We start from the raw sequence: 72,089 nt of genomic DNA on the forward strand, positions 1-72,089 counted from the left end.
CTATCGTTACATATGCCGCTAAGCATTTGCACATGGCAGCCGCTGCCGCTGTTGGATTGGTCGTGCTATACATTGAATAAGCCCTTATTTTTTGCGTAACCATAAATAGGCCAAAATGGGACCGACCCTTATGGTGATTATTGAGCCCTTGGTATCCTCGTGTTAATTTTGTGGGGGCTGTTTAGGTATGGGAGACAATGTTGTGGGGCCAGTAGGTATGGATGGTATAGCTTGTATGGTATGACCGGGTATATGGGGTGTGGTATGCTTTGGAGGTAAAGGATGCGTGTCATGCTTTGGGGTATATATAGGTGTTTTAGCAGTATGCTTGAGGGTCGTGGCAGACGCATGACGTACAAAAAGCTTGTTATTCAAGTCAAGCCTTATACCAATCATCTCACTTGCAGGGGCAATCAAAATATTTGTACCCCACAATCCTCCCCATACGTAGATTCATGTCGGATGGCAACATATACACGTGATGCATTACAGCGAAGTTCACCGGAGGCCTGGCATATTGCAATACCTTTTGGAACTCCATAATGTCATGGCTTACATTCTCTTGACGTTCTACCATAACCTCAAAGTTCTGTACTAGAATTTGTCTTGCCGTGTAGTTGTCGGCATTCGATCCTATGAGAGATGCCTTGGCACCGCCCTGGGATACCAGCAATAGGACCACGTAAACCCGGATACTCTCACTCAACATGGTCAACCCTTCGGAGGTTAAACCCTGACTGTTGGGCATGATGAACTTGGCCCAGTCCCCATCAACCTGGGGCCACCACCTACCGTCTGTTAACGATGACATGACCGCCTTAAATTTGTACAGAGCGTTAGGGTCTGCACCATATTCGGTGCAGACCCTAACGCTCGGTTGTTAACGGTTGTTAGAACTTTGATGGCGTACTTCGTGAATTCGGGAAAGACCACAGAAATATGGGAGTCTGTACTCACGTACAGGTCCTGATGCTCCAAATTTGTAACACCAAGCGGCCATTCACCCCTGTTACTTTTATACTTTGCAGAGTGGTTGTATTGGTAGATGTTCATTTATTTTTATGTAAGAAGAAAGGAGATGAAACAACTGTACATTACTGATATCGATAAACCCACTATATTCAAAGACTACCTGGGACAGGACACTCGCATTGCCCTGAAATCAATATCAATTTGACCTGGATGGCTGAACTTATATAGCAACAACGATATCACTATACGGAAGGTGGGACACGACCAGAGGGTTACAAGGATTGAGATCATGAATGGCCTGTACAAAATCAAGGAAATCGCGGCTATTGTCAACAGCCAGGCAAAAGATAAGATCAAACTGTTTGTATTGAAAAATGCATATTGTAGACTCCGTGTCAGTGACGGGTATACGGTGGTGATCGGTAGGCAATTGCAAGAGCTCCTGGGATTAACCTATGATCCTGAAAAAAAATATTACACAAAGGATGACTATGATACCATATATAGAACCGATATATACCAAATATTAAGACTTATTTGTCCACAATTGGACTGTCTTTCGCATGGCAAAAAAATCCAAGGTTTTGGCCCTGCTTCCCATCAAAGAATTAAACGCTTGGGGAAATATGTTAACCTGGACCTTTGACCGTCCCATATACCTTCCCCTAAAGGGGTCCACTGACGTCTTGAGTTTATGCTGACAGATGTGCACCACCACCGTCACGAGCTATGGCCTCGGGCATGGGGGTCCTATTGGCTTGTGCCATGGGGGGACTCGCGATTGTCGCTGGAATAGGGCAGGCCGGTCTCCGGAACGCCTCTAAACGGCAGCGTGTAAAATCCAAAAAACATGAGGTGATAAGACTGCTTGCTGAGGCCAAATTAAACTCCATCGTTGACCTGATCAGCAAGGCAATGGAGAATGGCGTTATAAGCGTCCATGAGTATAGCCTGATTAGACGTGAAAAGGAGAGGTATATGCTGCTCAAGGAGCAAATGCGGCAGTGCTTTAACAGAATCGTGAATGCTATCAACGAACAGGAGAGAGTCCAGTTAATAGCAACGGCCAAGGAGGTGGGGAAAGATGAAATTTAAAAAAAACTTCAATCTGTGCAATATGCAAGCACTATGTAGAGTCTCCACCTGAATATAGGCCTTAATTTTAGGAGAAATAGAGGGTATGCTGGGTGTAGTCGGCGACTACACCCGGTCAGGTACATTGGGAGGAAGAAAGAACAGGCATGATGTATTTTTCATACCCGGTAAAGCCTAATATTTTATAGGTCCATTAGACCTATAAAAAATATGTTTTTTTTCTAGTCCTTGCTTAGCAACCACTCCTTCATGAAATCCTTGTACCGAAATTCCGTAATATGTGCTTGTGGGTAGTGGTTTTTACCGTGTACATACACCGATAGAATAACCAGAATAGCGCTGGCTTGGCAGGGATCGTCATACGGCACGGGCATACCATAGAATTTGGTGGTAATTGTGTCCCTGTAATATTGGAGTTTGGCATTAATGTAACGCTCCTTTTTTACAGGCTCTGTCGTTAATTTTTTAAAGATTAACTCTTCGACTTTTGACCATATTTGACGATATTTTGCGATCCAATCCGGATACTCCTCTAAATCCAGACTCATTGCCGGTGACGCATTTGCATTATACTTACTCACCCCATGTGCGGACCAGATTTTAGGCGTCTTTACCCTCAAGGCCACCACGAGGTCCTGTGTATGGTACCCTACTATATATCATTTGTCCTTACCTCCATTAGAAGGCCTGGCATCTGATACCGTCAGGTATTCCATATTGATATCGTCAATGTCCGTAAACGTACTAGCAAAATTGTAGAATATTTTGGATTGACAAGCTCATTTTCAAATTGCAGCATCTTCTTTATTGAATATTTCGAATGACTGCAGAGAATTGCAAGTCATGGTACATACGCAGCCGCCCCCATTGTACGTGATATGCTTATTATAGCAGTACCAGCATAACATTTTACCGTAACCATGAACCTACGTCCGCAGGTACATCTGTCATATGCATCAAGTACCCTTTCACAGTCGTTACATTGTTCCATTTATTTATCACAGTTACAAGGACGATCTAGGGCATTAAATTGATCCAAAGGTCTTGAATTCTCTGCTTATTATACTTTTTCTTCTCTGATTCTTGTATGCATGCCAGGGTTACAAGTGGTAGGGAGATACCAATGGCGGTGAGGAAGGTCACGAATAACATACTTTTCAAGCTATATTGACAGTTAATGCACATTATATTATAGGTCATTTTACAACAATTACTGTAAGATAACGTTTTTCAGGTCAACCCCCAATACTTTTTGAGGCCTACCTTTTCATCCTCCGAAAAGCACTAATCGATGACCCTATCCTCCTTAATTCCGGCCATTCCAATTTTCCTGTAATAGTAGGCCTCGAGTAGTTCAGGTCTAGTGTTCACGATACTAGACATGTCCCAGGTGACAAACCAGTCCGGCACATACTCGATCATGTCGGGATGCATTTCAACAATCTCATTACACATGCCCTGCGTTTTGAACCGATCCGGGACATACCTCATCAGCCGGAAATTCCCTTCAACGGCTTTGCTCCACATGCATTGCGTTTTGAATTTTGACGGCACATCCGTGAGCCGGGAGGGATTCTCGTTAACGACCTTATTGTACATGTCCTGCGTTTTGAACCTATTCGGCATATATTCAAACATATGGGGGTACATTTCAAAATACTTATTACACATGCCCTGTGTCTTGAACCTATTCGGCACATCCTCGAACATATGTGGGGACTCTTCAACGACCTTATTGCACATGTCTTGCGTCTTGAACCTAATCGGCACATCATCGAACATATGTGGGGACTCTTCAACAACCTTATTGCACATGTCTTGCGTCTTGAACCTAATCGGCACATCATCGAATATATGTGGGGACTCTTCAACGACATTTTTGCACATGTCTTGCGTCTTGAACCTAATCGGCACATCATCGAACATATGTGGGGACTCTTCAACAACCTTATTGCACATGTCTTGCGTCTTGAACCTATTCGGCACATCATCGAACATATGTGGGGACTCTTCAACAACCTCATTACACATGTCCTGCGTTTTGAACCTATCCGGTATATACTCGAATAGGTGGGGGTACATTTCAAAATACTTATTGCACATGTACTGCGTTGTGAACCTGTCGGGTACATCCTCGAATAGGTGGATATTATTTTCAACGACCTCGATCCAGTGTTCCTGTCTATTCATTCTCTCTTTATTATATAGAATTTTTTGTTTGTCGGAGGATTTCATTCTGCTCGACCTAGCGTGTCTTTACTGCGCATGCGGTAATTTTTACGGAACTGCGCAAGAAAATATTGGACCCCTTATTCTACTTTTGATGATGTCATCAGTGAATATTATGCCTTATGTAGATTAATATGGAATGGTCTTGGATGGGTGCGGTGACTATTAGGGGATTGTTGTTGATTTGCTGTGACGTCACGGCATTGCACGCATGCGACTGCGCCAGAAGGAACATTTTCCTATCTCTATTGCTGGTACTGCAGTGGCGTTGTACCGGGTGACCCCATGCGCGGACCAGGTTTTAGGTGTTTTCACCCCGAGGGCAACCGCGAGATCTTGTGTATGGTACCCTACTATGTACCGATTATCCTTACCTCCATTAGAAGGGATGGCATCTGAAACTGTTATGCAATCTACATTGATATCATCGATATCTGTGAAGGTAGCAGCAAATTAGTAGAATAGTGTTCGGCTGACAGGTTCATTCTTAAATTTTCGCATCCTGTTTATTGTATATTTCGAACGACTGCAGAGAATTGCATGTCATCGTACATACACAACTACCCCATTGTACGTGATATGCTCATTATAGCAGTACCAGAACAACATTTTACCCTTTATCAGGAACCTTCGACCACAGGTGCATCTATCATACGCATCCAATATACGCTCACAGTCATTACAATGCTCATTCATTTATTAAGATATAAAGACGATCCTCCAGGTCTTTAATCCTTCGTTCATTTGACCCCTCCTTCTCTTATTCTTGTACTAATGCCAGAGCCATAAGAGGTAAGGAGATACCTACGCCGGCCATAAATGCAATCAATGTTGCGGTTCCGAAGATATGGAATTTTGATTGACAGTTAATGCACATGTTTTATTATACCGCTTATCTTACAACATAGTTGTAAGATAACGTTTCAAACATATTTGAGCACCCCGGGATCTTTTTCAAAAGCCTTATTGTACATGTCCTGCGTCTTGAAACGATCCGATATATATTCCAGTATGCGTGGATTCTTTTCAACAACTCCATTACACATTTCCTGCGTCTTGAACCTATGCGGTACATGTATGATTTGCCAGTGATCTTTTTCAACAATTTTGTTACACATTTCTCGCGTCTTGAGTCGGTCCGGTACATACCTCAGCAGTCATAGCTCCTTTTCAACAGCCTTATTGCACATGTCCTGCGTCTTGAAACTCATCTTTATTATAGTATTATTTTACAACAAGTATTGTAAGGTTGCCGAGATGTTACAGCGCATGCGTTGATGATCAGTGGATTTTTGCTGATGATCAACGGTATTTTGTGCAATGGAGCGTGACAAAAAGTTGTGATGTCACAAACAAAATTGTGTATGATATTTTTTTTGAGAGTTTGACCGCGAATTCACAAAATAACGGTATATCATGACCCCCAAACTAGCTTAACTCTATCGTTGATCTCATATCAAAAGCCATTGAGAACGGAATCATCAGCGACTACGAGTTTACCCTCATTACGCATGAGCATAAAAAGTATATGTTATTGAAGGAACAGATGCGACAGCGTTTTAACCGTATTGTGAATGCCATCAACGAACAAGAGCGTGCCCAGTTAATTGCAAAAGGTCGTGATGAGGGCAGGAAGGAGATGCAGAATGAGATTTTAAAAAACATTCGATCTGCGCAGTATGCATGCGGTATCTAGAGTCCCCACCTGAGTATAGGCCCTAATTTAGTATATTTTATAGGCCCTATGAACCTATAAAATGTATAGTTTTTTAATCCTCGCTCGACAACCATTCCTTTTTAAAGTCCTTGTACCGACATTCCGTAATATGTACCTGGGGGTAGTAGTTTTTACCTTGCACATACACAGATGAAATAGCTAGGATGGCAATGGCTTGGCATGGCTCAACATAGGGTACTGGCATACAGTGGAATTTAGTCGTGATTGCATCCTTATAGTATTTGAGTTTAGCGTTCACGTAGCGGTTCTTTTTCACAGGCTCTGTCGTCAATTACTCAGAAATCAACTCTTCAATTTTGGACCAGATTTGACGATACCTGGCAACCCAATCAGGGTACTCTTCACAATCGAGACTCATCGCCGGTACTGCGTTGGCGTTGTAATGGGTGACCCCATGCGGGGACCAAATTTTAGGTGTTTTTACCCTCAAGGCTACTATAAGGTCTCGTGTATGGTATCCTATAATGTACCTTAGATCCTTACCTCCATTAGAAGGGATAGCATCTGACACTGTTAGATAGTCCACGTTGATATCGTTGATGTCTGTAAAGGTAGCAGCAAATAAGTAGAATAATTTTGGGTTGACAATTTCTTCTTCAAATCGTAGCATCTTGTTTATTGTAATTCAAACGACTTCAGAGGATTGCTTGTCATTGTACATACGCAGGTACCCCCGTTATACGTGATAAATTCCTGGTAGCAGTACCAACATAACATTTTACCCTTTACCACAATCCTACGTCCGCAGGCGCATCTGTCGTACGCATCCAACATACGTTCACAGTCCTTACATTGTTCCATTTATTCTAGGCATCAAAAGCCTTGAATGTGTCATCCATTCATTCTTCTTCTCTGATTCTTGTACTAATGCAATGGCCATTAGTGGTAGGGAGAGACCGATGCCGGCTATAAATGTCATGACTACCGTGCTTCCGAAGATATCAAATTTTGTTTGACAGTTAATGCACATTTATTACTAGTACCTTACATCGCAGCAGTTCACGTCTTGACTGCGCATGCGTTGATTATTAGCATTATATAAGGGAATTCCCCCTGCATAATGCGCTAGCAATTTACTCATTTTTGTATGATTTGATGACGTCATCACTCTATAGGGACTTTACCCTACTAAGCACTGTATGGTAGGGACTTACCCCTTGAATTTCATAGCTAAGCACTGTATGGTACTGCATGGTAGTGGATCATGGGGATTTGTTGTGACGTGTGTGCGTGCGCATGCGCGACTGCGCTAGAAGGAACATTTCTATCTCTACTGCTGACGTCAGCAAAAAATCTTAAACAACCTATTTTTTCATTGTCCTTCTGCCTAAGTGGTTTTCTCCACGGGCCTTATCGACCAGTCTCTATAATAATACGCTAAGTGTGTCCGCCTGTCTGTGACAGGCAAAGTGGATGTGTTCATTTTCCTTTGAGTAGCCGACATTTCCTTTAAAGTCTCCGAAAAAGTTACATCCATTTTGCTAGTGGGTTTACTTTGTTTACATCACGTGATCAAAATGGAGAAACTTGATTTGCTGAAATAAATTTAACGGCTTTCTTTACAAAAATGGTGTCCCTCGACACCGAAAAAACAACAACAAAAGAACAGCCCCTTCGTGTTGAAAAAAGTGCAAAAAGGTAATTCAGAGAAAGCCGTAGATAGTTTGTGGCGCTGTAGATTAGTGGTTATAGCTCTCGTACTCTGTGCGGGAGACCGGGGTTCGATTCCTCTTGACGGCGTTTCAACATGGCGAGTGAATGTTACCATAGCTCCGGGTTAACCCAAGCCATGTGAGGGAAATTGGGAAGATGGCACACTGTGTGGGCCGTTGGATGTTGCCGGGAGTTGTCTAGTAGAGCGCGGGCCCTAGTAATTGGGTCTGCGTAGCTCAAAATGAGCATTAAATACTCTAGGACTCTCCATCTAAGCCATGCCCCCTCCTGGAAATAATAGACAGGGTATATCCCCCGATATTTGTGAGGCTAGCCATGTAAAATATGCACCCAACCACCCATTTTTCAGATATAAATTTGATGTTTTTGACACTTCTGATTGAAATATTAAAGGTTTTCAATGTAATCAAACGTAATAACTTATACAATGTAAATATTTGAGACGTATTATTTGTGACTTATTATTACTGTTGGAGTTGTACATGATTCTATATATTATTTTGATTAGCGTTTCAAGCTCTACATATTGGAAGCAATGTGTCAAGAAATTTTAGGAAAAAAGTATTGTGTATTGACGGGTCCTGGCACACGTCATCAAAATACAAGTTACGATTCTCTATTTCAATGTACTCCTCCCCAAGTGGATTTTACATTACAAATTTGTAACAAAAATTTTTTTTTGTACTTTAGAGGATTTTCTGACGTCAACAAAATTTTAAAATATTAAAACACTTTTATCTCCTTATGCGTTTGTAAACACATATGATCCTATATATTTTTTTTATCAGCGTTTCAATCTGTACGCATAACAGGCAGCAGATTTTTGTATATGCACTGTTGACGTTAGCAAAACCTGCAAAACAACCTATAATCTTCTGCCTGAGTGGATTCTTCCACGGGCCTTATCGACTAGTCTCTATAATAATACGCCAGTTTCGTCTTTCTGTCTGTGACTTTTGCAAAGTGGATTACATTCTTCAAAATTTTCTGTAACAAATTCTATAAAACAACGCCTACAAAATTGTTCTGTAGTTTACCAAACTTTACCGATAAAATAGTTTTGACGTGAAAGAAAAGGTAATTAAGATTAGTGAAGCCATTACAATACACTTAAAACTTTGAGGTCAAATAACTTGGAAACGAGGTGGTGACGTTTTTTCACCGCGTGGGTAACTAGGGACAACCTGGGCCACTTTGGGTAAGTTTCCCAAACCTGGGTCCCTGAGATAAAATAGTATTCACGTGAAAGAAAAGGTAATTAAGATTAGTGAAGCCATTTCAATACACTTAAAACTTTGAGGTCAAATAACTTGGAAACGAGGTGGTGACGTTTTTTCACCGCGTGGGTAACTAGGGACGACCTGGGACCACTTTGGGTAAGTTTCCCAAACTTGGGTCCCTGAATCCGTTTCGGAATGGACGGGTTGATGACGTCATCAAAAACCCTTTAAACCTTGATATCTCTGCAACCTTTTGTCAAAAGTATATAATCCTATACATTTTCTTCATCAGCGTTTCAAGATCTTTACGATGAAGGCAACAGGTATACAAATTCATAAAAAAAAATTTCGGTCTTGATGGGGCCATTGCCGAGGTCAGCCAAATTTTTAAACCCTTATATCTCATTAACCACTCATATCAAAAGCACATGATCATATACTATGCATTTTCTTGATCAGCGCTTTAAACTCTACACAATAGAGGCAACGTGAAAACAAAATTCTAAATTTTTAATGGATAGGTTGCTGACGTCATCAAAATTTTTATCCTGCCTGAGTGGATTTTTTTACAGGCTTCATCGACTAGTATGTATATATTGATGTTGTTTTACACTCGATTACTAGTATATAGTTGAAACTACTTGCCGCCCTTGTTTACCCTGATACGAAAGTTGTTCTTTCAAAAATGATACATATACACCCCTTATTTTCCAAAGCGATGATTAGCCCCAACACCAACCTTGGCCCCAGGGCTGTTTCTCTTTTTATAAACCCTGGGGTCGAGGTTGCACCAACACGCGAAGTGCACAATGAAAGGATACGCAGTGCGTTTTATCTGACCAAATGTGCACATCCCACCTCCGCAAGCTTTTATGCTAGGTTATAATCTGCAAGTTACATGCACATTCGATTTTGTTTCTAGTGGATTTTTTCAAGTGCAGCAAACAGTCTATAACTATTAGGATCCGGAAAGAATATTTCCAGTTAAGTTTTTTAAAGAATTATTTTGCACAGTACAGTATATATTATATGACAGTGAAATACGGCTGAATTTCTTGCTACATTCACCTCACTATAAATTAGATTATATTTATACTATTTTGCATACACAATTGAAACTTTCAAAATGTTTAAAATGCAATCTGTGAAGCATTTAAAATAAAATTTTATAAATATTTATTTAAAAAAGAAATTAAAAAATCCCAATCAAAAAATAAGATTTTAGGACAAAATAACACTTTGTTCAGGCACACGCATAAAAAATGTAAAAGTATATATCATACAACAAAAACATAAAAAAATCAGGCTAACGGTTACCATAATAGTAAACCTGCAGCTTTAATATTTTTAAATCAAATTTATGGGTTAAAAAATTTAAAGGCATAATCTATAAAATCTGCTAAACAAACTACTAAATCTGCAAAAACAAAATCTATTGATGTATGCATCAGTTCATGTTAATGGTGGCAAGTTTTTCTGCAACTTCAATCAAAAAAACCTTGTGGTTTACTGGTTGTAACGTATGAGAAGGACTTTTCCTTTAATTATTTACAAGTACGTCCATTATTTTTCCAGCTAGGAACTCTATCAAATTTGTCCTTTTTTTGACTCTAAAAAATATATAATTGATCAAATGAGCAATCCAAAAATGAAGTTATAGTTCAAGGATTAATCAGTCACATTGGGTGAAGGGTCTCTTTAAGAGACAAGAGAGGAGTTGAACGTCCTCCACCATACCTTAGTTTAAAGGCGCGATTGTGGAAGTCCCATGAAATGCGACATAGTGATGGTGTCACTTTAAAAAACACCCACTCCGGTCTGTGAACGGTTGGCGCTAGGAAGGGCATCCAGCTGTAAAACAATGCCAAAACTCTTTATTAATGGCCGTAAGAACAGTTGATCAGACAAACTGCGTAAACGGGGCTGGAACTCTAAGGAGTGAAGGTGTCGCGCACGGTAGGACAGATAGGATTGTCACTTTTCTGTCAGTTTATGCTCCTCAGTGTGGACTCAGTGAGGAAGATAAAGATAAGTTTTATAATGAGTTAATAGCAGTCACATCAAAGTTTGGAGACACTGAACTTGTCATGGTGGGCGGCGACTTTAATGGTCATGTTGGGAAGTCATCTGAATGTTATGGAGGTGTGCATGGAGGCTATGGATTTGGGAGCAGAAATAAGGAAGGGGAGAGATTGCTTGAGTTTGGAATGGCAACGGACATGGTGGTTTGCAACACATCATTCAGTAACAGACAGAGTAGGCTGATAACATATGAGTCAGGTGGCTGTAAGACACAGATAGATTACTTCCTGGTTAGAGAGTCAGACAAGAAAGTGGTGAAGGACGTGAAAGTTATATCGGGAGAAGAGTGTGTTTCCCAGCATAGGTTGCTGGTTTGTGATATTATCTTGAAGAGTGTTAAAGAAGCCAAGGGAAAGTACAGGCCCCGTCGTAAAGTCTGGAAGCTGAAGGAAGAGATTGTAGCAAGACAATTTAGTGCAAAATTTCAGCAGTTAGCCCGCAATGGTCAGTGTGATAGTGACAATGTTGAAAGTACTTGTACTACTTTGAAGAATTGTCTTCTAGAAGCTTCTGATGATACCTGTGGGTGGAAGAAAGGACCAGCTAGACATAGACAGACCTGGTGGTGGAATAATGAGGTTAACCAGTGTATAAAGGAAAAGAGGACACTTTGGAAAAAGTGGAAGTCAGGTGGTAGTAAAAATATTTACTTAGAAGCTAAGCGTCGTGCTCGTACAGCAGTGTATAAGGCAAAATCAGAAGCAGAGCGAAACAGATTTGCAGATGTGTGAAGAAGGGAAGACCAGCGCAATGAGGTATTCAAGATAGAAAAGCAAATGAAGAAGACTAATCAAGATGTTGTAGGTGAGAAGTGTATACGTAATGATGAAGGTGTTTTGGCTAGCACAGAGGAGGAGAAAAGGGTAGCTTGGAAGAATTATTATCAGAGATTGCTTAACACTGAGTTTGATTGGGATGAGGATAATTTGTCTGATGATGATCAGACAGCTATGCAGATCAAGACAGAATGGGTAGTGGAGGCTATTAGGAATTTGAAGATTGGCAAGGCTGCAGGAGTATCAGGTATTGTTGCAGAGATGGTAAAAGCATCTGGATATATTGGAGTTGAGCTTATAACAAGTTTTTCTAATCAGATTATAAAGGATGTTGCTATTCCGAGTGAGTGGCAGTCGAGTGTAATAGTGAATTGTTTCAAGGGCAAGGGTGATGCATTAGAAAGAGGTAACTATAGAGGTTTTAAAGTTGGTTGATCAAGTAATGAAAGTTATTGAAAGAATGATTGATAAGTTACTTAGAGAAAGAATTGATATAGATAAGATGCAATTTGGTTTTGTTCCAGGGCGTGGCACTACCGATGCAATATTTTTATTCAGACAGCTTCAGGAAAAGTATTTAGGAAAGAGAAAGAATCTCTATTTTTTATAGCCTTTATAGATTTAGAGAAAGGTTTTGATAGAGTGTCACGTAAAGTTATTTGGTGGGCTTGAGAAAATTAGGCGTGGATGAGTGGCTAGTTACGATGGTACAGTCTATGTACAGCAATGCTAGAAGTCGTGTCAGGATTAACGATTTACTTAGTGATGAATTTAGTGTAAATGTTGGTGTGCATCAGGGTTCTGTACTTAGCCCCTTGTTGTTTGTTCTAGTCTTAGAAGCGCTGTCGATGGAGTTCAGAACAGGTTGTCCATGGGAGTTATTGTATGCAGATGATTTGGTTCTCATAGCAGAGTCGATGGAAGAATTAGTTGAAAGGTTTGAGAAGTGGAAGAAAGGACTAGAAGAGAAAGGGCCTAAGGGTGAACAGTCATGATTAGTAGTATTGCAGCCAAGTGTGACCTTGTAGTTGGAAAGTGACCTTGTGGAGTTTGCAGGAAAGGGGTTGGTAGTAACTCAATTTTTTGTCAGACTTGCAAGCATTGAGTACATAAGAAGTGCAGTAGTATTGTTTGAAGGTTACGAGTAGACATTCAGTTTGTATGCAAGCGTTGCAAAGGTGTGATTATAGAGAATGAAGTATTTCCAGCTTCAATGATGTACAAAAGTGGCTCGTTAGAGATGTTGAGAACTTCTGTTACTTAGGTGATATGTTGGGCAGTGAAGGGGGTGTTGGAAGAAGTTTTACTTGCAGGATAGGTTCTGCTTGGAAAAAGTTCAGAGAGTTACTTCCTTTGTTGACTAGCAGAGTCTTGTCAATTGAGTTAAAAGGTAGGTTGTATGAGGCCTGTGTAAGAAGTGTTATGTTGTACAGTAGTGAGACATGGGCAGTGAAGCAGGAAGATCTTGACTGTTTAGAAAGGAATGATATGAGAATGGTTAGGTGGATGTGTAACGCCAGTCTGAGAACAGAAAGAGTTCAGATGAGCTAAGAAGCAGGCTAAGTATCCGTAGAATTAAAGATGTTATCCAGATAAGAAGATTGAATTGGCTGGGGCACTTGGAAAGAATGGAGGGGGATAATTGGGTAAGAAAGTGTAGAGACTTGATAGTTCTTGGGGCAAAGCCCAGAAGCAGACCGAGAAAGACTTGGCAGGAGGTTATAAGGACAGACTTGATACAAAGGAAGTTGAGTTTAGATCTAACACAGTCTAGGTCAGATTGGAAGAGGGTCATTAATATACCCGTCCAAGCCATGCTAGCATGGAAAACGGACGTTAAGCCGAGAATGATGACGAGGACGAGGACGAGGATGACGAGGATGAGGATGACGAGGATGACGATGACGATGACGATGACGATGAGGAGGAGGAGAAGGAGAAGGATGAGGAGGATGAGGAGGATGAGGAGGATGAGGATGAGGATGATGAGGATGATGAGGATGAGGATGAGGATGAGGATGAGGATGAGGATGAGGATGAGGATGAGGATGAGGATGAGGATGAGGATGAGGATGAGGATGAGGATGAGGATGAGGATGAGGATGAGGATGAGGATGAGGATGAGGATGAGGATGATAAGGATGAGGATGAGGATGATGAGGATGAGGATGAGGATGAGGATTTGTCAATAACTACTATAATGGGTCTATTCAAAAATGCATACGTACTATAAATCGTCAATCTTATACTCCATTGTATGCTTTGCTTTTGACTTACCCCTTTCCCGAACGTACAGATCACCCCTCCCCGAAATATCAACTTAATGATTATTAATTATAACACGTTACTTGAAAAAAGGACAATATGGGTAGCTAACTACGGCAGGTCTAAGGTGTTAAAGTTGAAATAACCACATATTTTTTGCAGAAAAGATACATAAAAAACTGCAATAATATTTTAAAGCGTAGATATGTAAGTCCGTCAACGCGGATAGTCACTTTTAAAAAAACAAAAATCTCCAAACATCATATAAAAGCTGCAAACGCAAATACGCACTTCTACTACACACAACGAATGAGAATGTCCAAGTGGACTCGGTGAGTAAGTGCGTTACCTTGTTGCAGTTTATATTTTATTAAATTTTTTTGTGTACATTTTCTGAAGTTTAGCCGAACGTTAATACACCTTCACGATAATTCAATTGTACATGCGTTCCTACGGCTCTCCATCGTTTTACAATATCGGAAAAAGGAGGTAAAATCGTGTTTTTATGAGAGTTTGTTAGAGACGAAAGCGTGTTTTCTCCAGTTTTTTAACTTCCGTCGTATCAATTTCTTTCAAATTTTCGGGAAACGTTAATAATAATAACAGTACTTTTCATTAAAAACAAAACGCGGCAAGAAAAGTTATCACGAAAAAACGTGTTTTCTCATTAATAAACTCTTATAAAAGTGTGATGTTTACCTCCTTGGATAGCTAAATAAGCTGCGATGGAGTGTTAGTTTTCCCGAATTATCGTAAAGGTGTATTGTGCGTTTCGAAAAATGCGAGTGCTCCCTCCTCTTTCCCAAATCCAAACTTACACATTCTTTTTGCAGAGCTGAAATTCAGGTGACTACTTTACAGGACTTCATAGAACTTCACTTAAAGAAAAACAAGAAGCCCTGTGGCTTGAAGATTTCCACCTTAAGCAAACATGTTGGAAAGCAATTATATGCGTTGCGATCGAGGACAGTATTAATTTAAAAGTTTAAAATGCCAAAAAAAAATAAAGGAGGTTAAAAACACGAAGAAGAAAGTTGTTTGAAGTCGTCTGTAAAGATTTTATGTTCCATAGGTTGTTTTTTTCAAATCAGAGAGAGAGAGAGAGAGAGTTTAAGCCTGATTGCATCGTGATCACTGAAATACACAGTTTTAACGAAGGTCTCGACATTAAGAGTATTTAAAACATTCTCACGGATATAGACATGGTCAATAACTGAACCTGATATATGAGTTGGCGAGTTTACGACTTGTTTATATCCAGTAAGAAAATCAAGGAAATAGTTTTCATCGCTAAATGCATTCACATTAAAATCTCCGAGTATAATATCAACAGTTTCATTTCTCAAAAAATATTGAATAAGGTATAATGACTCATCTCTATTGAGGGAATTTTTACGATATGGAAGCAAAACATTAATAGCGTTTTCGTGAAACGTTCTTTTTGTCATTCTAAAAAATAGCACCAGGAATTTCTACAATATCAAACAATTGTATATTTTCGTTATAACCAACTAATAGACTAGAAAATTTGTCCACATTGTTGTTTGGAATTAAGGTAAAGTAATCTAGTTTTGAGTCGCAATGTGGGTTCTATGGTATCTGAGTTTCCGTTAGGCATAATAAATCACTTTCCATCAGAACGCGGTCGGATTTAATATCGTTTTTATGCTTGTTGTAGGATCTTGTATTAAGCAAAGTGACCATAATAGAATTTTCGCTAATTACACCAGTTTCTTTTTGTGTCAATTTTGAATGTTCTCGCATGTAATTGTATTGCTCTGTTGCTCGTGTGTCTGACTTAATGGTTGATTTAGCAAATGTACCCGTTACGTATAAACCGTCGTATAAACTTGTGACTCGACTTAATGCAACATAGATAGATTATTTGAATAAAGAGGGTTAACCAATTTCAGATAACAAAGAACTTCCCGAATAACATCTGGCCTTACGGATTCTAAATAAACGTTAGATTTGAAATTCAGTTTTTTCTTTAACGCAACTCGCACTACACCATTATTATCCATTCCTCTTGGTAAGACATTGCTTATTTCATCGGCTTTTATTGGAACATTACATATTGCACCTTTTATTTTAGGACGCTACCTTTAGACATTATTGCAATTCGTTTAATTAAAATTCTTTTAGATATAATAATTTTTTCTAGTCGTCGTAATGTGCTCATTGATTCTGAGAGATCAAACATTTGGAGATTATTAGATACAGCCTGGGAAGGAATTTTTCCTTTTGTGAGTTTTGAATGGCATGTTGCACATATGTATTCTTTTCCGTCAAAACTTTGTACTCTGAAGCGAAAATGCTCTTCTGGAATGGCAGGTTAATCGATGTGGCGAAAAAATTTAATTGACCGCTTATATAAAGAACGATTACATGACACATATAAAAAATGGCCCATTCCCAACACATTTTTTAAATTGGTTTATTTTTTCATCAGAATCAGGCAGATTGTTAACACGCTTCCGTTTTGTTGCTTTACCTTCCCCTACATGGCGTTTCTTTGCAGTTTTTTGTGCTTGTTGGCCCTGCTCAGTTTCCCGATATTTACCTACGGACTCCCTTTGCTTCACTTGGCCCTGTTCCGTTTTTTTGTATTTACTTTTCGACTCTCTTAGCTTGGATCGACCATTTACTGTATTTTGATATTTGTCTATCGACTCTTTTATCTTAGCGTGTCCCTTTTCTGTTTTCTGATATTTGCCTATTGACTTTTTCACCTTAGCTTGCCCCTGTTCCGTTTTCCGATATTTGCTTATCGACTCGCTCAACTTAGCTTGGCCGTGTTCCGTTTTCTGATATTTGCCTATTGAATTTCTTTGTTTCACTCGGCCTCTCTCGGATTGACGGTACTTCCTGTTTTGTTCTAGTTTTCTTTTTCTGCGAATGTTTACACATACATTGTGTACCAGTAAATTTTCCAAGCCTAACGTCCCCTTGATGAAAAGATCCCTGTACCGACTTTAGAATAGTGCAAGGCCCGGGATTAGTTTCAACATCACCAGAAAGTAAAAGTACCATACGGCGACAGCTTTTATATGCGGTGTTCATATTAGCGGTGGTAACGTGTGATCGAGAAAAAAAAAACTTAAAAGCTAGAGAAACCTCTGTCATTTTGTAATTTCACCGATAAATTCACTACTAAATTCACCGATAAGTTCACTATTAAGTCCACCAATAATTTCACTATTAATTCACTATTAGTTACTATTAAGTTAACCGATAAGTAAATTCAAGTTTAAGGTTCAGTAATTTCAATTAATTCTGAATATCTGAATGTTCTGAATAGCTTTTATACTCTGTCGAGTTTCTTCTCTTTTATACTCTGCCGGGTCACGGTTGTCGAACCTAAAAAAAGAAAAGAAATTCATTGTAATTTTTTGTTTCAATAGCAAAAATTAACAAACTTATGTCTGCTAAGATACCAATACCTCACAAAATACAGTTAAAAAGTATGTGACGCTATATAATTTTAATTGAAACATGCACTGAAAATCGTTTATAAAATACTAGCTGTTAACCTGTTGTAATCCGAAGTTTGCTAGATTAGCTGGTTGTATACACGTTTTTTTCCTATTTTTGACCTGCTTCAATTTTACTAGCAAAATGCTTCTAGGCTGAAACTGTCTTACTTTTTATTCTTCTCTTTTCTTTGTTTTAAAACACTATTTTCGTTGAGAAAAAAAGACTTATTTTTAGAATAAATTTTTCAGGATGTAACTTCAGTAAAAAAATTGTGATGCTTCTTGACCTGTAATTGAAAATACGCATGGTTTTTTTCAATATAAGAAATTTTTAAAAATCTTAAAAATGTTAAGAAATGCCCAGCCTCAGTATGACAGGATTTAATTCCTGGAGACCTTCATATTTACATTTTTATATAGTTATCTAATCACATAATTTCAAAACAGCATATATCATGCTATATCGTTTATGTGTGGAAAAATCCATGGGGTCACCCGTCCTTTATATATTACATTAAAAAGCTATATGACATGGGAGAGAGCAGACGTGTTCTGGTTTTATAAAGTTGTTATAAATTTGTTTTGTTTATTCGATTTACTTCAACTTAAATATTTATGACGAAATCGATCGAAATAACGCTACTGGTTATACTAGTCATGCTTAATGGTTTTGACTTGTTTTTTGTGGTGAATATTGAATTTTTTTTCAAGTTAAGTACTTTTTGCTTACATGTTGGAGAAATCTTTTTTACACTCAAAACACATTTTTTCTCTCATAACATCGAACGGAGAAACCAGGCATTTATAACTTTATAAACATGAGAAATATCGTCGTTTTAATTGCTTTAATTGGCATCTTTCACACTTTGTCATTTAATGATGTTGCATCTCAAGATAATACAAACGTTTATAAAGCAAATGTTATTCGTACAAAGATAAAGAGAGGTAAATCACCTATCGTTTATTATGCGAACTCTGTATCAACATTTAACATAATTTTGTCAGGAGATATTCAAGAGAATCCAGGACCTGGTTCATCCAAGTGCACTGAGTGTAATAAAGGAGTTGGAACAAATAGAAAACGTTTACAATGTATTAAGTGTTTATGTTTTACACATGCATCATGTTCTAACCTTCCCATCTTTGAACAGAATCGTATGACATCCAGAATTGTTGTTAAATGGACATGTAGTGGATGTATATTATCAGAGCTTCCCTACTTTGGCGTACGTAATATCGCATTTAACACAGACACTACTGATGACCCAATAACTACCGAGAACAGTCATCTAAAGCTTTTAAACAAGCATCGCAATCAAACGTCTATCGCTCATATAAACACCCAATCTCTCTTATCGACATTCACAGAATTCTCTTTAATGTTAAACATTTATGACTTTGACATCATAACCCTAAGCGAGACTTGGCTTCAAGACAACAAGGAACAGTTAGATTACGTCAACATACCAGGATATAAGACACTTTTCAAAAACAGAAAATCTCGAGGGGGTGGAGTTGGGATTTATGCCAAAGATTCTCTACACTTTAAATCGAGAGATGATTTGACAAAACATTCTTCAATGGAAGTTTTATGCGTCGAATTTCGTGGTCGCAACAAAAATACACCCTACCTTCTAACTACAGTATATCAACCAAGCTCAAAGGAAGAGCAAAAGATCGAATGGCTCAATAATTTTGAAACATTGATAGCCGAAATATCTATTAAATGGAGCGGTGTCATTATTGTAACCGGTGATATGAACATTGACCTTCAAGGCCAAGAAAAAGAATCCACCAAACGTTATAAAGACATACTAAATTCGTACAATTTGTATCAACATGTTAATAAACCAACCAGAAAGGGAGCTACTCTCATTGATCATATTATTACTAACATTCCTGGTAAAGTGACAAACAGTGACGTGCTTATTACTGACGAAATAAGTGATCATGACACGCCATATATTCTACTTAGCATTAAAAAAGAACGTTTCGAACCGCGATATAAATTCGTTCATGACGAAAAAAATCTGGATATGAATTCCTATATCGACGATTTTTCAAAATTACCATTTAGTTTGATATTTACATTCGATGATCCAGATGAACAAATAGATACACTGAATCATCTCATATTATCCTGTATTGAACGTCATGCCCCACTGAAGCGAGTAAAGCTAACACGCCCGATCGCTCCGTGGATGAAAGACCCTGCCATCCAAGACAGTCGAAACCAACTGGAATTTTATCGTAAAAAAGCCCAAGAAGATCCAAATTACAAAAATGACTATAAAGAAAAACGCACTAATTATCGAAAGACATTGAAGGAAATAAAAAACTCGTCCTTCAAGAAATCGTTATCGTCAAAGGATCAAAAATCTGTCTGGAATACTATTCATCGTATTCTGAGCAATCAAAAAACACGAATCAAACTCGATCCTTTAGAAATGAATGAATATTTTAGCAATCTAGCAGCAATCCTAACTGGGAAATCAAACGTCGAGTCTACATTACCAGATGATATCAAAACTACTGAAAACGAACAATCGTTCAAAATTCAACATACTACTTACAATGAAATAAATAAAATACTAAAAAACCTCAAGAATGACTGCTCCATTGGTCATGACAATATTCCAATACGATTTATCAAGCCAGTATCAGAATTCATAACATCCCCTCTGGTCCATATTATTAACAATTGCATCAACAAAGAAATATTTCCCCAGCAATGGAAGATTGCTCGTGTTTGCCCAATACCAAAGATCGACACACCAATTAGCACAAAGGACTATCGTCCAATCTCAGTACTGCCAGTATTGTCAAAAATCTACGAGAGAGTAATCTTATCTCAGTTATGTGAATTCATCGAAAGTAATCAACTTTACAATGAAACACAATCCGGTTTTCGCAAAGGTCATACGACTACCACATTGATGCTTAAGCTTCGTGACGACATAAAAAAAGCAATGGCGAAAAGTGAAGTGACACTCTCTATCCTCATCGATTACTCCAAAGCTTTCGACACGATTGATCACAAAAATCTGCTGCTGAAACTACGTGATATGAATTTTTCATTTCGTGCTTTAAAGATATTATCAAGTTATCTGAAAGATAGGAAACAATACGTTCAAATTGAAGACAAAATTTCATCTTTAAAATCAATGTTTTACGGTGTACCACAGGGTAGCATACTTGGCCCTGTCCTGTTTAACCTCTACGTCATCGAGTTATCAAATCAAATCAACTCCGCCAGTATCCAATATGCTGATGATACAACATTATATAAACACTGCAAAGTCAGAGATCTATTTCAATCAATCAAAGATATGAAAAAGGATGTAGATAACCTTCTAGCTTGGTCAAAAGAAAACAATCTTTTGTTCAACAGTGACAAGCTTAAGTTAATCATATTCCATTCTAAGCGACTGAGAGCATTTGATTCTGACCGAAGCTATCTTTGTCGTTGTGCTGGTATGTCAATCGAGCAGGAAGAAAATGTTAAGTTACTTGGCATTCAATTCGATCAAAATCTATCATGGACCTGCCATATAAACAATGTTATAAAATCCTCGCACTCAACACTACGTGCTCTACGAAAGTTTAGTCGTTTCACACCTTTCCATGTACGCAAAACCTTGGCGGAAACGTTGATCTTATCAAGGATAAGTTACGGTAATGTTGTCTTCTCGCAAATACCTGATTATCTGATATGTCGGCTACAAAAGATCCAAAACATGGCTGCTGGTTACGTTCTCCGCCGTTATGCTAATCTGCAAGAAGTCACGAATCTAAAATGGCTTCCCGTAAAAGAACATATTGAATTCAGTATAAGTAAACTTGTACACAAATCGAGAATTGATAACAACCATCCAAGCTATCTAAACGTAGAGTTTGTTGTACCAACACGAAATTTGAGATCTTCTACGAAGGAGCCTCTTGTTAAAAATGTTGGAAATGGCACTTTTCAAAACCAAGCACGGTGTTACGATGAAATCCCGGATAGTATAAAAATTATTGAAACTCTAGAAACATTTACTAAAGAAGCAAAACAATTTTATCTAAATAAGGCAGTCGCTAGAGTCTTGTCTGTTTGAATTCTGTTCGCCGAAGTTTGGATGCCAATATTCTATCGACCTGTTCAATCTACCCTTACTCATTTTCAGCTTTTGTTTACTTTGCCTTTTCTCCTTTTGCGACTAGCCAAGTATATATATGAAATATTTTTTTTTTTTTTTTTTTTTTTTTTTTTTTTTTTTTTCATAATTCAATTAGTTTATTTTATATTTTCTTACTTCCAAGGCCATTTATCGTTTTCTCTGGGTTTTTTTTTCTAGTTACTCCTATCTAGGTTGATTCCAATATCGTCTCTATTTATCTTGTCGATTCGAGTGTTTCAATTTCTTTCGAGCCTTTCAAGTTTATTTTTAATTTTGCTTTTCATCGCGGTTTTTTATAATGTATATATATAAAAAGATAATATTTTTTTTGAACAATTATTTATTCTTTATTTATAGTTTATTTATATTTTCCTTACTTTCAAGGCCATTTATCGTTTTCTCTGCTTTTTGTCTAGTTACAATTTAGGTTGATTCCATATATCGTTTCTTAATTTCTCGTCGATTCGAGCGTTTCAATTTCTTTCAAGCCTTTTCAGTTTTTCTCATCGCGGTTTTCTTTTTTATTTAATGTATATAAAAAAATTTATTTTTTGAACACTTATTTATTCTTAATCTAAAATTTTTTTCATTTTTATATTTCATTTTAGGGAGAAGAACAATTTTGTACAAAATTGAACCCAAATAAATGTTAATAATAATAATAATAATAATAATAATAATAATAACATTTCATTTCGCTTGTGGTTTTACACAAGTCCCTTTTAGTTGACAAACAAACAAAATACGTCTAGTATCAATATAAAGACTAATCGTTTAACCCTGAAAAAATTCATAGGGTCGTCCGTCCTTTATATAACATTTCATTTTGTGCGTGATTTTACACAAGATGCTTTTGGCAGACAAACAGACAAAATATGGCTATTATTATTATGTAGTATAGACTCCTATACATACAAAAGGGTGTCCAGCGAACAGACAAAATGTGGCTATTATTAATATACACTAATTGTTTACCAATGGAAAAATTCACAGGGTTGCCCATAATGTATCGCATTACATTTTGTGTGGTTTTACACAAGACGCTTTTGGCAGACAAACAGACAAAATACGAACTGACAAACAAACAAAATATGGCTAACTAATAGTTTACCCATGGCGAAATTCATAGGGTCACCCTACCTTTATATATCGCATTTCATTGTATAAAAACCATACATTTACGTTATGTACATACGTTAAGGGGCTTTCTTGTCCCTGTTAGCAGTATATTGCAGTTAGGATTCAGACGACCTCCCTTCCCCTCTTTAGCGTATTTCCGTCCGTGAAATACACGACGATATCCCACAAACAGGGCCCCAAAATTTTTTTTGCAGCCCCTTAACCAACGAGGGTGTTAATAAGCTGCATATGCCGTAAAAAGTGCAGATGTTTTCGAGCAAGTTTGGTGTTTTGAAAAAAACTCAAGTATTTGCGCGACAAAAACCTGTATAGACCCGAATAATGCTCCAAAAAGCAAAGAAAAACGGACACTAATAATGATTCAAAAAATTAAAAAATAAACTTATATAATATAATGGTGGTGAAATTCTTAAAAGAACTGTTTTCGATAGTTTTCAATAAAATTTACTTGATAAAAAACTTATATATCAACTTTAACTTCGTTATTTTCAAGCGCCTTCTTTCAACTATTAGCCTGTAAACTATGCAATGAACTGAAAAAGTACACGGTATCTATACTAGGACTAACTACCCGCGGCTTCCAGGCTCTGTGCTGTCTCTATATATCTATATATATATCTTCCATCCGGCGATTTTAAAGATTCCGCCCCGCGTGGCGATGGCGGAAATCAACAATTAAAATACTGCAGTTACTTACATTACATAGACATATAGCAGTCAGGGTAAATACCTAATTAGGCGGCATGACCTAATTAGGCGTGGAGCACGTTTGCTACGCGAAGTATACCAAGAGGATTATTGAGATTCTCAAAATTTCGATAGAAAAAAACCCCTATAAAAACAGTTTAAGGAGATATGACTGATATTTTTTCACGAAAAGGTAGGTTATTATTTTGTCTAATAGAACAAATAAGTTTGGACCAAGCAGCTCTTATAAATGTTAGCTAAAAATGCCAGTAAATAGGCTTTGTACCCCCCTACCCCCGTTATTTCTCGATTTTCCGTTTGCCGGAAGCGAAAGACTGGGAAGTACACTCAAGCAATCAGAAAACGGCTATCGTCTAAATTGAATTATCGTGTATTTTACAGACCTCACACAAATACATACTTTATACCAAGTCCTGATAATAATTGGCTTAGCTGGCATGCTATTTCTCTTAATATTTCCACTTGGAAAGCTTATATATACCTTTTGAAGGCACATTATATTAATTTGAACACTTAGCTGTCTCACAAACAACATCTAACAATCTACAAAACAGAATTAAAAGTCTCGAAACTGATCTTCTCAAGTCACAGCAATACAGCCGAGAATGTATCGACATCGACGGAATTGACGAAATGATTGAAGATAGTCAGTTAGAGGACAAGGTCAGTAACATTCTTAACGATATCGGCGTAAACATCGAACCGAAAACAGACATACAAGCCTGTCACAGAATTGGAAAGAGAAATTCAGTTATCGTTAAATTTTCCAATCGGTAGACTGTAAATAAGATAATTAGCAAGAAAAATTTACTAAAAGAAATTCCCGAAAATAAGGTGTACATCAACGAAAGTCTTTGTCCGCTAAATAGAAAAATTCGTGGAAGATGTAATAGACTTTTTAAAAGCAACAAGATCAGCAAATTGAGAACTAAGAACGGGATGGTTCAAATAAAAGTAAACCAAGACAATCTTTTTATCGACATAGACCATGAAGATGTTCTAAAAGATTTGTTTCCTGATTTCGTATTCGAATTCTAGAAAACATAATCAAATAAGCGCAGCCGTTGTTGTTTTTAGTCTTATTTACAAGCGAGACTATGTTATTTCTAGTGTGCATTCCAAAATGGCGGTGTAAACACGATTGTACGATCGTAATGTTTCTGTTCTCTTTTGTTTTTGCTTATATCATTTAAGTTGTTTCCAATATTGTTGTTAACTTTTATATTTTTTATATCATCCTTACAATGCTTATTTTTCATGCCCCTTAGTATTGTTTTGTATTGCTATTCCCTTGTGTCTAGCTAGCTAACATTATTTTGTTTTTGTTTATTTTTGTGTCTAGTTTGTGTGTGAAAAATGTGCCTTGCAATCCCTTTCCCTTGTAGTGTGTGTGGAAAATCAGTGAATGACAACCATACTGCAGTGTTTTGTGATCTCTGCAAATTATGGTCTCATACCAAATGTAACAACATTACAGCTAGTGAATATATTCTGCTCCAAGACTCACCATTTAACTGGGCCTGTCAAAAATGCCTTAGAAATGCTCTTCCCCCAGGAAATGTTTTCTCTGACGACTCTACTAACATGAGTACTACCTCTCCTCCTGACTTTTCAAATTCCAGTTCTGCAAAAAATACTAAACTAAAATCTTTTTTGTCCCGCTTGAATGATCTCAATAACTTTTACGAGACTGTAAAAGAAAATATGGGTGTTGAGGGTGTCAACTGTAGGTACTATGATACAGACGAATTTACATCATTAAACTTGGACAACATGAAAGCTCTTTCTTTTTTTCACATGAATATAGCATCTCTGAGTCTGCATTTTGATGAGCTTAAAGCTCTCCTCCAAAACCTTGAATTTGCTTTCGATATCATTGGTATAACTGAAACAAAATTCCAAGATAAAATCATCCCAAGTAATGTTTCACTTTCAAATTATACAATTGAGCACACTCCATGTGATGGAGAAAAGGGGGGAGCATTACTTTATGTATCCAACAGTCTTAATTATACTCGTGTTGATCTAGATAAACTTGCCTATAGGTCACTTAAAGTGGAATCTAAATTTATTGAAGTCATTCGCAAAAACCGAAAAAATGTTGTTGTAGGTTGTATCTACAGACATCCTAAAATGCCTGTTGAGATCTTCAACAATGATATTTTAATGCCTCTCCTGGAAAAAATCTCGCTTGAAAAAAAATCTCTGACACTGATGGGTGACTTCAACATCGATATTATGCAAGTAAATACTAATACTCATGCAACAAATTTCTTAGATATTATTAATTCTTTTGGACTTTTTCCTCATATTGTCCTGCCTACTAGAGTGACTGAGTCAAGTCAAACTATCATAGATAATATTTTCACTACCCTTGATGAATTGAACACTATTTCTGGTAATGTTATAACATGCATCTCTGATCACTTGCCTCAGTTCCTTATTATCAATGGAACTAATGAAAAGTCTAAGCCACAAAAACTGAAAGTGAGAGACTGGTCTAAATTTAACGAAACCAATTTCTCAAATGAAGTCTCTGCATTAAATTGGGAAAATGTACTTTGTACAGGTGATAAAGATGTAAACACATCTTTTAACAATTTTTTCAAAGCCATTGAGGACATTTTGGATATCCATGTTCCATATAAAACTATATTATCAACAAAATCAAAAACTGAACCACAAAATCCTTGGATGACCAAAGGTATTCTAAAATCCATGAAAATCCGTGACAAACTTTATAAATCTTTTATGTGTGCAAAAAACCCTATCATTAAGTCTAACATCCAAGAAAGATATAAAAGATATCGTAATAGGATTGTATCCTTGTGTCGAACCAGTAAGAAGAATTACTATTCTGATTATTTCAAAAAAAACATCCAGAATATTGGTAACATTTGGAAAGGTATAAGGTCCTTAATCTCTTCTAGTAGTCGCAATGAATCTAATTTAATCTCACTTAACATTAATAAATCTATAACCACAGATCCCTTAACTGTAGCCAATACTTTCAACAACTTTTTTTCTTCTGTCGCAACAAACCTTCGCAAGAAAATTCCTCACACACCTAAAAACTTTAATCAGTTTCTAAAAAACAGTGTACCCAATTCAATGTTCCTGTCACCCACCACTCCAGAGGAGATTTTGAAATATTTATCTACTATAAACTCTAAAAAGTCCAGTGGTCCATCAAGTATTCCTTATAATGTTTTGAGTCTTATTAAAAATGAAATTGCTTGTCCCTTATCTAAAATTATTAATCTCTCATTTACCTTAGGTGTTTTTCCAACTCAACTTAAATTAACTAAAGTCATCCCTATTCACAAGAAAGAATCCAAACTCGACTGCACAAACTATAGACCAATCTCATTGTTATCAAATATTGACAAAATTTTTGAGAAACTGATTCATGATAGACTTTATAAGTTCCTTAACAAAAACAAGGTCCTATATTCACAACAGTTTGGCTTTAGAAAAAACTATTCCACTTCACAAACCTTGCTTAACATGATTCAAAAAATTGCTGACAACCTAGACAAAGGTAATTATGTTTGTGGAATTTTTGTAGATCTCCAAAAAGCTTTCGATACTGTTGACCATGAAATCTTATTGAAAAAATTGTTTCATTATGGCGTTAGAGGTAATGTCTTAAATTTATTAAAATCCTATCTTTCTGACCGTGATCAGTTTGTCTCCATTAAAGGTATTTTCTCAAATAAGGTATTTATGAAGCATGGTGTTCCTCAAGGATCTGTACTTGGCCCACTTCTTTTCTTGCTCTATATTAATGACTTACACGAAGCAATAAAATTTTCCCTAGTTCATCACTTTGCTGACGATACAAACTTGCTGCATTTTAATCCCTCATTGAAATCCCTCGTTAAAAAAGTCAATCTTGATCTTAGATTCCTCTGGCACTGGCTCAGTGCTAACAAAATATCTCTTAATGCTAGTAAAACGGAATATATACTCTTTAGACATCCCTCTAAACCCTTTAACTGTGAAGTTAAGCTTTCTATTGGTGGTCAAAAGGTTTTTCCTAGTGAAACTATAAAATATCTTGGTGTACTGCTTGATTCTAACCTAGGATGGAAGTCCCAGATTAATTCAGTTGCAACCAAATTGAAAAAGGTTAATGGAATCATTGCAAAAATAAGACATTATGTGCCAATGGATGTTCTTCTGTCAGTTTATAATGCTCTTTTCCACTCAAATCTAAATTATTGCACCCAAGTCTGGGGTCAGTCCATAAGTTTACAAGTGAACCGAATCACTGTCCTTCAAAATTGTGCTTTACGTCTTATGAATTTTGCCAACCATAGAACAAATGCAAACCAATATTATAAAGATTTAGGCATCCTTAAATTCACAGATACTGTGAAACTGCAAAATGTATTATTTATTTATAATTTATTTCACAACAATCTACCTGTTCCTCTGATTGGTACCTTTTCAATTGACTTCTCTCACTCTCATAATACTCGTGCTAACAGCCTAGGCCTTATAAATTTGCGTGCTGTTCGTACTTCTGCATTTGGTTTGAAATCCATTAGGCATCAAAGTGTCCTATCATGGTCTAGTTGTCAGAATACCTTACCTGAAATAAGACTTTTAGATCTCCCTTTGCATAGACTTAAATCTCTAATAAAGCATACATTGTTGTCTAATTATGTTTAATTTTTATATACCTAAAATTACTATTGTTCACAATCACTTTCACACCACTTTTTTCTTGGGATTTGCAATTGCAATATTTTTCACATTTTTTCGCTTGTCTGTCTTGTTTTGTAGTGTTGTCTGTGTAAGTTGTGTGTTTTGTATTGTCCACGGTGGCTGTCATACTTCGAGCTCTGCTAACTTTGGCAGTTTCCGGGGTTTACTAGGGCAAAATTTTTAATTAATAATGTATATTTATCTCCTAGTAAACTGAAATATATGTTTATTTCATTCATTCATTCATTCATTCATAGCTAGCTAGCTACTAGATAGCTACCTCCAGTCAGAAGAAGAAAATTCAATTCATAATGATTAACAAAACTCTTTTTTTTAAATTTTATTACACGATTTTAAATATTTCCTAAAACTCAAGTTGCTTCTTTTTTTTGTTGCATCGTGGAAATAAATTTAAGTCACCAATCCAAGACTAACGGGAAAATGCCTCTTTATTCTTTAAGGTATTTGCTCATTTGTGGTTAAAAACTTTTGTACTTTTGCTACTAGGGTCTTTTTACTGATATATGTTCTAAATCTGAACTATTTTATCAAATGGTGCCTTTACCTGGAAATTCTACTTTGTTTACCTACTTTCGCATGTTGTTAAATTCTTCAACACTCGAACCTTGCAATAAATTTTTCAAGAAGTGAGCTTATGTACGACGTGTGAAGTCACGAATGACCAATTGGACTTTTGTTCAATAATGGTGGCGACCGTTTATGTAATTATTGTTTTTGGGAGATCAAGTTTGGACATTATATATTTAAAAAAGATAAAAAAATTTAGGGCTTCATCATTTTCTTTACAATCCTATGTTTTTGCATTGTGTTTCATGAGCTTACAATAATGTGGTATAGCTAAGCTATGATACGTAAAAACTACTCCTGAATGACCCTTTAAGAATGTGAAACCACATAATACACCTCAATCAAATTTCGTGTTTTTCGTAACTTTTGTGTTCATTATGGTAGATTAGTATGCGTGTCAACTCACCAAAAAGCCATAAGTATAAGGGCAACCTTGAGCATATTGTTAAATACAATTTGTACTTTCCAAATGGAAAACAGTGCTCTCAATTCTGTTGTCTTGGCCACAAAAAGTAGTGATCTATATTTTATGTGGTTAGCCTCATTAATTCCAATAAATTTACCCTGTCAATTTTTTTCCAGGAGGGACAACATAGACGGTTCTAGAGTGTTAAAAAGCTTCCATTTGAGCTACAGAAACCCTTTAAATTTCTGTTCAATAAGGAACAACTGTTATGTGGGATTGAACCCATATGAATATAGTCTAGTAAACTAAACTCATCATTTTTTCCCTTTTTGATATTTTTGATAGAGAAGAAAAAAAAGAGAGTTTAGAATAACCTACCTTGACAGTTAACATTCAAACTGACAACTGATTTCAAAATCAAAAACATTAGCCACTTAAATTTCACAGTATTGTTTTTAAATATTCGCATAATTATTTTGGAAGTCACTTTAAAACATGGCAGAAGGAAAGTAGACATCTCTTGTGGCCTATGGAGTTGCAGAGGCTGCACAAAATTGGCTTCCAACTCCTTAATCGTGATATTGATAGTGTTAATAATGACGACAGGAAAAAAAAGTGTGTAAATGGATCGGTGTGTGACAAGTGCTATAGAGGAATAGGAGTACTGGAGAAAGCAAAAGAACTCAGATTGAGGTGGAAAAACTGTAGATTTAAACGAAAATGTAAAATTGCTGACGATCAGGTAATTCATGAGCGATTTTTTTGTGTTATTCTTTTCTTTGTATCGTTGATACTATATACACTAGTTTTTTTCATAGAATGCTTCAGAACTAGATTCCTTAAATATCGTAGTTGAAAACGAGTGCAAACAGGAAATGGCAAGAGTTGAGCGTGACAATTTAATGACAGACGTCTCTGTCGATGCTTTAGTCAATTTTAATGACGCGAAATTCTTAGAAAGGATGGAAGAACTTTGCCCAATCCTGTCGGCTGCGAGGTGCAGTAGCTGGAGAGAAAGGGTAAGATCGATGACTGTCCAAGAGATACGGAGAGCAACAAAATGTTACGAATATGTTCTATACGCTTAATATTTTACAGGGTATATATTGGACAACAAGTGGCGTGTTTCGGAATCCTGTTCAAAGCAAGATATCATAAAAGCAGAGCCTGTATAGTCTCGCATCGCAATGACCAGCTGTTCATTGCCGCTGGTGCTAAGAAGCAGGCGTTTAAATGGTTCAATGCCCTTGGTGTAACCAATAGTTATCAAACTGCATTGAACAAAAACAAGAAATTAGCCTGTAATCATGACCGAGACGTTAAAGGTTGGAAAAATATGATAGAATCCAATGATCCGGAGAGTGTTGGGTACCAGGTAATACTTTTTTCTCTAGTAATTCAGAAACGTTGCATTTCAAATATAAGCTGCATATATATTGTATGTTGGCAGATTATTGGCGATAATCTAGACTACGAAGTTAACGTCAGACACCAAGGAATCAACAATCCCAATAGGAGTCATCACTGGTTTCATTACATAGCTGTTAAAGATCGCGTGCACCCCTCTCAAGGTCATTTTCAAATTATTTATTTTTATGTCAAATGCAATAAATGGAATTGGCTTAAATTTTATAAATATGTTTGGGTATATCATGATTGATTGATTTAGATCCTAAAAGTTTTGAAGATTACAGGCGTGCAAGTGTTCTACCAGATAACCACACGCTCGTGATGTTGGCAGATAATTTCAAGCACTTGGTAACAAGAACTATCGTATCCTTCATACCAGCGTTTGAATCTTTCAAGAAACATACGCAGAAACATATAGCACATCCATTTGTCGATGAAATGTCGAAAAAATCAGAGGTGGTTAGTCTTGGACTGTTGTTGGAGTCGGAAAACACGGCATCTGGAATTACTAAGATCTTACGTCATATACAGAAAGAATATGTGCCACAATCGATAAACGAAAACGGAAAATTGGAGGTCAGTAAATTCATAACAAAATTATATGTTTGCCTCGCCGTTTTGACATAAAAAATGTTCTCTCTTTTTTCAGATACTTCAACCGATTCCTTTTGGTGGGGACCAATTGACTGAGGAACGTTCTATCAACATCATTCGCGCTTTTCTGGATGGCGATACCAGCTACGATCGTATTGAAGGTCTACAACCCAAATTTGAAGACTGGCACTTGAAAATGACTCTTTACAAGGTATCAATTTTTTTTTAAACTGAAAAATCCCGAAATTTTGATGGAAGTGATATCACTTTCACCTACTTTCCCGATGTATCAGACAGTTTAAATAATAAAGTGTTTCGTTAAGATTGGCTTTTTCGTAAAGAGACATCAGGCGCAGAGTTTGGAACGACACAGAGGGCGATGAACGTGTTACGTACAAGCAATGCTAAAAAAGGTCCACATGCTGCAATGAATGCCTACGGTGAATTTTCGGATAAAGAACTAGATGCACAAATAGTCGCTATTACAATGGAGCACTTCAACATGGCAACATTTGAAGGTCTTTATGTTACAAATTATTCATGCAAATTTATATAAATTGTTTACTAAATTTGAAACTTATTTCTTCATTAAGATGACCCAGTACCAACAAATATCAAAACAGGATGTGAGGAAGAGAAACGAAAATGGATTTCTATGCATGTTGAAGATATAATAAAAAGGTAGATTTATGTGATAATATATGTTCAGTAATGTCGTCACTAATAAAATTACATTTCATCGTATACTAAATAACAAATGTCTAGATACACAGTAGCATATGCTGACAACATAGGCAATGTAAGAGAAAAACTTAAACAAGAAGGCATAAGAAAGCTGAAAATATTCATCTGCTCCAAAAATGCTACTGGAGTATGTAATCATTGCCCCTTCAAATCCGCACGTACGAGGGATCTTCATGAGAAACTGAAGCATAACATGGACAGGTCAGATAATGTATATTTAAATGTAATTATTATGTGAAACCCATGTTCAGTATATATATCGTACCTTTACAGTTAAAATAAAAATAAAAATGTTAAAACTTTTATATTTTCATAGACGCGAACCTGATGTAATACAGCAGCCTATTATAAAGGACCACGTCCTATGTTATCAGAAAGCCTTGTTCACTATCAATCTGCTACTCAAGAACTTGAATGATGCAATAAGACAGGGAGATGGTGAACGATTAATCGAAAGTTATAAGTTGGTTCTGCTTTACTTCAAGGCAACTCAGCGTCACAAATACGCATACACCATCCTGAAGTTGTTATACCGAATCAGATTGGAACCGGAAAATGCATTCAAGTTGACCTGGGGAAGGTTCATTTATACACAGGGATACAAAGGAAGAAATATATCAAATGATCTTCACCTGGGACATTTAAATCATTTTTTAAAGGAATTACTGCGTTCATTGCGTAGCAACATCAATGAAAAAAATGCTGAAAGGGTGTCGTATACATTACAAAATATGAAAGGTAAAAAATATTACAGCTATATGTGAAATACTACTATAATACAATGTAAGATACTATCTGTTAAGAAAAAACATATATTTTATTCAAAAGGAATTGTTGACGACTTGGAAAGGTCACTGGAATTGTCTAAGGTCAAGGGTCATAGAAAGATGCCATCTACTATTGAAGACGTAAAGAAGTTGGCACTTGCATATCATCAGGCTAAAGTATTTAGAGAAACACCAGGAAGAGAATATGAATCGTTTCCAAATTTTAAAGAAACAATATTATGCTCAATAGATGCAGATCATCTACATAAGTGGTTATCACAGAAAGAACACGAATTCAATGAACTTTATACCTGAACCTATTTATTTACTTTTTCATATTTCGTTTTTTGCATTATATTTTATAACTTTGTATATTGTACATACTAACTTAATAAAGTAGGACATTTTGGAGATTGAAATAGGGCCTATCTTTTGTGATTTGTTATTAAAGCAATTTTTAGTAGAGTTTAAGTTTGAGAATAGGTTCTAAATTCAGTTTGTCATTAAAAAAAATCAATAGTCAGGTTCACTGTCATTTGACTCATGTTCAGAGAAATCTGAAAATTCAGGACACTCTAGATTCGTTTTATCAACGATTTCCATGCTATCGTCACATTCTTTGTGAACATCTGGAACTTCAATATCGTGAAACACATCATTGAGTATTAGCATAAGTTCCTTGGAAGTATCTGTACCCAGATTGAGATTATTTTGTATATATTCCATTGAATTTATGTATGGTAAATGCAAAACAATTTCATTTATACAACTCTTTGATAACCCAGTCATCACTTCTCCAGGCACTAGTAACATTGGTTTGGAACATATAGTTTCATGGTACTCAACTAGCATATCTTTGACAAGTTGTTTATCATCTTCTGAAACTTCACGTATAATCTTTTTACCAAATAATTTGGATTCTTTTTCTTCTGTTACAATTTCAAAGGGAAACAACGGACATTCATCACACTCACATTTCCTTGCACAAAATGAACAACAGTTATGGCCAGGTGACAAAGGCATTACACTGTTTCCGTCTTCATTGAATGGAGTGTACAGTGATGTCCTGAAGCAACTCTTTTCATGCGCTAAAAAAAGCAGGGTTAAAAAAGCAGGACAGCGCGAGAGCAGAAAAGAGAGACAGGTATCCTGTCTACTCTTTTCATGGCTCTGAATGTAGGATACCATAGAATTATTTACATTTCCTCTGCCCTGTGGAAAGACATATAGTACTGCATGGCAAAGTCCTTCAATGTTCCGTCCTGCTCGGCCAACCTGTTGGCAATAATCAGCGGTGTCATATGCTGGACCATAATGAACAACAAATTTAACGTTCTTCATGTTAACACCACAACCAAGTGAACTTGTTGCAACTACCAACCGAATAGTACCTGTGTCTGATGTCAGTGCTGATAAAACATTCGATTTTTGGGCTTCCAATGTTCCAGAGTGAAATAAGGCAATTAAGTCGGTAGATTTCATACCATTTCCCAAAGTTTCTCGTTCAATCATCTTACGAACGTGGTAGTAAACAAAACCACACAAAGTCGCTGATCGACAGTAAATTATTACTTTATGTGTATCAGAAACCTCTGATAAAAAAGTGTCAACAATCCACTTCAGACATTGGACATTTTCCCTACTGGAAATATTCAAAACACACAATCGTATATTTTGTCTGTCACTACATACTGATATTACTCTCAGTTTTTTTGATAATCCGCAACTTCTGATAACAAGCTGGGTCAAATCAACATCCACAGTGGCACTGAGGGCAAGAATAGGTAAATCTTGACGACAGATAGACCGCATTTCACTGATTCTACCAAATGCTTCTCTGAATGGCTTGTCCTCATTGCTCATTGGTGAGGCACCCCTAAGATAAGGATATATAAACATTATAAAGCTATAAAATAAAACTTGGTTTAAAAAATGGAAAACGTTTTCATCTTTTACAGAGAGTGGCAGAAAATGAGCCTGCATCTGCATGTACAGTAAAGTTCATGCTGTTTTGCATTAAACTACACTCTCTTTTCTCTCGCTAAAACTAAAGATGCATAGAGGAATATCATGGGGTCAGATTTAGTTATATCTAGCATCATATTATGATGGAGGATGTTATTATACAAAACATACATTCTGAAAATGCTTTCTTTGCAGCTTTGGGGCACCAATAATAAAAATACCATACCATGACACTTTGTGTACTTCATCCACAACAAGGCAAACAGCATTTTCCAGTACAAATTTAGATGAGAGAAACTGTCTTCACCTGGCATTATTAAGCCAAGATTCAGGTGTGCCAATCAAAATATTGAAATTGCCAGATATAATATCCCCATAATCATCGCAATCTAGTTTGGAAGCCTTTAATCCTAACGCACTTAACGAATTTGCAGATGAAACTTGATCTTGGATTAAAGAAATAAGAGGAGAAACGACTAAAACAAGTGGTGAAGGTGCTATATTTAACTCCAAACACAGGGGCGGATTTTGACTTCGGCCACTTCGGCACTCGCCTAAGGAGAAATTTTGCCAATGAGAAAATCATGTGTATCTAAATATAGAAATTGATTTAAAGCAACGCATAATTTTTATTATAAGCGTTTAATAAGATTCTTTTGCGCCCAGGATCCGAGGTAATATTCTTATCTCCACTCAGGAGTGTTTGCCGAGGCTCGACTCTCCTTCGATGTGCTTTGCCGAAGTACTATGGTTCTTACGGTAGTCGAACTACATTTTGCCGCATTTCGCTGACTTTGTTTCTCTCGATTCCTTTGTTTTCTGCCGTAAAAACAGTCGACTTCGGCGGCTGCCGAGGTGTGGACTTTTGGACTCTCTTAAACACCAGTATAGAAAGTGTTGCGGAGAGGTTGCCAAGGCAAAGGCATTAAGTACGGCACGGCAAAGGCAGGCAAGGAAATAGGAAGAGGAATCAGCAGGGGTAGGCAAGGCATGGGAGGCACAGGCAAGGGCATAGTTAGGCAGGCACCAGAAGAGGCAAAGGCATTAAGCACGGCAAGGAAAGGGCACGGCAAAGGCAGGCAAGGAAACAGAAATCAGCAAGGCAAGGCATGGAAGGCACAGGCACAGGCAATAGTAGGCAGGCAACAGAAAAGGCATAGGAAGGGTAGGCAAAGGCACGGTAAGTGCTGGCAAGGCAAGGCAGGCACCTTAATATAGAAAATCTCTCCCGCTACAACTCAAAGATTTTTAGTAAACCGATTTTTAGTAAACCTTGTCCCTAGGGACATGTGGCGCGTAAGCAGCTATCAACTTGGTGAAATATGAAAAATGCCCCGTAAAAGGGGTTGAAACTGAGTTCCATCACCGGTCTTATTTTGTTTGATTTGAAGAAATATGTCCCTGGACTTTTGTATGACGTATCAGAAATGGCTGAAAAAAATAAAAACGAAAAATGTTTCTTGATAAGGAAATTACTTTTTATAGGGAAGTTATTTACCAATGTAGAAATTATATTTGAAAATTATCTGTACAGAATGTCCGTTTACGGCTGAACACCCCTGCTTCCCCTGTCCGCTTTTGTCCATCCCTAACGTGCCGAGGTGCTTTATGGATGACCCTCATTTGAAAATAAAAACATGAAAACGGAAAACTTTTAATTGTTTATCAACATAATAAATAAAATAAATATAGAGACATAAATACAAGTTTATTTAAATAAATACATTACTTGATAACATTTTATTGTCATTTTATATTACTAAGAATTGTGTTGTTTCAAATTAAAAAGGTCATTGTTTCTTTCCCTTGTATACAAATTTAATGTTGTTTCCCGGATATACAAATTTAATGTATATACAGATGTATATACAGGTGCGGATCCAGGGTTAGTCAGATAAGTCGCGTGACTAAGTGTAAATTTGACGAAAAATGTTAGCCAAGCGAAGATGTCGACGATCCAGGCGTTGCAAACGGAGGGCGTTAAAAATTGTAATTTTTTTACGGCGAAAAGCCATGGTTCACAGCCCTCTCCAATTCGCCTATAGCGATGTTGACGTCAAAGTTGTGACGTCGCTACCATATAGACTGAGAGGGTTGCAAATTATAGCTTACAGATTTTGACTGATTCATTTTGACTAATCAGTCACCCAGTCAGTCAAAAATCAAATAGCTATGGCCCGCAACCCTCCCCATCTCACCTAAGGGGCCTGTGACGTCAAAATCGTGACGTAATTTTCACACTCTATGCGTAGTCCAACAATATGTGGCCCGCAGCCGGCGAAGGAAATTTAGGTTCCGTACTGCGTGGTTACTGATAACCTGTTAGGCTATAGTTTTAACTCCCATCCGCCAGGATTAGTCAAAGACTCACGCCTTTTGGCTTGGATTCTTTCCGTACTATTATTGATTATGGCTGCAGCAGATATGTTGGCGCGGGTGCTTACTGATTTAAAGTGTGATAATTTTGAATCTGTTCGTAAAATGCAAAAAGAACTTTTAGAAAGTGTTTATTCTCGAGCATTTTTGTTGTCTGGGGATATTTATTCCTTGGTTGATAAAAGTCTTCATCGGAATTCAGGTCCAGATATATACCTTCCATCTGAGGCTAGGTGTGAAGATAAAGGAATTATTGCTTTAAGGTGAGAAATATGTTTTTACTCTCCAACACACCTTGCATTTATTTAAAGGTTTTCAGTATATCTGCTACAGAAAGATAGTTGGGGAGAGCTTTATACAACAGACACTAAAACCAAATACAAAAAGATTTAATTAGCTAATAGCTAAGGCTAATACACCTTTACGATAATTCGGAAAAAATAACACTCCATCGCAGCTTATTTTGCAATCAGAGGAGGTAAACATTACACTTTTATAAGAGTTTATTAAGGAGAAAACACGTTTTTTCGTGATAACTTTTCTTGCCACGTTTTGTTTTTAATGAAAAGTACACATAAGTTGTATCTTATTATTATTAACGTTTCCTGAAAATTTGAAAGAAATTAATACAACGGAAGTTAAAAAACTGGAGAAAACTTTTTTCCGATATTGTAAAACGATGGAGAGCCATAGGAACGCATGTACAATTGAATTATCATAAAGGTGTATTGTTTTTGTAATATGAGCTTTGAACAGAATTTTCAGCATTGCGGAGGAATACTTTCTCAATTAATATTTGTGTTGTTATTAGAAGCAAGAACTTGACATCTGGATAAGTAAGGTTGGTGATGAAAATAAACAACTCTTTGAATGACTATTAAGAAACAAAGTTTGTTGAGTAAAAGGTCATGGTAAAATATATTATTTTTAGATCCAATCCATCAGGAGACTGTCTATACAGCTCAGCATCGTTGGTATAGGCATAGGTGATAATTCTCTTGTTGATGTTTTGAGAATCTTGACATCCATAGAACTTTTCTTGCATCCTTCCTTTTATTCCAATCATCCTTGTTTTCAATTTGCTTTTAAAAACCAAAAGGCAAATATTTTTATATCTGAGAAAAGTTTATTCAGATTTTCCCTTTCCCATATTGTTTGTGATATGACTCTTTCTCCTGAGGAGGCAGTTAAAGCAGAAGCAATCTACAACTGTACCCCCAAGACATGGTTTCCTTTTCTATCAATACTTGCCTTGTCAACAGTAATAAAGAGAAAAATTAACACATTTTACCCACAATTCGGTTTGTTACAGTTTGTTACAACTTTCTTTACACAGTGTATATTGCCACACCCATCTATTTTACCTGATGAAGATCAGTTAAAAATTTTATTTTGTTATGAAGATATTGTTAAGTCTGGTGTAGACTTCAAGCCAAATCATTACGTTCCCCTTTTTCCAGGTTGCAACTTTCGTAACTGAAAGTTGCATTTTCCTATTTCAGCATGCAAAAAGCAGTAAAAAGCCCCTCTTAATTCTTCTTTTAAAGTTCAAACGAAACTTGAGTTTAGCCCTATGAATAAACAAATATATCTGAACAAATACATGGGTTGAGGTGTGTTTGTATCATATCACATGTACGTATATTTCATCTTCATTATCCTGATCTTTCCATATTCTTATTGTTTTTGTTATTATTGTGTTTTATTTTGCTGTCCATGGCTGGTGTGATCATTTGATGCACCTAGTCATGCTGATGAAGCCTGATATTGGCAGAAACAGCAGGAGTTTATAAATAATGAAATATATTCACAATTGTCTCACTTTATTATAGTTAATCCCTGTTAATTTTAGTGGTTTTATCTATCTAAAATAAGACGTGTAAGACGGAGATTTGATTCTTATAAAAGATGTTCTTAGCAGATTTTGTTATAGCTTAGCGTTTCTTTTGGTCAATTTTATTAATAACTAGATAAATCGGAAGACAATTTTTCGCGATTTTTGTACCCGCAAAGCTTAAAATTTAGCCCCCAGCTGCTAAATTCAAGACTCAGTCTTGACTAAGTCTTGAAAAAGTCTGGATCCGCCCCTGATATAATATACATAATGTATCTTTAACAGATGATAATAAAATATATGTTTTTTTTATATAAAAAAATACAAGGCTGAACAAGTCTGCCAACATCAGCGAATATAAAAAATCAAAATGCAATAAGCTTCACGCTGGTCTTAGGGTTTCTTCAAATTTAATATTCAAAATTGTTTTGTTTAAAACTCACGTTTTCTTATTAATTTAAATTTATAAAATTACTATTCTAGAAAATATTTTCGTGAGTTTCTTAAAAATAAGAGAAGTCTAATATAACACAATATTACAGCAATATGACCACATAGGAGATAAATTTCTATCCAAAATTTTTTGAAGAGTATACAAGTAGGACAATAGTACAGAAATTTTAATTTTCGGTAGACTAGCACACCAAAAAAGAAGCAAATTTTTTATTTATTTATCTCCTTTGGTGGCCGGACTGTGGGTGCCTACGCTTCCGGGAATTTGCGGCATCCTCCCGGGTAAAAAATCCTTTACCCCCAGCCGCACGCCACAATTGAAAATTTTCGCGGCAAGCGTAGCCACCCATCTCTTTGTTTTCCTCCACGCTCTTCTTAAATAGATCCCACGTTAATTGTGGCTCATTCTCCTTCTAAATAAAAAACAATTATTAATGTAAGTGAAATTTACAAGGAAAACATGATACAAAAAATGTTGCAAACTTACATTTGCACATTGTTTTTTTAGCGAGGTTATCTCCTCCTCATGTTTTTCGTTGTTGTTAATCTGGAAAAAATACATATGCTATATGTTCTACTTTTTTGACAAGGAATGTTCAATAATATACTTGTAAAATTAAATGTCCGAAAAAAGCGCGGTTTGCATCAATTCGCAATATTAAATTTCCGGGAAAATATGTTTTCCATCTCTAAGGCTTGGTTCTCACCTGACACTAAGAGCGATAGAAATTGAGCACTAAGAGCATTGGAAAATGAGCGTCTGTTTTAAAGTGATTTTACACTATAAGAGAAAAATACTTAATATAAGAACTCTTTGAGCATGGAACGTAGAATAAATTCACAATTCACACTCTATTTCGTCATCATTTGGAAATCATGTTCTGTACAAAATACTTCTGCACGAATGTCGGCACCTTTGATCTCAGAAGAAAACAATAAAACGAGCACTAGAATCTTACTGCTATTATCAAAAATTTTTGATAAATGTTTGATAACAGCACTAAGCCTTAGTGCTCGAAAAACAGCACTAATGAGCGACAATGAGCACAACGAGCGTTGAAACTGATTCTCACTTATGAAAAAAACACGAGATATTGCTCGTTAGTGCTCTTTAGTGCCAGGTGAGAACCAAGTTTAGGTAATTAAACTTTTAAGCTTAAGTAATTAAATCTTTTTCAACAAAACAACAATTTAAAAGCATACCCACCTTATCATTTTTTGCTGAATTAAATAAAATTCCAGTAGAAATTATGTAAATGATTTCGGAAAAAATTGGTGACCGAATAGCTTGGCGCTGCAAAACATATTTTTAGCAGAAAAAAAAAACAATTTAACAAAATTTAATTTGTGGCACTTACTATAGTTTCCTTTAATGAAATTAACTCGTCTTTTTGCTCCTCCTACAATATTAAAAATGAAAATAACAAAAAAAGTAAATGCTGATTTTTATAACTAAAATGTGGTGACGAAAACAAGAAGTTGTAAACTTACCATTTGTTTTTTTAAAGAGATTGACTCCTCTTTTATCGTTAGGATTGTACTTCTTAGAAAATCCTATAGCAAATTTGGAAAAAAAAAAAGAAATAAAACAGCATGAATTGTTTTTAAATAAACATATATATATATATTTATTGCTAAGTTACTCTCACTTACCATTTCATTTTTTAGGGAGGTTGTGTCCTCCGACAATTTTTTGGCAATACGCCGAATGAACTTTTTCTTAATAAAAAAGATACATAAAATTAAAGATAAAGAAAACAAGTTAAATAGGTGTAAAAATGATAATAATTAAAGAAATTTCATTTAGGTATAAGGTATAAATTTTGATGTTAACAGTCAATTGTAGGATAGCATTTAAAAATAAAAATACAGTGTATTGGTGACAGAAACAAAGATACATACATTGCCTGTTGCCATGACTATTAGATACTAAAAAGAAAAGAAAAACAGTAAATACAGCTTATACAGTACTACAACAATAAAGAAAAAAGACAGTAAATAATGTAATACTATAATGTAACATGTGTTAACAAGGCTAACACATTACAGGCAGTGATGCCACATCATGTGCAGTCAAATACATGGCGTACACATTACAAGCATCTGCGCCATAACATGTGTTAACAACGATAAAACATTACAGGCAGTGATGCCATATCATGTGCAGTGAAATAACTGGCGTACACATTACAAGCATTTGTGCCATAACATGTGTTAACAACGTTAACACATTACAGGCAGTGATGCCATATCATGTGCAGTCAAATAAGTGGCGTACACATTACAAGCATCCGTGCCATAACATGTGTTAACATCGCTAACACATTACAGGCAGTGATGCCATATCATGTGCAGTCAAATAACTGGCGTACACATTACAAGCATCTGTGCCATAACATGTGTTAACAATGCTAACACATTACAGGCAGTGATGCCATATCATGTGCAGTCAAATACATGGCATACACATTACAAGCATCTGTGCCATAACATGTGTTAACAACGCTAACACATTACAGGCAGTGATGCCATATCATGTGCAGTCAAATAAGTGGCGTAAACATTACAAGCATCCGTGCCATAACGTGTTCTTAGGTTATTATATCATAAAGTAATAATTGATAATTTGTATTTTGCGGTTAAACGGTTTAAAATATTGTTTTTAACATCTGAGCAACTTTATATGTGTATTTGTATACCTCCTACCTCTGCAACACCTCCTCAAAGTCAAAAGTTTATAATAGCAATTCCTTTATATTTTGTGGTTAAATTGGTTTAAAATAATTCCTTTAACTTTTTCTTTATCTTTCCTTTGCCTTTTTCTTTATTGGCAGTCATTTGTGACTCGGATATGGATGATATGTTGCTATATTTTGCTACAAAACAGTTTAACATATTTTTCTGAGTGTCCGAGCAACTTTATATATGTTGCTTGTATGCCTCCTACCTCCACTACACCTCCTCAAAGTAAAAGTTTATAATACCAATGTTTTTATATTTTGCAGTTAAAGCGGTTTAAAATAATTCCTTTAACTTTTTCTTTATCTTTCCTTTGCCTTTTTCTTTATTGGCAGTCATTTGTGACTCGGATATGGATGACATGTTGCTATATTTTGCTACAAAACAGATTAACATATTTCTGAGTGTCTGAGCAACTTCTTATATATGTTGCTTGTATGCCTCCTACCTCCACTACACCTCCTCAAAGTAAAAGTTTATAATAAAAATTTTTGAAATTGATTGTGGTTGGTAAATTTTTTGGCATGGACTGTGGTTGATAATTTTTGTTGGAATTGACAGTGTGGTTGGTGCATTTGTTGGTATGAAGTGTGTAGGGTGGTAATTTTGTTGGAATTAACAATTCAATTTGGCTTTTCTCTTTTAATTATTTGTGAATGGCAAATTGAAGTTGGCATGTGTTTATATTTTACAATTGAACTAGTTAAAATATTTTCAATTTTGAAGTTTGTGATAATCTGCAGGATAGTCAAATTTTGGTTGTAATTATCATGATTGGGATGTGCATATAATACATAAGCAATTTGCAGATGGCGAAGGACAAACTGCATCTTCAATATCATCATCACAATAATTGTCAAGTTCTTTCAACAAGTTAATATATTTTTCCATAGTGATATTGAATTTTTTGACAGTTTGATTCGATAATGCTTTCAGTCTTTTCTCTTCCTCTTGTCTAGCTTTCATACGGGGATGTGTATTAATGTACAACAGTCGTTCTTGTGTAATTGGTTCAAGAAGTGCCCAATTTCTTTCTTTTTCGCATCTTGAGAATGCAGTGTAAGCTGTACCAAGGTTGTTTTTTTCCATCTGAATGGATTGTTGTAACTTTATACGCATATGAGTGGCAGTTTTACCATCTCCAATTGACATACCCTGACTTTTGGCAATAGTTATTGCATATCCCGGCATTAACGGCAGGCCATTTCTGCTGCAACAATTAGACTCACATCGGCCTTCAACAGCAGTAATTGGTATCCATGTCGGATGTTCTTGAATCCATGACGGCCCTTTATAATTTGGGAAATCGACTACAACAGCTATCGGAAATTCAGGTGGTGACATATTTGGTGAATAAAGGATTGCAATTACTTTTCCCATGGCACCATTATTTAGACCAAGGCCTGTAAGACCCTTTTGGTTCTTGGTAAGGATTACAGTTGCACCAACTGCCATTAAAGATCTTAGTGGTATTTGACCCAGTTGCTTATCAGTTAAAGAGTGATGTTTACCACAACCTCTTGATGGAATAACAGCAACTGGCACACCAAGGTTAGCTAATTTATTATGGTTTTCTTCATTAACTTCATTCCATGTTTCCATTAATGCAAGGACGCGACCATGCAAAAAGTTACATTTTTCTGGTTGGGGCAAAGCATCTTCATAACGACTATTTATATCTTGCCAGTCTTGTTGAGTAATCGATCCATTGCGTATTCTAAGTAGTCGCTGTAGAAGGGCCAACTGATCTGGTCCTTGGCGCATTGTTTCTGTAAGAACAATAACATCTTGAAATGAGCGATAGATTGCATAACCAGCAAAGTTGATTGTGGAATCATCATGTTTCGGCGGCTGATGTAAATCCAAAGCACGAATTGGTCCAAGTTGACCAAGGTCCCCAAAGAAATTGACAGTTGGTACACCTCCATAATAATTATCAAAGTCTCCTGTTGCCTCACATAATCTGTGGCTGCACCAAGCCACTAGAAGCTTCGACTGCATGCTTCGTTCATCAATATTAAGTTGAATCAATTTCAGTTCATTATTTTCATGCATGCCTGTATATTTTCTTAGCTTTCTTAGAGCTACATCACCCAAAGGATAGTCAGAAAGCTGGACAGAATTTAAATTCTTATCTTTTTTTAGTTTGTGTGGTGGTGGAGTCATTGAGTGTATAGTGCGACCATTAGGTATGAGGACTGATGCTGCACCAGTTGGGGCCAAGTTCATAACTGCAGAATTTCGTTTAAAAATACGGCGAACAATTCTGGTGAGTGCGGTAATGATAAATGTTTTCCCAACACCAGCTGTTCCTTGTATTAATAAACGTAATTGCTGGCTACCTGTTGGCAAAGTTCCTTTTGCGACTTGTAATAAATGCTCAAGATTTATTCCAATTACTGTTCTCTGTAATTCATTAGCATTCAAGATGTTTATTTGCGGTAAGGTACAATCATCGGCATGCTGCAATTCATTTCTTTCTGCTTCTTCAGATATAGATTGTAACCATGTGTCAGCATTAATTGGCCATTGACTACCAAAACTTTGAATTGCATAATTATTCCAATCAAACATAGGCCCTCCATTGGGAAGAACCTGTTGTACATTCGGCTCACTGATATCAGCAACATGGTGCTTAGCAATATCTCTCATTATTGATCTGCCTATGTTTATTTCTGCAATGGCGGAATTTTGGGAACATTGAGAAATTGCATCTGTGTATTGTGACGATTGATCTGAAGACTGAGTATCGGTTTGAATATTGATTACATTAGTGTGATTTCGTGTTCTCTTGCTCTTTTTATCAAAAGATTGTTTAGCCTCTTTCAATGAATCAATTAATATTGATGGACATTCTTCAGTTTGAACAAGGGAAGCCAAAGCAGCAGCAAATGACTCATGTTGTCCCTTCAATTCTTCGGTATTATGCCACGTTCCAACAGAAAATATAATGAGCATAGCTTTTGCATAGTCCTCAGTAACAGGCCAAACAGGTTTTGTAGATATTCCTGTAAAAACTGGCACGTGATCTACTTTGCAGGTACAATTACATTTCTTGCTCCAGTTCCATAATGATATTTCTGGCTCAGTTTCTCTACGCTTATCACTCAAGTATTTATCCAATGTGCTACTCTTTGTAACGGTTCCATCTTCACCAGTCGTATCCAAGGCTCGGAAGCCACTGATGCCAATGTATCGAAAATTCCTGGTACATCTAATCAAACGACCACCACTATTAATGAAATCCGCCGCAGCACCTGGTACATCTACTAGACCAGCAATTTTTTGAAGTAGGCGTTGAGCCAAATTTTTTACAGTGCTTCCATCAGCAGTGTTTTCAATCAGATGACGATAAACATGTACCAAATCTTCGGTTGAAGCAGCCCCTTTGCAAGCATAACTAGCAATGTATTTTTGTAGAGCCATAAGGTCCTGATCGATAATGGGTTGACTGTCACAATTTGCTAGCCAACTAAGTAGGCGTGTTTTTACATGCATCATCAAGCGAGGATGATCGCGTGGTCCCTCATATCTGGGATGTTCCCCTTCTGTTATGACAGCATTAAAAGGATGAATCTCTTTACCACTTGTTTTTTTGGTTTGTGGATTAAGATCACCAAAATGAAAGCGACAGTACTTCTGTGGAGCAGTATCTTTTTTATTCTTTCGGTGATAACGCAAACAATTAGAATTACACTTATGGAGGCCAATCCTGTTCACAAGATGGGTATGTTGCTCTTTTATACCACCTTTATGACTAGCGACATCCAAAAGTTCTTGTGCCAGTGGGTTATGTTCTGGAGGAGCTTGCGTCCCTTCAGGTCTTGCCCATTGATCTTTGTTTGGAACCCAAGTTCTAATTCCAGAAGTATCTATAATTTCATTTCCCCCAGCAGGATGCAGTGAAGTGAACATGGGTGAAAAAATCAAATCACTGTCTTCATTTGTTGTTTGTAACCAATTTTGAAGTTCTTGTGCTGCAGGTTTTAATGCTTGTGAGTCTGCATTATCAGACAAGCTATCCATGATAGTTTTTACTTTTCGGGCATGTTTAGATGACGAAATTATCGCGTGTCCATGTATCTCACCTCTACTTTTAGCAAATTCATATCGCAACCAATAGTCATCATATTGAAATACTTCCTTGTTGACTGTGGCAAAGTAATTTATAGTCCTTGCATCAAAATACTGCGTGACTATATGAAGATTTTGTAGAATCATTTCCCGCTTGAATTTATTATCGCTTTCCATTTGCTGCCTGACATATCTTCATTCAAATTGTTTATTAACGCATGATACTTAATAAGTAGTTCATGCAATGGTTTCCAATGAAATTCTGCACAACTGTTGGTATCAAAATATGCTGGTAAATCGCCAAATTCATTTCGTCTAAAAAACAACATGGCATCCAATTTTTTTTTTTGGTCTCTCCAGTACGGATCGGTATTAACCAGATTTTTTCCAATACTAATAATTTTTCGTGGAACTGAATCATCATCATTTTGTAAATTATCTCTCAGTTCAGCAATTTTGAGATGAGCATCATTTAATTGTTGGGAAACAAGAAAGCTACCCTGCTGCAATGCTTGCATTCGCAAACGCATATTTAATAAGAAAAATTTCAAGTATGGATGACGCGCTACACGATTATCAGAACAATAATATATATGTTCGATGTATTCTTCAAAATTAATTTTACTCAATCTTGGAACAGTTAAGTCACAATTTCTATTAATAAAAACAGTTGGGTATGCCATAGTAAAAAACCCAGGAGTTTTTAATTCTCGAATTGGCTGTTCTCGGGTATATTCCAAATTTGCATTCGCAATTGTGCCATGTTCAAGAGCTTGATTAACTGCATCTTCAGAACCCAAGAGCTTCTGCAGTATTGTTCGCAAGTCTTTGTCAGCATCTTTAGGTTCAACCGGACAAACTAAACCAGAACGGGTTATACTTTCATCGTCTTCAGGTAAGTTTTGTTGAAATTGATTTTCAGCAGGACCCTTGTCTCCTTCTGATATTATATTTGGTAATTCCACAACTGGCATATCAGGTAATTCGGAACGCATTTCTGGTAAATTTTGAATGCGGTCGTATTTTATAGAGACATCCTTATAGTACTCATTCGGTAGGAACTGGAAGTAGCGTCCTTTTAAAGGTTTGTCAATGTGATCAGAGCCATTGTATTGGTGTTTATTATTAGTATCTTGATACTCAACACCCCCTTCTGGGTACCCAAAACACAGTCCCCGTAATGCACTTTCAACTTTAACCCTTTGTACAGTATACTGTTGGATTGAATTTTTACTTCCTTTCTTTTTTATAACCACTATTCCAATTTCTGATGGTAATGATGGCAATTCGGTAGCAATTTGCATTCTTTGAGGAAAACTGATGCAATGACCTTTTGATGCAAGCATGCCATACCGCAGGAGGTGTATATTCATAATGACAGTGATACGACGAATTAATGCAACTTCTAGTATAGTCAAATTTTGGAGATACGGTGGTACTGGTAAAAAATGCATATCATTATGGCGGATATTATCTTGCAGTGGGCCCAAATCGTCATCATCTACTGAGAGTATACCTGAAAATCTAGCAGGTGTTTTCACATTTTTTTTGAAACGACTAAGACTTTCCTTATGACATCTGCCACACCTTCCATCACTGAAAATCTTCCAAGGCTTAATGGTAATTGGTTTTGTTTCGTTTTTCGCAGTAGGACTGATTGCAGGTGTAGCATGAAATACTGGTCGGGTTTCACAACATGTTTTGCAGGTTGCTAAACTATGTAACTTCTCACCTTCCTCAAACCGCACTACAGCAGCCACAACATTAGGGTTTTGATGAATCGTGGAGATCTCATTTCCATAAATTTCTTCTTTATTACTGAACTGGTTATCTGTTACAATTGTTGCCTCTGACTGTGTGGTTGTTAAATTAGTTTGTATTGACTGCTGTGTACTTGGTAAATTTATAGGTACTGACTGTTGTGTGGTTAGTAAATTTGTTAGTACTGACTGCGCAATTGTTAAATTTGTTAGTATCGACTGTGTTGTTGCTAGGGAGTATGTAGTTGGTACATTAGTTGACAAAATACTTCCATGATTATGTGCAATACTTTGCAGTGTAACGGCTGTTTTTTACCTACAAATATTTTAGAAACTGTTTTTTTGCATCTATAATTGATACGCCTGTGTCTTTTAATTTTTTCTATACTTGTTTCATTGACTTTAGGTTCTTCATATTGAATACTCAACTGAAAACACTTTTGCTTTAGAGCATGTTCTTTATCTAAAAACTTATCATTTTTGGGTCTGTTTGGTCTTAAAGCAGACACAGAAGATTTCATTACTTTCTTCACTAGAAGATCTTCCTTTTCCTTTAATGTAACCACTTTCTTTTCACCAGGTTTTTGACTTGTTGTATTTTTAGGTTGAACTAAACTTTTTGATGACAAACAGGGAATTTTTTTAGGTGGGCTGAGTGATGTGGATAATGTAGCAGAAGGAATGCTCACATTGTCATTAAATATCAATGATTGGTAGTGATTGTCATTGACCCTCCCAAGCAAAATAAAAGCACCAACAGTGGTACCATCAGTCAGTAGATGGGCCACTTGTTGTTCCCCAGAAATATCATGTGTTTCATCATGAGTAGGACTAATAAGGGTATATGGGTGGACTGCAGTACTGGTATCGGATGTTATCAAAATGTTGATACCCAGCATTATTGCGGCAGCGCGTATGAAAATCTCTTCAACATAAACTGTAGGTCTTGACTGAGTTTGTAAGCCACGTTCCCACTCTTCAGGGCTTATGAATAAAAAGTCTCTGCTATTTCTAAAAATTCCTACATCGCTATTTTCGCGAACAAAACTAACCACGGCTGCTCTTAGTTGAAGGTGATTCTGGAAACGTAGTTCAGGGGGGACAATTTGTCTGATCTCAGGGCGATTAAGTTGTTGTACTACTGCTCTGTAAAAGCAGTTGCCATCCCCTATTGTCACTTCTCTATATGTTATGTTTGATAGACCAATACTTCTAGCATAAGCTACTATGTGATCGGCAGTGTTGGAATGATTTAGCAGATGGGTGGCATATGATTCCTGTAGTACTATTTGGAAGTCAATATCATTGTGAAAGGGTCCAGGATTGCTTTCAATATCGCCAGATAACAATAACAGTAATTTAACTGATGCCAGATTGATATTACAGCTCAGACAACACATCAAAATTATTGAAATAAAAAGTTTTAAAAAATAAATGAAGTCATTGTTATTATCCAGCTTTTCAAAAAACATTTCTGACTGTCTGCGATGATTTATTATTTTATTATCAATGTCATTAGAGTGACTAGCAGCTACATTATAAAAAGAGCCGATGGTGGCACGATATGCTTGGACTGATATCATGATGAATTTGTTTCTACCAAATGGTTGTTGTCAGGTATACCTTTTCTGCTATACCTATAGCCTAGCTATATACGCCAAAATACAGGACAGAGCAGGGATAAACAGTAGGCAAATCACAAATGCACCTCAGGATAAAGCCAGGAAAAAACACACAAAAAATATAAAAATATAAATAAACAGAATCTACTGAAAATGCACCTATTGAAACACGAATGGAATTATTAAATAATAATACTTATCCAATAATCCAGTGAGTTCAATTTAATACTATGTCAGCAAACTGTCCCTTTTGACTGCTAACTTTTTGGCAAACTTCTAGCAAGCAAGCAAACACGCTCCAGCAAAATTCCAGAGGGTTTGAAAAAAAAAAAATTCAACCGCGAAATGAAGGTTTACTTTTTGTCTTTGTGTTCCAGACAATTTATGCTACTTTTAGTTGAAACTTTTTTGAAAAACCGAGCCATCACGTGTTCTCTTTTGTCCAATAAAAACAAAGAGGGAATAAAAACAAAGAGGGAAAAAGAAAGAGGTCTTTTGCCTTGGTCCAAACACAATATCCTGATGGTTAATGACATTGTATTTTGTTTATAATCTAACGAATCAGAATGCTCTTGCATCTAGTAAACAAGCATGATTACTGGCGTCGTTTTCATGCCCGTAGGTTTAGAAATGTCGATTTTTTGTCGTATTAATGGTGGCGTTGGTGATGCACTTTACTTCATACTTTACTTCATACTTTGGAAAGTATATTGATAGCAATTTATGGGCCAGGCCAACTTTTGACATGGCGTATTTGCATACATCAAGACCTTATATTTAACTTAACTAACTCCAATAAAGAGGAAGAACTGAACTGCTGCAGCTTTCTTTGGCGTATTCTTGTATGTGTATAGCTAGCAAGCAAGCAAGCTGAGGTTTAATGAGTAATGCATGGAAAGTTTCTTCTAGGTATCAAAAACAACACTTCACTTTGCAACTCTTAGTGCAAGACCAGATCGTTGAGTAGTTGAAGACTTGCGTGTATATTATTGGAGACCTTTTTTTAACTAGATTGTGTGCATATAATGACTAGCTAATTAATTATATATCACTAAAGATATCAAAATATAACATTTAGCTCAGTGCAGTGTAATGTTATATAACTGCTGGCAAGCGTTTTTTTTTTAAGCTATTTGTTTACGCTTCAAGATAATTTTCAATTGAATTATTGCAACTTGACCTGTTACATGGAGAGGCAGGATCTTTGGCTGGTCTTTGAGGCAGTCATGATTAAAATATTTTGTAATATATTTAAAATAATTATATGATTTAAGTTATTTTGTGTGATCAGTCTCACTAATTTTGATCAATACACCTCTTCAATTAATTCCAGATGGGACCAGGCAGTTCTAGAGTGTTTAAAGCTCCTATTTGAGCTACACAAATATTTTTAATTTTTGTGCCCAACTAGACAACAGCCTTATATAAAGATCAAACACACAACCATTTGCACATGAGCTACTAATCCCTATTTATCAAATTTATTTGTCACTTTATGTCTGTGTAATGTTCAATTTTAAAAAAGAAGCAGAATTTATGACATGGATATTATTTGTACTGATCATTATTTTAGCTATATAATATTGTAATAGATTATAATTTGAGAATACATGATTTATTATTCTTTTCCTCCAGCCATTTTTTGTCCTCTTTGGTTCTCCCCTATAGACACTGCATTTGTCCACTTGAAGCCTAGCTTGTGTTAAATATTTTAGAATTCAAAACAGTATGTGTCAGTTGTTAGGCTTAGCCCATCTTACAATAATTAATGTTGATATTGTTGATATAATAATGTTGATATTTGCATTTACAATGAAGTTTTTTTTTTCCTGTCTGAATATACATTTTAACAAAGTTTTATCCTAAAATAACAAAAGAAATCTTTGTTTTTAAAAGATAAAAGTTCTTTTTAACTATAACCTCAAATAAAAGCATGCAACTAAGAAACAAATAAAAATTAAAAAAATTCAAGAAAATTTCAGCCAATATTCAGGCATTTTGCTAAGAATATTGAGGCTTAAGTCAAAAAACGATTTTCTTATAAACAAAATGGTATGCAATTTTTCCTTTTCACAGAGTATATACTATTTTTCCTAATATACCTAAACGATACAGATTTTTGCGGTAATTAATTTTGCAGATGTGCAAAATAATACTATAAAGCTGGCTATAGATGCAAGATATATATTTTTTATCCTAGCCCTGTTCAGGATTTGAACCTGGATCTCTCATTTCTAAGAGTGTCATAACCATTAGACCAACAGGGCTTGAATGTATATACAAAACACTACAGGTAAATATTATATACACTTAGAAATTTACAGCACAAATAAACCTTTTTTTAAGAAACGCTCAGTTAAGCTACAAGTGACTGTGTTATCTGACATTGAACGTCTAATGAAATGATTAATAAGATCTGTAAACTGTGCACACATTTAGGTGGAGCGCTTAAGTGAAGGTATATATATGCAATATGTCGTAAATGAGGGTAGCAACACTAACGTGGTTCAGGTGTAGCAATATTCCATGGACCAGTGACATATATTTTTTAGAACCTGATGCATATTTTAGAAAACGTTAAACATAAAAAGAAGCAAGAATGGTATCTGGCATTGGGTCAAGTAGGGGAAGTGGAAAGTATTTCTTCATCAGGTAATTGTTATATATATATATATATATATATATATATATATATATATATATATATATATATATATATATATATATATATATATATATATATATATATATATATATATATATATATATATATATATATATATATATATATATATATATATATATATATATATATATATATATATATATATATATATATATATATATATATATATATATATATATATATATATATATATATATATATATATATATATTATAACTTATATATATATATATATATATATATATATATATATATATATATATATATATATATATATATATATATTATTTTTATGTTTTGTTTTCAAGAAAAAACTACATTAATTTTGCTACTTAAAGTTTCATGCTTCTTAGCAATCTTCAGGCAAATGATACAAATTATACAAGTTGGTACTAACTAAAGTATAAACCTTTTTAATTACGTGATAAAACGTAATAAAACAAATAAATACAAATAAATACATTGTTCGTTACAGTTCATTTCAACCATTTCAAAGTAAATTTGTTGCGATGGCGACATTTGTTGATAAGTTCTGTTCTTTTATTTAACAGTCCCTTCGGTTCAGCTCGTACAATTGCTATTTTTTCTGTTAGGCACAAGTCACACGTGCGCGCTCCTGTCTTATACGGCATTGCACGTTTTTCAATACTCCATAAGATTTCAAAGTCTGTTCCGTCGTCTTTTAATCTCCAAATTAATTTCGACAATTCGGTTTCGTTTCTGTATTTCTCGTGTCGAAAGGACTTTTTGTGGTTGTTAAACCTTTCTTTAAATTCGCCTTCGCATAATCCGTAGTAAAATTCCTTTTTGTCTACGTATTTGACTTCCGCTTTGTAGATAATGCATGCAGCTAAACAGTCACCATTCAGTGGACACTGGGACTTATCCCGGCAGTTGCAAGGTCGTTGTTTTTGCCTTTCTTCAGAAGTGAGGACTTTTTTATTATGCCCCTTTATGATGTTTCGGATGTTTGTGCTACATGAATAGCTCAACTTGAGGGTGTTTTTGTTGAAGATTTTATAATATTTGTGATCTTTATTGAAGTTTTTTCTAACAATCTTGAGAAATGATCGTCCAATGTCTGTTTTAACGTTTTTACTGAACGGCGGGTTGAACCAAATTATCTTCCTTTGGCGATTAGGGCGTTGTTTGGGTTTACTCGCGTATGCCATTGTGCTTTTAAATCCGCTGGCGGAGAGTGAAGCTTCGTATAAAGGCTTTGCGTCATCAAATGCTTTTTTGTTACATGATGTCGCAATTAATCTTTCGTTGACCATCTTCGGAATGACTTTCAATACATTATTCGGGTGGTTTGAATTAATGTTAATGTATAGCGGATCGTTGTTGGGTTTCCTGTAGGGTTTGTAGGTTTTACTATTCACGTTAAATGATACATCCAAAAAGTCTGTTTCAATCAGGTTCGTTTCGATAGTTACTGACAATTTGTCTTCCTTAAACAAGGTTATGATGTCTTTTCGAATTTTGTTCATTCGTGGTCCATTGGCGTTTTGGATAATTGCAAGTCCATCGTCTCTGTATAGACCAACATGTTTGATATCGATAATATTGCTGATCTTTTTTAATATATATAGTCCAACTAACTCACAGATCTCCGCTCCATCGAATGAACCCATTGTTACATCGAAAAGAACGTTTCCTTTTTTAACCCAAGTCGATGATTTATCAAATAACAAGGACTTCCGACTGTGCCTTATTATATCGAGGACTTTGTTGTCGATTGGTACAGCAGATCTTGCGAAATTAATTGCTTTGTCGAGTAGTTCTTCAGAGATAGAAGGGTAAAACTCGACAATGTCGAATTTGATGAATTTTGACTTTGCATCAGTTGGTGTTTTTTTGAACCATTCAATTACAGTAGATGTATTTCGCCATTGGTTGACCTGCGTTGCTTTCTGAACTTTTTCTATGATGGTCTCCAAGTACTTTTTACTGACGATTCCCATGTCTGTTTTGGCTGGATTAATTAATCTGCACTTGACATTTTGGGGGAAGTTTGGTTTGTGGTCTTTGATTGTAATGTAGGCCTGTTTCTCTGAGTAGCATTGCATTTTGGCGTCTAAATCTAGCGATTTTGCGATTTTTTTGGCCTCTTTATTGATGTTGGTTTTCAAAGAAGTACTACATTTTTCATACGATTTTGTGATATTTTCTGTAACGAGTTTGGTGTAATCATTTTTCGGAAGTTCGTATAGGTTATTAGTTTTATCGGCGAAAGCAAATACATTTTCGGAATTTTGGATGTTCTTTACGTCTGTTTTCAATTTGTTTAAGAACGAATTGTCAACATTGCGGAATTCGATTTTTCGGATGAGGTCGTAAAGGTCGCTTTCGAAGCTTGCAAGGTTCGGGTTAACAGGTGGGGTTGCAGTTGATTTAAAACCGAAAGATACGTGTTCGTGCTCGTCTTCTTTTTCGTTATTTTTATCGAAGAAATATGCCTTCCATCGAATTCGTTTGATAAGGCTTTCTACTTTGTCCATTAAACATTTTAAGTATGTATTTTTCGGTGGTATCGGGATATTCTTTAGCGAGTAACCAAGATTTCTCCTTTCCATGACCATAAAACAATAATGTAAAATCTTGTAAACAGTGGTGTGTAGAGTGTTCAGAGTGCTCAACAAAAACAGGAGCTTTTATAAACACGAAGTAATTTTAACACAAATTACAACAGAGTGCTCAATGTGTAACAGAGCAGTTATATTATTTTTATGTTTTGTTTTCAAGAAAAAACTACATTAATTTTGCTACTTAAAGTTTCATGCTTCTTAGCAATCTTCAGGCAAATGATACAAATTATACAAGTTGGTACTAACTAAAGTATAAACCTTTTTAATTACGTGATAAAACGTAATAAAACAAATAAATACAAATAAATACATTGTTCGTTACAGTTCATTTCAACCATTTCAAAGTAAATTTGTTGCGATGGCGACATTTGTTGATAAGTTCTGTTCTTTTATTTAACAGTCCCTTCGGTTCAGCTCGTACAATTGCTATTTTTTCTGTTAGGCACAAGTCACACGTGCGCGCTCCTGTCTTATACGGCATTGCACGTTTTTCAATACTCCATAAGATTTCAAAGTCTGTTCCGTCGTCTTTTAATCTCCAAATTAATTTCGACAATTCGGTTTCGTTTCTGTATTTCTCGTGTCGAAAGGACTTTTTGTGGTTGTTAAACCTTTCTTTAAATTCGCCTTCGCATAATCCGTAGTAAAATTCCTTTTTGTCTACGTATTTGACTTCCGCTTTGTAGATAATGCATGCAGCTAAACAGTCACCATTCAGTGGACACTGGGACTTATCCCGGCAGTTGCAAGGTCGTTGTTTTTGCCTTTCTTCAGAAGTGAGGACTTTTTTATTATGCCCCTTTATGATGTTTCGGATGTTTGTGCTACATGAATAGCTCAACTTGAGGGTGTTTTTGTTGAAGATTTTATAATATTTGTGATCTTTATTGAAGTTTTTTCTAACAATCTTGAGAAATGATCGTCCAATGTCTGTTTTAACGTTTTTACTGAACGGCGGGTTGAACCAAATTATCTTCCTTTGGCGATTAGGGCGTTGTTTGGGTTTACTCGCGTATGCCATTGTGCTTTTAAATCCGCTGGCGGAGAGTGAAGCTTCGTATAAAGGCTTTGCGTCATCAAATGCTTTTCTGTTACATGATGTCGCAATTAATCTTTCGTTGACCATCTTCGGAATGACTTTCAATACATTATTCGGGTGGTTTGAATTAATGTTAATGTATAGCGGATCGTTGTTGGGTTTCCTGTAGGGTTTGTAGGTTTTACTATTCACGTTAAATGATACATCCAAAAAGTCTGTTTCAATCAGGTTCGTTTCGATAGTTACTGACAATTTGTCTTCCTTAAACAAGGTTATGATGTCTTTTCGAATTTTGTTCATTCGTGGTCCATTGGCGTTTTGGATAATTGCAAGTCCATCGTCTCTGTATAGACCAACATGTTTGATATCGATAATATTGCTGATCTTTTTTAATATATATAGTCCAACTAACTCACAGATCTCCGCTCCATCGAATGAACCCATTGTTACATCGAAAAGAACGTTTCCTTTTTTAACCCAAGTCGATGATTTATCAAATAACAAGGACTTCCGACTGTGCCTTATTATATCGAGGACTTTGTTGTCGATTGGTACAGCAGATCTTGCGAAATTAATTGCTTTGTCGAGTAGTTCTTCAGAGATAGAAGGGTAAAACTCGACAATGTCGAATTTGATGAATTTTGACTTTGCATCAGTTGGTGTTTTTTTGAACCATTCAATTACAGTAGATGTATTTCGCCATATATATATATATATATATATATATATATATATATATATATATATATATATATATATATATATATATATATATATATATATATATATATATATATATATATATATATATATATATATTGGGAAATGATGTAGAACTTAATGATGTAGAACTTATTACATTTTCTAAACAGGAATTTTTTTTTTGCTTTTCTGAAAGTCGTTCTGATTGAACCAAAAAAGTTAATGTGATAAATATATATATTTGAAGATTTTCAGTATATACGTGTTGACGATTGCACAAGAACCGCTTGTCAGAATTTAAAACGTCTCAATAAAAAATATAGATATCAATATAGTTATAATTTCCATTTGTCACTTAATCCACACTGGTGATGCTCACCGACAGGGTCAAAAAAAGTTGATTTCCTGCCCTACAATGTGGCAATGTCTAATAAACCACTTTTTTGTGATGTTCCAATATTATATATAGCTACAATCATCTACAAAAATATGGCTCTCACCCCTTCTACTATGACATTCAATGTTATAAAGTTCCCAACTTGACCTCTATAAAACATTGATCGCAAGTGAATCTGTTAGAATATAGAGGTATGTACTTTTGCTGATTTCGCTAAACATTTTTGTCTAAAATTGGACGATTGTGGATTGTGGCTAGAACAAGCTATGTAATGGGACATTCCTAATCAGGAGTAGAATTATATCACTTACTGTGTCATAGTATAGGTAGTGTATGGTAGCTACCTGATAGAAAATATGTCGAAAATAATTTTCTATGCTAGCTTGTGTAGCTGATTTTATAGGTAAAGTAGCTAATTTTATGCTAGCTTTGTAGCTGGTTTTATGCTAGCTGTATATGTTATATGTTTGCTCTATTTTATGCCAGCTAGCTTAAAAAGTCTTAAAAATCTTTAAATCTATTTAAGTTCTATTATTATTTCAGCTCAGTCGGTAGTTTTATGCTAGCTAGCCTTAGGTGTAAGTGAGAATAAGAAAGGGTTCGTTACATGTAAAAAATAGTTAGCCTTTCTTCCTTTTCTTGAACAATACGATATAGCTTTAGATTAACGAAAGTTTGAGTTTTAACAAACAACAAACACTCCTTTGCCGTGCTATAAACAAGTTGTCTCGCTTACTAAAAAATGTACTAGAGAATGACCATATTAAATTGCTGGATTACTGTGATCCTTTGGACGAAATTTTAATATTTCCATAGTAACCATGATAATTTGGATGTATAGGGACGAAATCCTATATACTCTCCACCGTACTTACATTTCCTTTATATTTGGCTTATATCAATATAGAAAGTGTTGCGGAGAGGTTGCCAAGGCAAAGGCATTAAGCACGGCAAGGAAAGGGCAAAGGCAGGCAAGGAAATAGGAAGAGGAATCAGGAAGGCAGGGGTAGGAAGGCATGGGAGCCACAGGCAAGGACATAGTAGGCAGGCACCAGAAAAGGCATAGGAAGGGTAGGCAAAGAAAGGCACGGTCAGTGCTGGCAAGGCAATGGAACGGCAAGGCAGGGGTGCATGACTTTAGTAGAAAATCTCCACCTTACAACTCAAAGATTGCGTATATTCAATATGTCTAAGTTAAGTATCATATTAGTCCAGGAGTATAGAAAATATTGAGGTGCAAATGTTTCAAATTCAATATCTCAAAAAAAAAGTCTCAAATTTATCTCAGGTCAATACACAGTGAATCATAGCAGAATTATGTGCCATTACAAGTATTTAAACAATCGGTCATAACGACATATCATTTTTTCATAAATCTGAGAATAACTTGGTTCCAATGACAACAACATTAAAAAGTCAAGATATAGAAAAAATCAGAGAAGTCCTACTCAAAGGTTACCTATTATATGTCACTTTATGTCTGTGTAATGTTCAATTTTAAAAAAGAAGCAGAATTTATGACATGGATATTATTTGTACTGATCATTATTTTAGCTATATAATATTGTAATAGATTATAATTTGAGAATACATGATTTATTATTCTTTTCCTCCAGCCATTTTTTGTCCTCTTTGGTTCTCCCCTATAGACACTGCATTTGTCCACTTGAAGCCTAGCTTGTGTTAAATATTTTAGAATTCAAAACAGTATGTGTCAGTTGTTAGGCTTAGCCCATCTTACAATAATTAATGTTGATATTGCTGATATAATAATGTTGATATTTGCATTTACAATGAAGTTTTTTTTTTCCTGTCTGAATATACATTTTAACAAAGTTTTATCCTAAAATAACAAAAGAAATCTTTTTTTTTAAAAGATAAAAGTTCTTTTTAACCATAACCTCAAATAAAAGCATGCAACTAAGAAACAAATAAAAATTAAAAAAATTCAAGAAAATTTCAGCCAATATTCAGGCATTTTGCTAAGAATATTGAGGCTTAAGTCAAAAAACGATTTTCTTATAAACAAAATGGTATGCAATTTTTCCTTTTCACAGAGTATATACTATTTTTCCTAATATACCTAAACGATACAGATTTTTGCGGTAATTAATTTTGCAGATGTGCAAAATAATACTATAAAGCTGGCTATAGATGCAAGATATATATTTTTTATCCTAGCCCTGTTCAGGATTTGAACCTGGATCTCTCATTTCTAAGAGTGTCATAACCATTAGACCAACAGGGCTTGAATGTATATACAAAACACTACAGGTAAATATTATATACACTTAGAAATTTACAGCACAAATAAACCTTTTTTTAAGAAACGCTCAGTTAAGCTACAAGTGACTGTGTTATCTGACATTGAACGTCTAATGAAATGATTAATAAGATCTGTAAACTGTGCACACATTTAGGTGGAGCGCTTAAGTAAAGGTATATATATGCAATATGTCGTAAATGAGGGTAGCAACACTAACGTGGTTCAGGTGTAGCAATATTCCATGGACCAGTGACATATATTTTTTAGAACCTGATGCATATTTTAGAAAACGTTAAACATAAAAAGAAGCAAGAATGGTATCTGGCATTGGGTCAAGTAAGGGAAGTGGAAAGTATTTCTTCATCAGGTAATTGTTATATATATATATATATATATATATATATATATATATATATATATATATATATATATATATATATATATATATATATATATATATATATATATATATATATATATATATATATATATATATATATATATATATATATATATTGGGAAATGATGTAGAACTTAATGATGTAGAACTTATTACATTTTCTAAACAGGAATTTTTTTTTTGCTTTTCTGAAAGTCGTTCTGATTGAACCAAAAAAGTTAATGTGATAAATATATATATTTGAAGATTTTCAGTATATACGTGTTGACGATTGCACAAGAACCGCTTGTCAGAATTTAAAACGTCTCAATAAAAAATATAGATATCAATATAGTGATAATTTCCATTTGTCACTTAATCCACACTGGTGATGCTCACCGACAGGGTCAAAAAAAGTTGATTTCCTGCCCTACAATGTGGCAATGTCTAATAAACCACTTTTTTGTGATGTTCCAATATTATATATAGCTACAATCATCTACAAAAATATGGCTCTCACCCCTTCTACTATGACATTCAATGTTATAAAGTTCCCAACTTGACCTCTATAAAACATTGATCGCAAGTGAATCTGTTAGAATATAGAGGTATGTACTTTTGCTGATTTCGCTAAACATTTTTGTCTAAAATTGGACGATTGTGGATTGTGGCTAGAACAAGCTATGTAATGGGACATTCCTAATCAGGAGTAGAATTATATCACTTACTGTGTCATAGTATAGGTAGTGTATGGTAGCTACCTGATAGAAAATATGTCGAAAATAATTTTCTATGCTAGCTTGTGTAGCTGATTTTATAGGTAAAGTAGCTAATTTTATGCTAGCTTTGTAGCTGGTTTTATGCTAGCTGTATATGTTATATGTTTGCTCTATTTTATGCCAGCTAGCTTAAAAAGTCTTAAAAATCTTTAAATCTATTTAAGTTCTATTATTATTTCAGCTCAGTCGGTAGTTTTATGCTAGCTAGCCTTAGGTGTAAGTGAGAATAAGAAAGGGTTCGTTACATGTAAAAAATAGTTAGCCTTTCTTCCTTTTCTTGAACAATACGATATAGCTTTAGATTAACGAAAGTTTGAGTTTTAACAAACAACAAACACTCCTTTGCCGTGCTATAAACAAGTTGTCTCGCTTACTAAAAAATGTACTAGAGAATGACCATATTAAATTGCTGGATTACTGTGATCCTTTGGACGAAATTTTAATATTTCCATAGTAACCATGATAATTTGGATGTATAGGGACGAAATCCTATATACTCTCCACCGTACTTACATTTCCTTTATATTTGGCTTATATCAATATAGAAAGTGTTGCGGAGAGGTTGCCAAGGCAAAGGCATTAAGCACGGCAAGGAAAGGGCAAAGGCAGGCAAGGAAATAGAAAGAGGAATCAGGAAGGCAGGGGTAGGAAGGCATGGGAGCCACAGGCAAGGACATAGTAGGCAGGCACCAGAAAAGGCATAGGAAGGGTAGGCAAAGAAAGGCACGGTCAGTGCTGGCAAGGCAATGGAACGGCAAGGCAGGGGTGCATGACTTTAGTAGAAAATCTCCACCTTACAACTCAAAGATTGCGTATATTCAATATGTCTAAGTTAAGTATCATATTAGTCCAGGAGTATAGAAAATATTGAGGTGCAAATGTTTCAAATTCAATATCTCAATAAAAAAGTCTCAAATTTATCTCAGGTCAATACACAGTGAATCATAGCAGAATTATGTGCCATTACAAGTATTTAAACAATCGGTCATAACGACATATCATTTTTTCATAAATCTGAGAATAACTTGGTTCCAATGACAACAACATTAAAAAGTCAAGATATAGAAAAAATCAGAGAAGTCCTACTCAAAGGTTACCTATTATATGTCACTTTATGTCTGTGTAATGTTCAATTTTAAAAAAGAAGCAGAATTTATGACATGGATATTATTTGTACTGATCATTATTTTAGCTATATAATATTGTAATAGATTATAATTTGAGAATACATGATTTATTATTCTTTTCCTCCAGCCATTTTTTGTCCTCTTTGGTTCTCCCCTATAGACACTGCATTTGTCCACTTGAAGCCTAGCTTGTGTTAAATATTTTAGAATTCAAAACAGTATGTGTCAGTTGTTAGGCTTAGCCCATCTTACAATAATTAATGTTGATATTGCTGATATAATAATGTTGATATTTGCATTTACAATGAAGTTTTTTTTTTCCTGTCTGAATATACATTTTAACAAAGTTTTATCCTAAAATAACAAAAGAAATCTTTTTTTTTAAAAGATAAAAGTTCTTTTTAACCATAACCTCAAATAAAAGCATGCAACTAAGAAACAAATAAAAATTAAAAAAATTCAAGAAAATTTCAGCCAATATTCAGGCATTTTGCTAAGAATATTGAGGCTTAAGTCAAAAAACGATTTTCTTATAAACAAAATGGTATGCAATTTTTCCTTTTCACAGAGTATATACTATTTTTCCTAATATACCTAAACGATACAGATTTTTGCGGTAATTAATTTTGCAGATGTGCAAAATAATACTATAAAGCTGGCTATAGATGCAAGATATATATTTTTTATCCTAGCCCTGTTCAGGATTTGAACCTGGATCTCTCATTTCTAAGAGTGTCATAACCATTAGACCAACAGGGCTTGAATGTATATACAAAACACTACAGGTAAATATTATATACACTTAGAAATTTACAGCACAAATAAACCTTTTTTTAAGAAACGCTCAGTTAAGCTACAAGTGACTGTGTTATCTGACATTGAACGTCTAATGAAATGATTAATAAGATCTGTAAACTGTGCACACATTTAGGTGGAGCGCTTAAGTAAAGGTATATATATGCAATATGTCGTAAATGAGGGTAGCAACACTAACGTGGTTCAGGTGTAGCAATATTCCATGGACCAGTGACATATATTTTTTAGAACCTGATGCATATTTTAGAAAACGTTAAACATAAAAAGAAGCAAGAATGGTATCTGGCATTGGGTCAAGTAAGGGAAGTGGAAAGTATTTCTTCATCAGGTAATTGTTATATATATATATATATATATATATATATATATATATATATATATATATATATATATATATATATATATATATATATATATATATATATATATATATATATATATATATTGGGAAATGATGTAGAACTTAATGATGTAGAACTTATTACATTTTCTAAACAGGAATTTTTTTTTTGCTTTTCTGAAAGTCGTTCTGATTGAACCAAAAAAGTTAATGTGATAAATATATATATTTGAAGATTTTCAGTATATACGTGTTGACGATTGCACAAGAACCGCTTGTCAGAATTTAAAACGTCTCAATAAAAAATATAGATATCAATATAGTGATAATTTCCATTTGTCACTTAATCCACACTGGTGATGCTCACCGACAGGGTCAAAAAAAGTTGATTTCCTGCCCTACAATGTGGCAATGTCTAATAAACCACTTTTTTGTGATGTTCCAATATTATATATAGCTACAATCATCTACAAAAATATGGCTCTCACCCCTTCTACTATGACATTCAATGTTATAAAGTTCCCAACTTGACCTCTATAAAACATTGATCGCAAGTGAATCTGTTAGAATATAGAGGTATGTACTTTTGCTGATTTCGCTAAACATTTTTGTCTAAAATTGGACGATTGTGGATTGTGGCTAGAACAAGCTATGTAATGGGACATTCCTAATCAGGAGTAGAATTATATCACTTACTGTGTCATAGTATAGGTAGTGTATGGTAGCTACCTGATAGAAAATATGTCGAAAATAATTTTCTATGCTAGCTTGTGTAGCTGATTTTATAGGTAAAGTAGCTAATTTTATGCTAGCTTTGTAGCTGGTTTTATGCTAGCTGTATATGTTATATGTTTGCTCTATTTTATGCCAGCTAGCTTAAAAAGTCTTAAAAATCTTTAAATCTATTTAAGTTCTATTATTATTTCAGCTCAGTCGGTAGTTTTATGCTAGCTAGCCTTAGGTGTAAGTGAGAATAAGAAAGGGTTCGTTACATGTAAAAAATAGTTAGCCTTTCTTCCTTTTCTTGAACAATACGATATAGCTTTAGATTAACGAAAGTTTGAGTTTTAACAAACAACAAACACTCCTTTGCCGTGCTATAAACAAGTTGTCTCGCTTACTAAAAAATGTACTAGAGAATGACCATATTAAATTGCTGGATTACTGTGATCCTTTGGACGAAATTTTAATATTTCCATAGTAACCATGATAATTTGGATGTATAGGGACGAAATCCCATATACTCTCCACCGTACTTACATTTCCTTTATATTTGGCTTATATAATGAGGAAATAGGCTCCGCTACGCTCCGTGCGCTGACGCGCACTCCGCTTCTCTCCGCAAAAAGAATCTCGCCGAAGTGTGGACTTTTGGACTCTCTTTAGTCGAAATTTACGGTGAAAGAAAGATTGATATTAATTAGGGGATGGGTGCGTAGGAACTAGTATAGAAAGTTTGCGAAGCGTAAGACTGAGTCCCCTAGGTTCGCAAGCGAAAAATTTTAGATGCCCCTTTCGGTTGAATTGTATAACGAATCGTATAAAAAACAAAGTTCCCACGTGCTCCATGGTAATCGATCAAACTGTTTCATCTTCGCCTTGATGAAACATTTCCTGGGGTTTCCGCATTAGCAGCACCGTAGTGTGTTCCGGACACAATATTACTTGCACCAGGGACATATATTTAGAACCTGATGTATCGAAAAAAAAGGTTAAACGGAACAAGAATGGTGTCCGACATCAGTGTACAGTTCGGGTCAAGTTACAAAAACGGAAAATATTTCTTTATCGTGAAATTATTTTCTGGTTTAAAAAATTATGAGATTTCCCGAACAGGAAATTTTTTCATTTTTCTGAAATTTGTTCTGATTGAACCCAAAAAATGAATTATATGTATATATATTTGAAGATTTTCAGTAGGCGGTCAGAATTTAAAACGCCTCAGTAATAACAAATGTATATACATGTTGAAAATGTTTCCCCGATACATATTTATTGAAATAATTTCCGTTTCTGTAACTTGAGCCGCACTGGTGTAAGCTCACCGGCAGTACCTCTATATAAACATTAATCATCAGTGGACGAGACCACGTACTATTTGCAAAATATGTGACTATAGCTATAGCTATGTTTTTTTGCTGTCTTTTCTAAACTTTTTGGTTCTTGGTTTTTGATATATAAAATTGGCAGAGTCAACAAATTTTGTGCACAATTGTAGCTAGCATAAAATTATCAATGTTGCTAGCATAAAATTAGATATTTGTGCTGACAAAATAGCTAGCTAGCTAGCATAGAAAAATTCTTTCAGACAGATTTTCTAGCTTTTGCTAGCTATATGGCACTGTTTGTTCTCTTTTTTATTCGAGCTAGCTAACTCTTCTTAAAGTGTAGTTAGCTAGCTATAGCTATATATGCTATCTAAGTTTTAATATTATCCCAGCTAAGTCGGCAGTTTTATACTAGCTAGCTTTAGGTGTGAGTGAGGCTAGAAAAGGGCTCATTACATGTAAAAAATAGTGATATACTAGCTAACATACCCTTTCTTCGTTTTCTTGAAAATGCCCTTCCGTCCATTACGTCCAACAAGCCAATATGGCCATCAACGCAACTTTCATTTCAAGCGCTATGTATGTGAGACAATGTCACGTGATATTAGTAAGAGTGACCGTGGCTAAAGCCGTATGCCGACCTGATCTCAACTGGAAACGGCATGGTCTCGACGAACCAGATTTTCACGGAAGAAATGACCATAAAAAATATTTGGGTAAGTGGGTCAAAAATCGGACGTTTTGAAATTTGATGTACTAGGAGAAAACGCGGAAATTCGATACGCTCTAATATATTTATGGGAACGAGGAAAATAGCTTCGCTGCGCTCGGCTCGCTGGCGCTCCCCTTCACTACGCTCCGCAATAATTTACTCTTCCTATTGTTATTGCCTCGCGGTAGCCGGTCTGTTTAATGGGTTCGGCCAGCTTCGGCCAACTGCAATTCTGAAGTTCTTTCTGATCCAACATGTCTTCTGATGGGAGCTTGCGGGATCGGGTTTTGCTGTAACTAGTATAGAAAGTGTTGCGGAGCGTAGGACTGAGTCCCCTAGGTTCGCAAGCGAAAAATTTTAGATGCCCCTTTCGGTTGAATTGTATAACGAATCGTATAAAAAACAAAGTTCCCACGTGCTCCATGGTAATCGATCAAACTGTTTCATCTTCGCCTTGATGAAACATTTCCTGGGGTTTCCGCATTAGCAGTACCGTAGTGTGTTCCGGACGCAATATTACTTGCACCAGGGACATATTTTCTTTAGAACCTGATGTATCGAAAATGCTAAAAAAGGTTAAACGGAACAAGAATGGTGTTCGGGTCAAGTTACAAAAACGGAAAATATTTCTTTATCGTGAAATTATTTTCTGGTTTAAAAAATTATGAGATTTCCCGAACAGGAAATTTTTTCATTTTTCTGAAATTTGTTCTGATTGAACCCAAAAAATGAATTAAATATATATATATTTGAAGATTTTCAGTAGGCGTTGATGATTGCATGAGAACCGCTTGTCAGAATTTAAAACGCCTCAGTAATAACAAATGTATATACATGTTGAAAAAGTTTCCCCGATACATATTTATTGAAATAATTTCCGTTTCTGTAACTTGAGCCGCACTGGTGTAAGCTCGAGCTAGCTAACTATTCTTAAAGTAGTTAGCTAGCTATAGCTATAAATGCTATCTAAGTTTTAATATTATCCCAGCTAAGTCGGCAGTTTTATACTAGCTAGCTTTAGGTGTGAGTGAGGCTAGAAAAGGGCTCATTACATGTAAAAAATAGTGATATACTAGCTAACATACCCTTTCTTCGTTTTCTTGAAAATGCCCTTCCGTCCATTACGTCCAACAAGCCAATATGGCCATCAACGCAATTTTCATTTCAAGCGCTATGTATGTGAGACAATGTCACGTGATATTAGTAAGAGTGACCGTGGCTAAAGCCGTATGCCGACCTGATCTCAACTGGAAACGGAATGGTCTCGACGAACCAGATTTTCACGGAAGAAATGACCATAAAAAATATTTGGGTAAGTGGGTCAAAAATCGGACGTTTTGAAATTTGATGTACTAGGAGAAAACGCGGAAATTCGATACGCTCTAATATATTTATGGGAACGAGGAAAATAGCTTCGCTGCGCTCGGCTCGCTGGCGCTCCCCTTCACTACGCTCCGCAAAAAGCAATGATATTTGCGAATGTAAAAGTCTTTATAAGATATTGAAAGATAAAATAACAGAGTTTCCTGATTTTGGAACATTAGATCATTGGAGAAAGATTGAGAAAAAGTTGTTAAGCAACTAGTATAGAAAGTGTTGCGGAGCGTGGGACTGAGTCCCCTAGGTTCGCAAGCGAAAAATTTTAGATGCCCCTTTCGGTTGAATTGTATAACGAATCGTATAAAAACAAAGTTCCCACGTGCTCCATGGTAATCGATCAAACTGTTTCATCTTCGCCTTGATGAAACATTTCCTGGGGTTTCCGCATTAGCAGCACCGTAGTGTGTTCCGGACACAATATTACTTGCACCAGGGACATATATTTAGAACCTGATGTATCGAAAAAAAAGGTTAAACGGAACAAGAATGGTGTCCGACATCAGTGTACAGTTCGGGTCAAGTTACAAAAACGGAAAATATTTCTTTATCGTGAAATTATTTTCTGGTTTAAAAAATTATGAGATTTCCCGAACAGGAAATTTTTTCATTTTTCTGAAATTTGTTCTGATTGAACCCAAAAAATGAATTATATGTATATATATTTGAAGATTTTCAGTAGGCGTTGATGATTGCATGAGAACCGCTTGTCAGAATTTAAAACGCCTCAGTAATAACAAATGTATATACATGTTGAAAAAGTTTCCCTGATACATATTTATTGAAATAATTTCCGTTTCTGTAACTTGAGCCGCACTGGTGTAAGCTCACCGGCAGTACCTCTATATAAACATTAATCATCAGTGGACGAGACCACGTACTATTTGCAAAATATGTGACTATAGCTATAGCTATGTTTTTTTGCTGTCTTTTCTAAACTTTTTGGTTCTTGGTTTTTGATATATAAAATTGGCAGAGTCAACAAATTTTGTGCACAATTGTAGCTAGCATAAAATTATCAATGTTGCTAGCATAAAATTAGATATTTGTGCTGACAAAATAGCTAGCTAGCTAGCATAGAAAAATTCTTTCAGACAGATTTTCTAGCTTTTGCTAGCTATATGGCACTGTTTGTTCTCTTTTTTATTCGAGCTAGCTAACTCTTCTTAAAGTGTAGTTAGCTAGCTATAGCTATATATGCTATCTAAGTTTTAATATTATCCCAGCTAAGTCGGCAGTTTTATACTAGCTAGCTTTAGGTGTGAGTGAGGCTAGAAAGGGGCTCATTACATGTAAAAAATAGTGATATACTAGCTAACATACCCTTTCTTCGTTTTCTTGAAAATGCCCTTCCGTCCATTACGTCCAACAAACCAATATGGCCATCAACGCAATTTTCATTTCAAGCGCTATGTATGTGAGACAATGTCACGTGATATTAGTAAGAGTGACCGTGGCTAAAGCCGTATGCCGACCTGATCTCAACTGGAAACGGCATGGTCTCGACGAACCAGATTTTCACGGAAGAAATGACCATAAAAAATATTTGGGTAAGTGGGTTAAAAATCGGACGTTTTGAAATTTGATGTACTAGGAGAAAACGTGGAAATTCGATACGCTCTAATATATTTATGGGAACGAGGAAAATAGCTTCGCTGCGCTCCGCAATAATTTACTCTTCCTATTGTTATTGCCTCGCGGTAGCCAGTCTGTTTAATGGGTTCGGCCAGCTTCGGCCAACTGCAATTCTGAAGTTCTTTCTGATCCAACATGTCTTCTGATGGGAGCTTGCGGGATCGGGTTGTGCTTGCTGTAACTAGTATAGAAAGTGTTGCGGAGCGTAGGACTGAGTCCCCTAGGTTCGCAAGCGAAAAATTTTAGATGCCCCTTTCGGTTGAATTGTATAACGAATCGTATAAAAACAAAGTTCCCACGTGCTCCATGGTAATCGATCAAACTGTTTCATGCACAATTGTAGCTAGCATAAAATTATCAATGTTGCTAGCATAAAATTAGATATTTGTGCTGACAAAATAGCTAGCTAGCTAGCATAGAAAAATTCTTTCAGACAGATTTTCTAGCTTTTGCTAGCTATATGGCACTGTTTGTTCTCTTTTTTATTCGAGCTAGCTAACTCTTCTTAAAGTGTAGTTAGCTAGCTATAGCTATATATGCTATCTAAGTTTTAATATTATCCCAGCTAAGTCGGCAGTTTTATACTAGCTAGCTTTAGGTGTGAGTGAGGCTAGAAAAGGGCTCATTACATGTAAAAAATAGTGATATACTAGCTAACATACCCTTTCTTCGTTTTCTTGAAAATGCCCTTCCGTCCATTACGTCCAACAAGCCAATATGGCCATCAACGCAACTTTCATTTCAAGCGCTATGTATGTGAGACAATGTCACGTGATATTAGTAAGAGTGACCGTGGCTAAAGCCGTATGCCGACCTGATCTCAACTGGAAACGGCATGGTCTCGACGAACCAGATTTTCACGGAAGAAATGACCATAAAAAATATTTGGGTAAGTGGGTCAAAAATCGGACGTTTTGAAATTTGATGTACTAGGAGAAAACGCGGAAATTCGATACGCTCTAATATATTTATGGGAACGAGGAAAATAGCTTCGCTGCGCTCGGCTCGCTGGCGCTCCCCTTCACTACGCTCCGCAATAATTTACTCTTCCTATTGTTATTGCCTCGCGGTAGCCGGTCTGTTTAATGGGTTCGGCCAGCTTCGGCCAACTGCAATTCTGAAGTTCTTTCTGATCCAACATGTCTTCTGATGGGAGCTTGCGGGATCGGGTTTTGCTGTAACTAGTATAGAAAGTGTTGCGGAGCGTAGGACTGAGTCCCCTAGGTTCGCAAGCGAAAAATTTTAGATGCCCCTTTCGGTTGAATTGTATAACGAATCGTATAAAAAACAAAGTTCCCACGTGCTCCATGGTAATCGATCAAACTGTTTCATCTTCGCCTTGATGAAACATTTCCTGGGGTTTCCGCATTAGCAGTACCGTAGTGTGTTCCGGACGCAATATTACTTGCACCAGGGACATATTTTCTTTAGAACCTGATGTATCGAAAATGCTAAAAAAGGTTAAACGGAACAAGAATGGTGTTCGGGTCAAGTTACAAAAACGGAAAATATTTCTTTATCGTGAAATTATTTTCTGGTTTAAAAAATTATGAGATTTCCCGAACAGGAAATTTTTTCATTTTTCTGAAATTTGTTCTGATTGAACCCAAAAAATGAATTAAATATATATATATTTGAAGATTTTCAGTAGGCGTTGATGATTGCATGAGAACCGCTTGTCAGAATTTAAAACGCCTCAGTAATAACAAATGTATATACATGTTGAAAAAGTTTCCCCGATACATATTTATTGAAATAATTTCCGTTTCTGTAACTTGAGCCGCACTGGTGTAAGCTCGAGCTAGCTAACTATTCTTAAAGTAGTTAGCTAGCTATAGCTATAAATGCTATCTAAGTTTTAATATTATCCCAGCTAAGTCGGCAGTTTTATACTAGCTAGCTTTAGGTGTGAGTGAGGCTAGAAAAGGGCTCATTACATGTAAAAAATAGTGATATACTAGCTAACATACCCTTTCTTCGTTTTCTTGAAAATGCCCTTCCGTCCATTACGTCCAACAAGCCAATATGGCCATCAACGCAATTTTCATTTCAAGCGCTATGTATGTGAGACAATGTCACGTGATATTAGTAAGAGTGACCGTGGCTAAAGCCGTATGCCGACCTGATCTCAACTGGAAACGGAATGGTCTCGACGAACCAGATTTTCACGGAAGAAATGACCATAAAAAATATTTGGGTAAGTGGGTCAAAAATCGGACGTTTTGAAATTTGATGTACTAGGAGAAAACGCGGAAATTCGATACGCTCTAATATATTTATGGGAACGAGGAAAATAGCTTCGCTGCGCTCGGCTCGCTGGCGCTCCCCTTCACTACGCTCCGCAAAAAGCAATGATATTTGCGAATGTAAAAGTCTTTATAAGATATTGAAAGATAAAATAACAGAGTTTCCTGATTTTGGAACATTAGATCATTGGAGAAAGATTGAGAAAAAGTTGTTAAGCAACTAGTATAGAAAGTGTTGCGGAGCGTGGGACTGAGTCCCCTAGGTTCGCAAGCGAAAAATTTTAGATGCCCCTTTCGGTTGAATTGTATAACGAATCGTATAAAAACAAAGTTCCCACGTGCTCCATGGTAATCGATCAAACTGTTTCATCTTCGCCTTGATGAAACATTTCCTGGGGTTTCCGCATTAGCAGCACCGTAGTGTGTTCCGGACACAATATTACTTGCACCAGGGACATATATTTAGAACCTGATGTATCGAAAAAAAAGGTTAAACGGAACAAGAATGGTGTCCGACATCAGTGTACAGTTCGGGTCAAGTTACAAAAACGGAAAATATTTCTTTATCGTGAAATTATTTTCTGGTTTAAAAAATTATGAGATTTCCCGAACAGGAAATTTTTTCATTTTTCTGAAATTTGTTCTGATTGAACCCAAAAAATGAATTATATGTATATATATTTGAAGATTTTCAGTAGGCGTTGATGATTGCATGAGAACCGCTTGTCAGAATTTAAAACGCCTCAGTAATAACAAATGTATATACATGTTGAAAAAGTTTCCCTGATACATATTTATTGAAATAATTTCCGTTTCTGTAACTTGAGCCGCACTGGTGTAAGCTCACCGGCAGTACCTCTATATAAACATTAATCATCAGTGGACGAGACCACGTACTATTTGCAAAATATGTGACTATAGCTATAGCTATGTTTTTTTGCTGTCTTTTCTAAACTTTTTGGTTCTTGGTTTTTGATATATAAAATTGGCAGAGTCAACAAATTTTGTGCACAATTGTAGCTAGCATAAAATTATCAATGTTGCTAGCATAAAATTAGATATTTGTGCTGACAAAATAGCTAGCTAGCTAGCATAGAAAAATTCTTTCAGACAGATTTTCTAGCTTTTGCTAGCTATATGGCACTGTTTGTTCTCTTTTTTATTCGAGCTAGCTAACTCTTCTTAAAGTGTAGTTAGCTAGCTATAGCTATATATGCTATCTAAGTTTTAATATTATCCCAGCTAAGTCGGCAGTTTTATACTAGCTAGCTTTAGGTGTGAGTGAGGCTAGAAAGGGGCTCATTACATGTAAAAAATAGTGATATACTAGCTAACATACCCTTTCTTCGTTTTCTTGAAAATGCCCTTCCGT

The 72,089-nt window shown here is 35.7% G+C and overlaps 4 protein-coding genes across 5 annotated transcripts; 3 read left to right on the forward strand and 1 right to left on the reverse strand.

The window, feature by feature from the left end:
• The first annotated feature begins 7,173 nt into the window (after positions 1-7,173).
• Positions 7,174-15,257, forward strand: LOC130613455 (glutamic acid-rich protein-like). The gene is made up of 3 exons (XM_057434797.1): positions 7,174-7,260; positions 8,217-8,370; positions 13,628-15,257. Exons 1-3 carry the CDS (start codon positions 7,174-7,176, stop codon positions 14,017-14,019), a joined length of 633 nt encoding a protein of 210 aa, XP_057290780.1. The 3' UTR covers positions 14,020-15,257.
• A 13,741-nt stretch (positions 15,258-28,998) lies between these two features.
• On the forward strand, positions 28,999-31,500 carry LOC130614336 (uncharacterized). Of its 2 annotated transcripts, XM_057435761.1 has the most exons (4): positions 28,999-30,617; positions 30,693-30,813; positions 30,912-31,228; positions 31,302-31,500. In XM_057435761.1, exons 1-4 carry the CDS (start codon positions 30,303-30,305, stop codon positions 31,473-31,475), a joined length of 927 nt encoding a protein of 308 aa, XP_057291744.1. In that variant the 5' UTR covers positions 28,999-30,302; the 3' UTR covers positions 31,476-31,500. The 2 variants fall into 2 exon arrangements, with proteins under 2 accessions (XP_057291744.1, XP_057291743.1); XM_057435760.1 differs by having other exon boundaries at positions 28,999-30,813.
• Positions 31,501-31,954: 454 nt separating this feature from the next.
• On the forward strand, positions 31,955-33,124 carry LOC130614337 (uncharacterized). Its single transcript, XM_057435762.1, has 2 exons — positions 31,955-32,191; positions 32,307-33,124. Exons 1-2 carry the CDS (start codon positions 32,004-32,006, stop codon positions 32,752-32,754), a joined length of 636 nt encoding a protein of 211 aa, XP_057291745.1. The 5' UTR covers positions 31,955-32,003; the 3' UTR covers positions 32,755-33,124.
• Positions 33,125-33,270: 146 nt separating this feature from the next.
• LOC130613456 (bifunctional 3'-5' exonuclease/ATP-dependent helicase WRN-like) lies at positions 33,271-41,468 on the reverse strand. The gene is made up of 11 exons (XM_057434798.1): positions 41,433-41,468; positions 41,288-41,314; positions 41,039-41,104; positions 40,877-40,939; positions 40,744-40,785; positions 40,593-40,679; positions 40,093-40,098; positions 39,873-39,932; positions 39,684-39,798; positions 35,030-35,276; positions 33,271-34,633 (listed from the first exon to the last, which is right to left on the reverse strand). Exons 1-11 carry the CDS (start codon positions 41,466-41,468, stop codon positions 33,271-33,273), a joined length of 2,112 nt encoding a protein of 703 aa, XP_057290781.1.
• Between the last annotated feature and the right edge of the window lie 30,621 nt (positions 41,469-72,089).

This window comes from Hydractinia symbiolongicarpus, chromosome 11, assembly GCF_029227915.1.
Source record: "Hydractinia symbiolongicarpus strain clone_291-10 chromosome 11, HSymV2.1, whole genome shotgun sequence".
In the NCBI taxonomy this organism is placed as follows: Eukaryota; Metazoa; Cnidaria; class Hydrozoa; order Anthoathecata; family Hydractiniidae; genus Hydractinia; species Hydractinia symbiolongicarpus.

Coding starts and splice junctions, on each gene's coding strand:
- LOC130613455 (XM_057434797.1), top strand. CDS start 7,174: ATGGTAGGGACTTACCCCTTGAATTTCATAGCTAAGCACTGTATGGTA. Junction 7,261..8,216: donor GGGGATTTGTTGTGACGTGT/GTGCGTGCGCAT, acceptor TATTTTGATTAG/CGTTTCAAGCTCTACATATT. Junction 8,371..13,627: donor GGATTTTACATTACAAATTT/GTAACAAAAATT, acceptor ACGGACGTTAAG/CCGAGAATGATGACGAGGAC.
- LOC130614336 (XM_057435760.1), top strand. CDS start 30,303: ATGTTACGAATATGTTCTATACGCTTAATATTTTACAGGGTATATATT. Junction 30,814..30,911: donor TCGCGTGCACCCCTCTCAAG/GTCATTTTCAAA, acceptor TGATTGATTTAG/ATCCTAAAAGTTTTGAAGAT. Junction 31,229..31,301: donor ACGAAAACGGAAAATTGGAG/GTCAGTAAATTC, acceptor CTCTTTTTTCAG/ATACTTCAACCGATTCCTTT.
- LOC130614337 (XM_057435762.1), top strand. CDS start 32,004: ATGTCTAGATACACAGTAGCATATGCTGACAACATAGGCAATGTAAGA. Junction 32,192..32,306: donor CTGAAGCATAACATGGACAG/GTCAGATAATGT, acceptor ATATTTTCATAG/ACGCGAACCTGATGTAATAC.
- LOC130613456 (XM_057434798.1), bottom strand. CDS start 41,468: ATGTATTTGACTGCACATGATGTGGCATCACTGCCT. Junction 35,277..39,683: donor ATTGTGGCGTGCGGCTGGGG/GTAAAGGATTTT, acceptor ATTTCTCCTTAG/GCGAGTGCCGAAGTGGCCGA. Junction 34,634..35,029: donor TCTTGGCTTAATAATGCCAG/GTGAAGACAGTT, acceptor TCCTTATCTTAG/GGGTGCCTCACCAATGAGCA.